This window comes from Cervus canadensis, chromosome 4 (assembly GCF_019320065.1).
Source record: "Cervus canadensis isolate Bull #8, Minnesota chromosome 4, ASM1932006v1, whole genome shotgun sequence".
Classification (NCBI taxonomy): domain Eukaryota; kingdom Metazoa; phylum Chordata; class Mammalia; order Artiodactyla; family Cervidae; genus Cervus; species Cervus canadensis.
The window spans coordinates 6903390-6975478 of NC_057389.1; the positions used below are offsets into that span (position 1 = coordinate 6903390).

Below are 72089 nucleotides of genomic sequence, written 5' to 3' on the forward strand. Positions count from 1 at the left end.
TTACATGCACAATGGTATCTTATCTACATATTATGCTGGGATTTTTTTTTTTAACACTATTGTTTTTGAACCGAAGGAGAGGAGAACAAATCTGGGGAAGGCAACCCAAGTGCTTTGCACAAAACCCTGCTAACGCATGCAGCAAGCTTTCCTGTTATTAACACAAGGTTTCAGAGGGTAGAGAAAATGAACATTTCACTACAGTGTTTTCTTACCTCAGGACAAATTTTCATGATCTCAGCTTCCTGACTGGGACTGTTTGCTCCTATATCCATAAAAAAATATCTTCCACAGAATCAGAAACTCTGAAAATCAGGGCAATAGTCTCAAAACTAATAACTTCATGAACTATTGATGGAAAACACTGGATTCATAATTAGAAGGCTTAGGTTTAATCTGGACTTTACATTGCCTTGTTGTTTGGCCTAGACCAAATGCTCTTTAGACCAAAACGTTCCTTGATTGAACGCATATTACTGTCATCTGCGAGACTCTATTAAGGCCTGGAAGGAGAATGTAGAGAGGCTAAACCCTGGTATGATTCTCCAGTCTTAAAGACATTCCTATCTAGGGGTCAATATAGAATATGTAATCAATGATTCTATCAGTGGAAATAAAAGCTTTTGTGAATGATAAATTCAGGTTGAGATGTTGGGAAGGTTTTAAAATGCGGGTTGCATTTTGTAAAAGGTCACAAAGACAGGAGAGAACTCACTGGTGAGAAAGCCAGCAAAACAAAGAAGCGTCAAACGTCCCTTCTCTTTTTGAGCAGTTTACCCCCATTCCCTAAGCACTGAATATGGGAAAATGTTACTCAATCTTTAATTCTCATGATAAGAATATTTCTACATCGTGGCTCTCCCTGATGTCCAAAACTAGCTTACATTCCCATGCTAAAATTTTTGAAACATCATGTTCTTCCTTTCCTTTTTTTCAAAACTCTCATGTTTATGTATGGGATCTTCAGTTCATTGAGGCCATGGATGAGATTTAAACTTAAAGCTCACTGGATCCCCAGCCCCTGGACAGCATGGCATGTTTCAGAGTCTGCACTTAAGAAATACTTAAATATACGCAGAGGGAAATGAGTCTTTTTTTTTTCTTTTTCTGGACACAAGAGATTAGAGAACAGACTGGTAGGATGATGGGGGAAATGTGAAAAAGAAAATAGGGATGTTGAAGAACTGTTACAAAGCATCTTATGAAATAAGTTAAGGGTTTTAGACCTCACTGAATAGGCAAACAGGACTTGCAAGACTGTGAAGCAGTAGGAAGTGAGTCTATATGATATATGTTATAACTGGGTAGCTGGTGAGAAATACACTGATTTATTAACTTCTTGGTATGTTCAAATTGAAGGAAATGACATTAATGGATTGTTGGCAGTTTCAGCATGTGGGAGAAGAGAATAAATTACTTCTGGAAGGGAATTCCTGGGTTTGGGGAAAAAATTACCATGGTGGGCCTTTTTTTAGACTAATTTAGAGCAAGTGCCTGCCTATTATTCTTGGAGAAAAGTGAGACGTCACTATAAATCTGAATTCAGAAGCTAAAGACTGAGAGATATTAATGCGCTTTGTTGAGAAACATATATTAAATTTGTCTTAGGCAGTCTGTGCCCTTGAAGAATTAGGAATATATTTTTCATAACTATGCACTAGGTCAGATATTACTTAGAATGTAATGTTGCAAAATAATTTATTTAATGTATCAAAATCTGGACTTTGGGAAATTGCACTATTGATTACTCTATTTTATTCTACTCCCTTGAAATCAACCACTTTTTGGATGTGGATTATTTTTTCTGGAGAATACGAGTGTCCTCACTTAAGGTCCTTCTGCTGTAGAATGCAAACACTTTATGTGAGAAAGAGAGGATGCTTTTGACTTTGAGGCCTGAATAATTTGGAAACTTGGTCTCTGAAAGTAAAGATACAACAGTTTTTTTTTTATTGGTTTACTGTTATACAGGAATCTAAGTGGATTTAGGAAGAAGTCCTGAGGTTCACTTATTAGGACATGTTAGCAAGAGGGGCCCCTGAATACAGTGTTAGCTGCAGTTCATTAATGACTACAAAATTAAGGAAGTGGTTTGGGTCTACACTTGAACTAGAAACAAGGCCAAACGACTTGATGAGGTGGTTTGAAGTTTTATGAAAACTAGTAAAAAACCCACATTGATCAGAAGTGATAGCCATATGAGTTTGGGCCTGCAATTAATGTAAACATATCAGAGGAACTACCAGAAATTAATTATGAAACAAGACGAACCTCAAAGAACAAATAGAGCTTCTGCTGATAAAATACACAGGCACAAAACAGTTATGGCTTCCTCATGCTTACCTCCAACCACTTCTCACCTGTTGCTTTGTCTTTAATCCTTACTAGTAAAAGTGTATAGCCATGCATCTGATAACCCATCTATATAATAGCTGCACTTTATTTGAGACTCAGGAATGGTGGATGTTGCAATCAAGCTACTTGCCTATGATGAAATTTGCCCCACTCACTTGATACATAAACACTGGAGATAGAGACACAAACAGGGAGATTATTATATTATCTTCAACCAGCCTTATTTATGATAAAATGCAGAAAATAAAGAAGAAAACACATGAATAAACATGATTTTAAGTGGTTATAAAGTCTATGAAAAAGAGTGAAACAGAATGAGATCCATGAAACAGAGAGAGGTCTTCAATACAGAAAATTCCTTTTCTCTGAGGACCAGATGTAAGAAGTTTGGGTTGGGTTTAAAATGTGATGAAAATGTTTCAAATGGGTTTGAAACAGAAGAATAAAGTGACATTTATCAAAAAATTTCATCCAGGTCATTGGGTGATGAATAAATACGTTGTAGAACATATGTGGAAATTGAGTCAGCTTGGACTCTATGGCAGTAGATAAGGTAAGAATTGTTGCATCCTGCAAGGTGCTAGTCATAATGATAGTAAAGGATGATAGAGTTTGATAATTATTTTGAAATTTGGATCTGTATTCACACATATATACATTTTGTGCCAAAGCGGTTGAAGTCATATATTATTTATCTTCCTTTTTAAGCCACAAGCATTTGGATAGCAGTTAATTCATGAATCTTTATTAAATTTATATAATTCAGGAGGCATTCTTTTTGGTTTTTAATAGTTTTTCCTCTTTATATCTTTTCTGCAAGCAATTTTTCTTTATTTATTAAATGCCTTTGTTACCTATGGGTTTGTTTTCAGCCCACATCCTCTTCTAACTGGAAGTAATTTTCTTGAAAAGCCTTATATAGATCCATAAATTCCATTACCACCAACTGCCCAAAGCTTCTAAAATCTGTGTGTTCTGCCCAGTTTTCTTTTCTGCATTCTATATGTTTATATCCAAATACCTACTTACATCTTGCATTTTGTGCTGGGAATCCTGTTTCTGTCACTAAAAATCCAGCCCGCATTCCCTGCCAACCTACTCTGGGTCCTGGGAAACTGTTTTGTGGAGTCCTGGGCTCCCTTGCCTCCTGACTTTCTGATGGATTTGACCAACAAGGGGCACTGTGAGAGACTGAGAAAGACAGGAGAAAGAGAGGGGAATGTCCTTTTTGCAAACTTGTCCGGAGATTTACCCCTCCCTGCTGTGAATAGATTCGCCAGTAGCTGGATTCCTTAACTCCATGGCCCCTGTGAGGCAGCATCACTTCTGGGACTGTATCTCCAACTGCATGCCGGTAAAATCTCCTCTCCCGTGCCCTTCAGGTCCACAAGATGATAACGCCTTCCTGTGCCCTCTAATCCCTGGGTGCTTCACTGTCCCTGCTTGTCCCATTAATCGCGCCCATTTCTTTCTTAATAATCTCTTAATTAAATATTTTAATTGCTCCTTAGAGAAAGCGTCAGCAAACATTCTTTAAGGGGCCAGATAGTAAACATTTCAGGCTTTGCAAGCCAAGTCAAAACTGACTATATTGTAAAACTTTTATATTAAAAATACTCTGTGTTTTGGACTGCTCAAAATATAATAATGCCTCTTTATGCATGCATATACCTCCATCATAGGATCATAGGATTGTATTGCAAACAGTGACCCTTGTGTAATATCCTCCTTCTGTAAGCTCCCCAACAACTAAGACAACTCTAGACACGGTGGGACTGTAATACATGCTTATAGAATTAACAAGTGAATGAATAGAATCAATGGTTTGCTAGGCTAGATCTCAACAACCCACAAAGGCAATGCTATGATTGAAAAAAAAAATACAAAATGTTCATCTTCTATCTCAAAATTCAATATACCATGTTAATATAGATTGACTTATTTCCTACAAACCCAGTGGGGAAAAAAATACTGCACACACAAAGAATGATGCAGTAAGGCTAAGAGACTGTCTAAAAGAGACTGTGTTTTCAGCAGTTTAAAAGAGAAAAGGGACCAATCGGACATGTAAGTTTGGAAGTACCCCTTCTGTAAAGGCTACTTTCATCCTATATAACTTTTGTTGATCCTTCAACATAACCATGTTTCTGAGCCAGCGCTTAGGAGTTAGAAGTGTCCTGGTTCCATCCCATCTGATCCTGGTCTGCTCTGTGACCTTGAGCAAATTTCTCACTCTTCCACTCTCCTCTCTTCTTTTAAGTATGGAATGAGGAAAAAAAAAAAAAAAAAACAGATCTTGTTTAACAGGATAAGGCTCTTAGCACTTTAACTGGTATAACTTAAGCCTCAAATATATTAGCTCTTCATTATTGCATTAGTATTGCTGAAATTAATATCACCAAGCACCTACTGAGTGAGAGGATCTAAGCTCTGGAAATATAGAAATCTCACTTCAGTGTGTTAGAGAAAAAGAATCTAAATAAAGAAGAGCATATTAGGATGGAAGCTATAATCTAAGCAGATAAAAGAGGCACAACAAAAAAGTTGTGAATGTGGTATAGAGCTTTCAAGAGGTTCTTGAAAGAAGAATATGAGCTCAGGTAAAAACAAAAATAATATTTCAAGCAATAGCATGATATGCAAAAAGACCATAGATTTATTAAAGCCTGATGAAGAGAGAGAAAAAAAGTAGTCAGAGGTTGAGTACAAAGGTAAACTTCTACTTGGTTATCAAGTGGGGTTTACTTGGTTTAGGATATCTCTTACTGTGACACTGGCTTATTCCCCCAGGCACTACTTTATCTTTACTATCAAACCTTTCATACCATATGGAAGTTACTAACAAACTCAAGAAAAGGGACTTGGTTATTTTCAGTGCTGAATCCTCAAAACCCAGCACATAATAGGTGATCAATAAACATTTCAATTAATGCCAAGCATCTCAAAGGGAGAGTTGTAAAACACCTAGTAAGAAATAACACCTAGTAAGAAATAACAGTCAGGTAGAGAGAAAAGTCTTCGTGTATAATTAAGTTTTGAATAAGATTCAAACAGCATTATTATATTCTGTGTGTTGTGGTAAAAAGGAGAATTAATGATTACTTTAAAGTGGGGTTTAAAATATATGACTTCAAGGGGCTTGGAGGTAATGGGCCTCAAAGTAAGATAATGTTTTGTTTTGGTTTCTGTCAGTCTGAAAATGACTATGGGTGTATATATGCCAGTTAGTTACTCTGGAGGTAGAAAAGAATTCGAATTTGGATACAGTTTACTTACTCAGTTCAGTCGCTCAGTTGTGTCCGACTCTCTGCAATCCCATGGACTGCGGTGTGCCAGGCCTCCCCGATCTTCACAAGTATTTTAAAATAACTTAAATATTTACTTCAAACATGAATAATAATTCAGAAAAATGTTGTGTGTAGAGTCAGTAAAGTTCAGACTGTTGTTAATAACATAGGTACTTTTATGAAACTAAAAGGGTAAATGAGCAAAGTGGCCTTGAAAGTTGTACATTATATGAAGTATGTTGTTAATGGATAAAAAGATTTTTACTTTGAGTAATTACTATCAGTGTGAGGATTCTACTACATAGGAGTGGTATTTCAATCAAATTTTTCATACCCATAATAATCTAAATGCAGTTTTTCCTGACAAGTATATAGTTTATCACATTTAGCAATTTATCACAGCGTAGCAAGTCTTGATGATTATTTATGGTTTTTACAATTTAGTTATAAGGTATTTGATATGTAAAGTACAGAAACAATATAACAGGAAATGATGCCTCTATCCTTTGCATCAAAAATACACAATATTGAAAAGGATCCTAAAATTTTTTCTTTCCTGAAATATAAAGAACTATTTTACTTTCATCAAATTTCTGAAGAAGACTTATATTTTTGTATTGGGGGAAAAAAAAAAAGATCTCTACCTTACTGAAACCTGAGTATATGGACATCTAAGTTGAGAACATCAAGTACTATGAAGTAAATTGCACATTTAGGAAACTTGAGTCACCTTTTCCCTGTTTTAATGAGATTAGATGTATTAGATGGAAGAAGACTATCCAAACTGTCATTTGGATACTATGCTGAAGTACTTTCTCTTAGAAGCAACACCAAATATAGAAGAATAGCATAAAGAACAGTATTTATAATATTTACTAAAATATCTTCAATAGAATAGCTACATTTAGACAGTGTCTTACATATGAGATATAAATAAATGTGAGAAAGGTATGTCCATTATATTCTTAAGATTTTCTTATGAGGGGGAGAGACTTGGAAGAGTAGAAGGATGATACATGAGTGAAAGGAATTTTTCATACTGAAAGGAAAGATTGAAAGAGTTAATTCGGGGAGGGCATTTTAGTTTTCTATTACTGTATAGAAAATTTACCACAGATTTAGCTGTCTTAAATAATATTCACTATCCATTTATTTATATCACAGTTCTGTAATCTGAGGTATGGGTGGGGTTGGCTGGTTCCTTTGCTTAGAATCTCCAAAGACCAGACTCAAGATGTTGGCCTAGATGGGTTCTTTTTTTGGAGGCACTTGGGGGAAATTCTCTTCCAAACTTATGCAAATTGTTAGCCAAACGTTTCTTTGTAATTGTAGGACTGGGACCTCTGTTTCCTTGCTGTCAGCCAGAGACCTCTCAGCAGTTAGAGACTGCCTGCCTTCCCTGGCATGAGTCCCCTTTCATCTGTATTTCTATAAACTGTGGGTGAGATGCTTCTCTTGCCTCAAAATCCTTCTGATTTCCTCTTCTCTGTACTAACTGGAGAAAATTCAATGCTTTTAAAGGGGCTTGTGTGATTAGATCAGCCTCACTTAGCAACTCTACCTTAAGGTCAAAAGTGAAAGTGAAGTTGATCAGTCGTGGGGGCACTTTGTGACCCCCGTGGACTGTAGCCCACCAGGCTCCCCTGTCCAGGGGATTTTCCAGTCAAGAATATTGGAGTGGGTGGCCGTTTCCTTCTCCAGGGGATGTTCCTGACCCAGTGATCGAACCCGTGTCTCCAGCATTGCAGGCAGACGCGCTACCGTCTGAGCCACCAGGGATGCCAAAACTACATTATAAAACCATGTTATCAAGGGAGTGATAGGTGGGCTGCCGTCTATGGGGTCTCACGGAGTCGGACACGACTGGAGCGACTTAGCAGCAGCAGCTCATCTATTCATATGTATCTGGGATTAGGGTGTGGAATCCTAAGAGGACCTGTCTTTTTTTTCTTTTTTTTTTTTTTTTTTTAAGAATTCTAAAAAAAAAAAAAAAAAGAATTCTACTAACAACAGGACCTGTTGGTAGAGTCCTCAAATGATGTAATGGCTGACCCAGAAGGAAGACCGGCCATCAACAGATCATTGCATGGGAAGTATTCTCGGTTAAGGAAAAAACACGGAAATGCCTGGCTCTAATAGTAACAGCATCAGTCGCTCAGGCATGTCCGACTCTTTGTGACAGCATAGACTGTAGCCCACCAGGCTCCTCTGTCCGTGGGATTCTCCAGGCAAGAATACTAGAGTGGGTTGCCATTCCCCTCTCCAGAGGATCTTCCTGACCTAGGGGTAGAACCCAGGTCTTCTGCACTGCAGAAAGATTCTTTGCTGTCTGAGCTACAGGGAAGTCCTAGGAATGTACGAAGTGTATTTGGAAAATAGATACGCAGAATGATACAGAACATACATATTGAAGCTAGAAATAGAACTACGGGATAAAATATTATAAGGATCAAGTTTCTGAGTGCTTCTGTGAGCTTCCAAAATTTGTGTACTATTTGGAATAAAGAAAGATGAAATATGTGAATATTTGCAGATAGTCATTTTTAAGTAATGAATGAATACTTGAATGAATAAATGTATTCCTCCATGAACTGCTTAGTATTGATATTTTTTTAATTAAAGTGTGAGTTTAGATATTAGCACAAGAAGGCAAAGTGTCACATATACCTATTAAAAAGCAAGAAGCAAAAGAATTTCTTAAATACTTTACTTGGAACTTCTAGATTAATAGACTTAGTAATATTAGTCCACACCATTCACTACTCATATAGTGAAAATAGATATGGTACCTCGAAAATAATTTACTTTATTTCAAATTCCTTTCCTACATCAGAGATGTTGTCTTTTCTCAAAAGATATTTTAAACTAGACCATTCAATTTCTTCAAAGGTTATAGAAAACTAACCTCTTCTACTCTGTGAAAAAAAACTAGAAACAAAAAGAGAAATGAGGAGCATTTTGATGAAAAAGAAATATAAACATAGAGCTACTATGATATATATGAAGATGCGGTACCAGCAGAGAGGGGAATATGGGAACAGCATATACCAAAAGTACTGAAAGAGAAATGGCAATAAGAATAGGTAACAGGAGACACATGAGGAATATGCACACAGTCTTTCATTAAAAAAGAGATGAGAATTACCTTCAAAAATTTTCCCCCCCAATTTAGAGGAATTGCTGGAAAAATCACTTAAAAAATTGCAAAAAGTATTAAATAAGCTGTCAGTGCTCAAGAAGAGTGGGAACAGACAAACATGAAAGCCATACGGAATGATAGAAAAGAAAAGACATCATAAAAAGGCAACCATAAACCCACAGAGCAGACTTCAGAAAACTAGGCAAAATAAAGAATGTAGAAGTAAACTGCCTAGAGAAAACAGAAGAAATGTTAGAAGAGAGAAAAAGTAGATCTAGCACTTGCATAATTTGCATTTCTGAAAATAAAACTGCTGTTAAAGAACTAAAATATGTAATTCAAGAAAATTTGAAAGAAAATAAGAGTGATTGATCCTCAAGAGAAGGAAAGGCAACCCACTCCAGTATTCTTGCTGGAGAATTCCATGGAGAGAGGAGCATGGCAGTTTACAGTCCATGGGGTCGCAAAGAGTTGGACATGACTGAAGCGACTAAACCAAAGAGAGACCCCACCTACTGAATCACATGTGATTCTAGAAATATGAACGCAATTAATGCAAAGTGATGACCTTGTGGGTTTACCTCAAAGATAGAGGGCTTTCCTGGGTCGGAGGGTTGGGGGTGGGTCAGATGGTAAAGAATCTGCCTACAATTCTGGATATCTGAGTTTGAACTCTGGATTGGAAAGATCCACTGTAGCAGGGCATGCAATCCACTCCAGTATTCTTGCTTGGAAAATCCCATAGGCAGAGGGGCCTGATATCCTACAGTCCATGGGGTCGCATATATAATTAAAGCTATGTAGCAGGCACATGCAAAAATAAAGAATACTTTCTGCAATTAAGTAAAACACAATTAAGTAGAATGCTTTCTGAAATTAAGAACAAAGGAAGAATGGATGAGTTTAGAAATCTTTTCCTTAGTTAGAAAGTGAAATTTGCTCAGTTGTGTCAGACTGTTTGAGACCCCATGGACTATACAGCCCATGGAATGAATTCTCCAGACCCGAATACTGGAGTGGGTAGCCTTTCCCTTCTCCAGGGAATCTTCCCAACACAGGGATCAAACCCAGGTCTCTTTCATTGCAGACAGATTCTTTACCAGCTGAGCCACAAGGGAAGCCCATATGGTTCCTATGGTTAGAAACCATAATAAAAAATATGACTAATTTTCAACAGTAGCTGGTAAAGTGAAGTGAGAAAATGTAGAGGAAGAGACAGAAACTTACATATATATGTTACAGTTAAATAACTAGTTAATTAATCAAGAACAAATACAAATAAGAGACAACATTATGAAATAAATTGAAATGAAAGTTAAAGGTTTTCAGTCAGTTCAGTCACTCAGTTCTGTCCAACTCTTTGCGGCCCCATGGACTGCATCAGGCCAGGCCTCCCTGTCCATCACAACTCCCAGAGTTTACTCAAACTCATGTTCATCAAGTCGGTGATGCCATCCAGACACCTCACCCTCTGTCGTCCCCTTCTCCTCCTGCCCTCAATCTTTCCCAGCATCAGGGTCTCTTCCAATGAGTCAGTTCTTCACATCAGGTGGCCAGAATATTGGAGTTTCAGCTTCAGCATCAGTCTTTCCAATGAACACCCAGGACTGATGTCCTTTAGGATGGACTGGTTGGATCTCCTTGCTGTCCAAGGGGCTCTCAAGAGTCTTCTCCAACACCACAGTTCAAAAGCATCAGTTCTTCAGTTTGCAGCTTTCTTTGTGGTCCAACTCTCACATCCATACTTGGCTACTGGGAAAACCATAGCTTTGACTAGACAGACCTTTGTCAGCAACGTAATGTCTCTGCTTTTTAACATTCTATCTAGGTTGGTCATATTTTTTCTTTCAAGGGGCAAGAGTCTTTTAATTTCATGGCTGCAGTCACCATCTCCAGTGATTTTGGAGTCCCCCACACCCCCCAAAAAGTCTGTCACTGCTTCCCCATCTATTTGCCATGAAGTGACGGGACTGGATGCCATGATCTTAGTTTTATGAATGTTGAGTTTTAAGCCAACTTTTCACTCTCCTCTTTCACTTATATCAATAGGCTCTTTAGTTCTTCTTCACTTTCTGCCATAAGGGTGGTGTAATCTGCATATCTGAGGTTATTGATATTTCTCCTGGCAATCTTGATTCCAGCATGTGCTTCATCCAGCCTGGCATTTCACATGATGTGCTCTGTATATAAGTTAAATAAGCAGGGTGACAATATACAGCCTTGACGTACTCCTTTCCCAATTTGGAACCAGTCTGTTGTTCCATGTCTGGTTCTAACTGTTGCTTTTTGAGCTGCATACAGATTTCTCAGGAGGTAGGTAAGGGGGTCTGGTATTTCCATCTCTTTAGGAATTTTCCATAGTTTGTTGTGATCCACACAGTCAAAGACTTTGACGTAGTCAGTAAAGAAGAAGTAGATGTTTTTCTGGAGCTCTTACTTTTTCGATGATCCATCAGATGTTGACAATCTGATCTCTGATTCCTCTGCCTTTTCTAAACCCAGCTTGAACATCTGGCTTTGGAAGCAATAAATGCTAAATGGATAGATAGATAGACAGAAAAATGCACATAAGAGTCAGTAAAACAGGCCTGCATTTATTGAATGTTTAAATGTCATAATCAATTTTCAGTGCTTATGTGTGTGCATGCCTCCCTGGGAGCTCAGATGGTGAAGAATCTGCCTGCAAATCATGAGACCCTGGTTCGATCCCTGGGTTGGGAAGATCCCCTGAAGAAGGGAATGGCAACCTGGTCCAGTATTCTGGCTTGGTGAATTCCATGGACAGAGAAGTCTGGTGGGCTGTGGGGTTGCAAAGAGTCCCTGAGGCCGCAAAGAGTCGCACACGACTGAACGACTAACACACACGTGTGTGTGTGATTGTGTTCATACTATCATTTAAGTTTTGCATATTTCTTAAGAGGTTTTGCATTTCTTTTTTCTTGGGGATGGCCTTGCTCCCTGTCTCCTGTACAATGCATTGAACCTCCGTCCATAGTTCATCAGGCTCTCTGTCTATCAGATCTAGTCCCTTAAATCTATTTCTCACTTCCACTATATAGTCATAAGGGATTTGATTTAGGTCATACCTGAATGGTCTAGTGATTTTCCCCACTTTCCTCAATTTAAGTCTGAATTTGGCAATAAGGAGTTCATGATCTGAGCCACAGTCCACTGCCAGTCTTGTTTTCGCTAACTGTATAGAGCTTCGCCATCTTTGACTGCAAAGGATATAATCAATCTGATTTCGGTGTTGACCATCTGGTGATGTCCATGTGTAGAGTCTTCTCCTGTGTTGTTGGAAGAGGGTGTTTGCTATGACCAGTGCATTCTCTTGGCAGAACTCTATTAGCCTTTGCCCTGCTTCATTCCATACTCCAAGGCCAAATTTGCCTGTTACTCCAGGTATCTCTTGACTTCCTACTTTTGCATTCCACTCCCCTATAATGAAAAGGACATCTTCTTTGGGTGTCAGTTCTAGCAGGTCTTGTAGGTCTTCATAGAACCATTCAACTTCAGCATCTTCAGCATTACTGGTTGGGGCATAGACTTGGATTACCGTGATTTTGAATGGTTTGCCTTGGAAACAGATATCATTCTGTCATTTTTGAGGCTGCATCCAAGCACTGCATTTCAGAGTCTTTTATTGACTATGATGGCCACTCCATTTCTTCTAAGGGAGTCTTGCCCACAGTAGTAGGTTCCAAATAGGAAAAGGAGTACATCAAGGCTGTATATTGTCACCCTGCTTATTTAACTTTATGCAGAGTACATCAGGAGAAATGCTGGGCTATAGGAAGCACAAGCTGGGATAAGATTGTCGGGAGAAATATCAATAACCTCAGATATACAGATGACACCACCCTTATGGCAGAAAGCGAAGAAGAACTAAAGAGCCTCTTGATGAAAGTGAAAGAAGCTAGTGAAAAAGTTGGCTTAAAGCTCAACAGCCAGAAAACTAAGATCATGGTATTCGGTCCCATCACTTCATGGCAAATAGATCGGGAAACAGTGGAAACAGTGGCTGAATTTATTTTTCTGGGCTCCAAAATCACTGCAGATGGTAATTGCAGCCATGAAATTAAAAGGCACTTACTCCTTGGAAGGAAAACTATGACCAACCTAGACAGCATATTACAAAGCAGAGACATTACTTTGCCAACATAGGTCCATCTAGTCAAGGCTATGGTTTTTCCAGTGGTCATGTATGGATATGAGAATTGGACTATAAAGAAAGCTGAGCACCAAAGAATTGATGCTTTTGAACTGTGGTGTTGAAGAAGACTCTTGAAAGTCCCTTGGACTGCAAGGAGATCCAACCAGTCCATCCTAAAGGAGATCAGTCCTGGGTGTTCACTGGAAGGACTGATGCTGAAGCTGAAACTCCAATACTTTGGCCACCTGATGCAGAGAGCTGACTCATTCTAAAAGGCCCTGATGCTGGGAAAGATTGAAGGCAGGAGGAGAAGGGGATGACGGAGGATGAGATGGTTGGATGGCATCACCGACTCGATAGCCATGGGTTTGGGTAGACTCCAAGAGTTGGTGATGGACTGGAGGCCTGGCGTGCTGCGGTTCGTGAGGTCACAAAGAGTCGGACACGACCGAGCGATTGAACTGAACTGAACTGAGAGGTAGCTCTTGCACCTTTGACTGTGATAAGGCTGAGACAGAGATACTTAGGGAATCTGCCCAACACTTCACACCTTGTAAGTGGTGGCTCTAGGGATCAGATACCAAGCAGCCAAACTCTATGATCTGGTGCTCCAAACCACTGCAAACTGGTAATCTTAAGGAATATAAACTGATTGTTAATGGCTGCAAGCTGCTTCTGAGGAAAGATTATAATTTTAACAGCTGTTTATTTGCTGCAGTCAAATCTCTGAAACATAATAGATAGTCTTTAATGAAACACCTTAATATATGATAATCCAATTATAATTGAGGAATACATATATCATCCAACAATAATATAAATAATCCATGTATATGGATTATCCATATATCTATACTAAATGTAATAATCCATAATAAAAAGAAATAATCCATAATAAATGTAATAATCTTATAATGTATAATAAATGTAAATAATCCAGTAATAACTCAGAAATGAAAGAATAATCTTCAACTCCTAACTAATGCCAAACTCATACCAAGTGCCCACTCACAAATCTAAGAGACTCACAGATCACCACTTGTAAATATTTAAATATTCTTATGACTAATAAGAGTTTTCAAAGTATTCAAATGAAAAGGTAAATTGTTTTTACAAATACATGATCAAGACAATAAATTCATCAAAACAAAATCATGACAAATTTAGTAGTGATTATAAAAAGTCTAAGTGAATATTGAATATCCACAATCTGTGAGAAGCTTTTAAAATTAAAAAAAAAAATCAGGTTGCAATAATTCTAATTTTAGGGATTTTTCTTAGGAAATAATCAGAATTGAAGGCAGTTTAAAAATATGATTGTTTATTTTTGAAACTACGCATTCACACATATGGACAAATAAATTATGACTTGTGTATCAGATGGCATATTGTGCTGTCCTTAAAACTATTGCTCAAGTAATTGCCGTGAAAGGGTAAAATTCATTGTTTCCTGGTTAAAATGAAAAATGTATGAAACAAAACCGTATGTATGAGTCCAGTCTTTAAAGTAATATTTATATAGTAGATTCATACCAGGTATATGCACATATATTGCCAGAAACTTCATGATTTTGCCACTTTGACAGTGAAGGATCTTAAATCCAGGGGCGCAGAGACTTAGTTAAGGGCCATTTCACTTTGTGCATGACTGGGCTCTCCCCACTCTAATTCTGAGAAATATTGTTGAGGATTTTCCTTCTAGAACATACTTGCTTTTGTTGCTATTTGATGACTTAATGCACAACGACAGGAAGTGACACTGAGTTTATTTCTTTTTTAGGGATCATAGCTGACCATGTAATATATAAGGCCCAGTACAAATAAAAAATGTAGGTTCCATTGTTCAAAAAACAGGAGAGCAGTGTCATTGAAGGTACACATATATATATATATATATATATACAGAGAGAGTGTGTGTGTGAAAGAGAGTTCAGACACACAAGTTAAATGATGCTTTTATAGTTTCTCTGTAAATTCTAGGTGTTAGTAGCAGAATATTTTCCCACAGAATTTCCAGAATTTCCAACTACTGTACTATTGTTGACAACAAATTTAATCAGCCATCTAAGAAAGATATGGAAAACTTTATTTGAGCCAAATTGAGGATTATAACCCTGGGATCAGCTTCAGAGAAAGCTCTGAAACTGTTCCACCCATTAGAGGTCAAAGCACAGTTACCTAAGTCTTTGAGACAGAGAATTGTGCTTTAAATGACATATTATTGACAGTTTACACAATCCAGGGCTACATGTACAGAGTAGTGGGTCATGGGTCATCATAGCCCCTTAAAAGATTATGAAAAAAGGTTATCTCCTAAGGAGTTGTCTTCTTGAGGCTAGGGGAATGTTGCTCTTTATAGTTGAGCAGGTTTTGCTGCCCTTGGGGAGGTGTGGTTGATGCCTAATGCAGCTATACAATGCACAGTAGAGGGGAGAGAAAGCCAATGCCTATGTTCAAATTTTCCTTGACTTGACTTAGAGTATGAATTTTTATTTCATCACTATTCCAAAATTGTTTCTTTAAACCTATTTGGTTTTGTTGGTCCTTTCTCCTACTTACTTTATGTTTGTTTATGGCATGTTTTCTTGACTGTGATCCACAGTTCTTTTATCTTCAGTCACTTTCTGTACTGTTTAAAAAATGAATTCCTACAATGTGTACGGGGACAGACATAAGCCGTTTGTTTCCTACGGCCTTCCCCGCCCTGTGACTGCCCTGGTAACTTAACAGTGTGTTAACTCAGCAGGCTGAACTGTCCAGAAGAAAGTACCACCTTCCTGACCGTAAGGAGGAATGGGTGGTCATAGTAGGCTGATTCCTCTATGACTGACTTGATTGCCTGGTGTTCTTGTCCTTAAGGCAACCACACACTCAGCCAGTTTCTGGTCCTACCATAACAAGTTCTCACGGTTATATTGGTAGGCATTTGTCCACTTCCCAACTCGGATGAAAGTATGTAATATGATACGTGGTTGGCTTCCATCTCTTGAGCACTTAAAGTGTGCACTCAGTGATGTGTCTGAGTTCTGTCTCCACCATCGGGAATAACAGAGTAGAAACTTTGCTATAAACTTCACTTCATTTTGATATATGATAATTCTGTTGCTTTGTCATCCCTTTATTTCATAAATTGGTTTATGATTTTTTTTTCTATAACAATGTTTAGACTTATGTCTTCACCTACAAATGTCTAGACGATCTCCCTTGATATCGTCATTTTTGCTTTCTAATTTTATTTTTTAATCCATTCATATTTATTTTATTGTTGTTATTTCTAATAAGTGTTTTCTGTGCATCATTTTTAAGTCTCTGCTTCTCCCACTTTCTTCCACTTTTCCTGATTTATCTGTATTTGTTCCTTTGTGTATGCATTTTTAAAATTTATTTATTTTTAACTGGAGGATAATTGCTTAACGAAATTGTGATGGTTTCTACCACCTCTCAAGATGAGTCAGCCACAGGTGTGTCCTCTGGCTCTTGAATCTCCCTCCCACCTCCCACCCTATAGGGTTGTCACAGAGCACCTGCATCATACAGCGAATTCCCTCTGGCTGTTTAATTGTACGTTTAGTGATGTGTATGTTTCAATGCCCCTCTCTCAGTGTGTCCCTCCCTCTCCTTCCTCTCACGTACCCACACACCTGTCCTCTACACCTGCGTCTCCACTGCTGCCCTGCACACAGCTTCACCAGCATCCTCTTTCTAGATTCCATATATATGCGTTAATACATGACATTTTTCTTTCTCTTTCTGACTTACTTCACTCTGTATAATAGCTCTTGGTTCATCCACCTTATTAGAACTGAGTCAAATGCTTTCCTTCCTATGACTGAGTAATAGTCCATTGTGTATATGTACTACAACGTCTTTATCCATTCATTTGTCAGGGGACATCTAGGTTGCTTCTGCGTGCTAGCTGTTGAAAATACTGCTGCAATTAACACTGGGGTGCTTGTATCTCTTTCAACTTTGGTTTCCTCAGGGTATATGCCCAATAGTGGGATTGTTGGATCATAGGGTACTGTTATTCCCAGGATTCTTTAATTGTGCCTTAAAATTTTGACAGTCTTATGGTAGAATGAGAGCAATCTTTGATCATTAAATCATATATCACAAAGAGCAAATATAAAATATGCAAAATATGACTAAGTTTGGAAGAAAATATTTAACATAAAAATTGGGTGAAAATATCTTCTTTGGAGATAGAATATACAGTCTTTTGTGATTTACTCTATTTTAACTTGTAGTCTTCTAAATTCAACCATCTTTGATAAAAACATTGCCATGGTAATTATTTGAAATAAGAACAGTTCAAGTAATAAACATTGTTAAATACAGGTTAACCAATTGTAAACATTTATAGCATAATATGTTGAGGAAGGAAAAAGAGCAGATTTATAATTAAATTTGAGTGTGACTATTTCACTTTTAATGATCTTTTTAATTAGGTTCCCACTAAAGTGGTTGTTTTGATAATTTATTTTTAAAAATCTCATTTTAGATAATTTAAAAAATCTTATTTGACCATGAAATATTTACCAGGAATGCACTCAGTTGATTGCATTATTTCTAAGATTGCATTATTTGAGGGACTCAACATAGATCTTGATAGAAAAGATAAAAATTAATATTTTGATGTTAAGTTATAACATTACAAAATATAGTAGGGCTGAAATTTAATAATTAAAAAAATGAGCAGCTCATCAAAACTTAATATGCAAATGTAAATGATAATAAAGAAAGAAAAATCTTGTCTTAAAATTACATCAGACAATTATACAGTTTGACATACTTTGCAGCTGAATAAAATTAACTTATTCACTAACCAGTTTTCAGTAGCAGCACATCAAATGAAGTATAAAGCATGTGACAGCTTAGCAAATTCAAAAAATAAAAATACTACAGAGATGAAATTGAGAAAATAAAAATTCAATCAATATTTTATTATTTATTTTCTACAAAGTGTTTTACTAATTCTCAGGAACTATACAGTGAATAAGATATAATTTCTGTCCATCAATTATTTAAAACCAAATGTGACAGAAAACTTATTGATAAAATTATCACAATTTAAAATTAATATTATATATATTATATAGTATATGCTGTGTAACATGAATTGTTTTATGATATATATGGTATAACATTTTAGATTGTGTTTTTGTTGTACTTATAATAAAACAAATGAATAAAGGGCTTCCCTTGTGGCTCAGATGGTAAAGAATCTGCCTGCAATGCTGGAGACCTGGATTCAACCCCTGGGTCAGGAAAATCCCCTGGAAAAGGGAATGGCAACCCACTCCAGTGTTCTTGCCTGCAGAATTCCATGGACAGAGGAGTCTGGTGACCCCCAGTCCATATGGTTGCAAACAGTTGGACACGACTGTGCAACTAACCTAGTTCTAAACAAATAAAATAAATATTTATTTAAAAAATATTTCTTTTAAATTTATGATAATTTTATTTTCAGTTAAATGTTTCTGTCTCAGATTTCAAATTACTGGGTTTAGCACCTGAAGGTGCATATGTGGGGAACTTCAGATGTGGTGCTTATAGTCAATTTAGTCAATTTCCTGATCAGCTTACGGGGTGGATGAATATGTTTAGTTAGCAAAAATTCATTAAACTGTGCGTTCATGATTTGTGTGATTTTATGAATATGTATTTTATTCAAAAACTAATTTACTTTAAAAAATTCATTTATTGAGATTTCCGCGGCAGTCCAATGGTTAAGACTTCACATTCCAGTGCAGGGGTGTGGGTCTGATCCCTGGTCAAGGGGCTAAGTTCCCATGTGCCTTGTGGCCAAAAAACCAAAATATAAAATAGAAACCATATTGCAACAAATCCAATAAAGACTATGAAAATGGTCCACATCAGAAAGAATCTAAAAAAATGTATTTATTATACTGAATACTCAACAGTGGAGATACCATGATAAGGAAGGTGGTTTTCCCAGGGCGAGGTTCATCCATTGCATTCTGGATGTGGATCTGGAATCCTTGTGATTTCCCTAAATGTAGAAAACTGGTCTGCATAATTTGTGGTATTTGGGGGGTGGAATTTAAACAAATACATATAAGTAAAAAATCCATTTATATACTGAAAGAGATACAAGCACTTGAAAGTCCAACTAAAATTAATTGTAAATGGTGGCAAATACCAGTTAGGCAAGGTAGAGGAACGGCTTGATTTCTGTGGGCTTGTGACCTAGCATACTAATTTATGATATTCCTGGCCAAAGACTGGCGTCCTTCCCTGGCCAAAGGCACGGAAACTTGTGTACTGCATTCTATGAACAGTAAAGAGATATATTTAATTTCCCACCTTGTAACCTGAAGTTCTCATGTAGTATTTTTGATTTTTAAGTATTTGGGTGTATGATGTAATTTAAAAGATGCGTTTTTTTCTTTATGGTTCAAAGGATTTTTCATTGTGTGCTCTCTAATTGTGTCACCATTGTGTGTCCAAATTTTCCCTCTTTTAAAATTATGCTAAAAAATAAAAATAAAAATAAAATTATGCTGTGGTCCGTCCAGAAATAAAATCCAGAAATAATCTAAACATGAACATCTTCATTGGGTGGGGTGATCATTTCCTACTAATACAAATCTGAATGACAAAAGTTTGACTTGGTCAAAATTAAGGAAATTCACAGTGAGATATCTTTAATTCTTTTTCCAGATCTTTCTGTTATCATATTTTGGTGTTTCTTAATCTGTCCCATGAGGTTGGATGAATCCCAGTAATGATAAAAGTCTGTTCTATCCCTATTTTCACTCAGGGTCTTTATAGCATGAAACACTCCCTTGGGTGATGTGAATCAGAGAAGTTAAATGAAAAATAGATCATGTAGAAATTCTAAAAAAGTGGTATGTCAATATAGGCTGGTCCAGCAGAGTAAATCGGTTAAAATTTTGATAGGCAGAGAAAATAGAAAGCATGCAAAGACAGCTTTTGAGGGAATTAGGCTTTCCTGGTGGCTCAGATGGTAAAGAATCTGCCTGGAATGCAGGAGACTTGGGTTCAATCCCTGGGTCGGGAAGATCCCCTGGAGAAGGAAATGGCAACCCACTCCAGTACTTTTGCCTGGAGAATTCCGTGGGCAGAGCAGCCTGGTGGGCTACAGTCTATGGGGTCACAGAGAGTCAACACGACTGAGTGATTTCTTTACATTACATCAACTTTAGCAGAAGCTGAAAATTTGAAAAATACAATATCACCAGTATTCTAGTTTCACAAAATCTGGGGACCATTTTTTTTGGGGGGGGCATTTTTATCATCTCCTATATCTGCAATTTTTTAAAATAGATAACCAATGCATGAATTTTCTCTTATAATTTTTATTTAGGCAGAGACAACATGGAAAGTGAGGTCCACAGGCTACAAAAAAATAATTCAGCTATCCTTAATCAAGATTTAAGTTGGCTTTAAAATCACATTTTGAAGTTTTGGGTTTATTTTTTTTGCTACCAGTGATTTTAAAATGCTATGATTTATCATTAAACATTTGCCCAGTGCAATGAAAAAACATACATTTTCAGGAAGGCACAGAGTCCCTATAGTTTTCATCAGAAATGATGCAACTGCATCTATAACTATTTATTATAGTGAAAATTTTATATTTTAAAGGATGCATTATTCATGTTCATATACAGCACACTACCCATTTATGCCACACATATTCATTAAATGAATAAACTGACTGAATCACATAATATCTTATAAATTCCCAAGTAGTATTAATAGTCCTTACCTCAGTATTTAGGATTTGTTTTTACTTGATGATAGTTGATACTGTTCTGTGAATTGTAATGCAAAGACAAATACATATATCATAAAATGGAGCAGATATGGATTCAAAGAACTGCTGATAGCTATTTTTCTAACTTGTAGAGTAAAATTGTATAGGTATTTATGTTAGAAACTTTACATTTAACAACAAATGAATTTGTTGTTTTGGCATTGCTTAAGCTATTACATAAAGAATTTCATAAAGGGGATGTTTTAATTACATAAAAAGTGTATGTTTAAATATAATCTAAGACTTCTATTAGTTTGTTTGAAGAGCTAATCTGCTTGAAGAAGCAATTAAAATGATTTCATTTTAAGTGTATATTAAATAAATCAAATATGATGGTGTTGTAAACATTCATTATAGATTTATTTTGATATTTGTTCTGCATAAATTACAGATATATGCATAACTTTATCCTTAAACATCTAATAACATTTGTTAATCAGGGCACATAACCATGCACTACAAGTTATAATGTTTAGCTAATAAAGTGACTGTTTCATTGCCTGATTTATAAATAAACCAAAGAGATCCATTAGCAAAGCTATTCTCTAGCCTCTTTTGCCTGTTTATATCTTTTTTAACTTCATTGCATTTAGGATTTACATTGGTGATTTGTTGACAATTCCCATCAGCCTCAATTTTTCCATCAGTATGATCATATTTTAAAATATTTGGATTGCATGAGAGATTAATTTCTTTTTTACTTTTCTTAGTTTTGGCCACCTTTATTCAAACTGCCAAAGAAATATTCTCCAGGTATTCCAACTCAAAGCCAGGGGTTACTTGGGCACTCAGTCTTAGTATGTTATCAAATTTCAAAGTGGAGGCCAAGTGCAGTGTAACTTGTTGGCACCTTTCTGGGAAATAAGATAGGAAAGTAAAGAGGATACCTTACATTGAGAAAGAAGTTACACTGTGCCTCTCCTCTATTGCGTCCAGTGCTAGAATAAAGATTGTGCCATTGGGATCCAAAGTGGCTACATTGTAACCACCAAGGGGAAAAGATGATGATAAAAAATATATGTAATTATAGTGACTTGATATTGAGTTATTAAAACAACCTGGAACTACTTAACTCTGGTTCTCATGTAGAAAATACTTTGTCACTTCATTGCTTAAGCCAGTGTGATGATTCTGGTTTTTGCAGCTGGTGCATCCTAATTGATGCGTACTTTTTGGTCATCTATACATAGCTACCCACATTAGTTTTTATGTTCTCCTTTTATGATTAGCTTTTGGGAAGACTTTATATAAGGTTTAACATAGTCCTTGTTTGACACTAATAGGCATACCATTGAGTCTTCTGGATACCTTGATGACTCTTTCTGCCCTCACTAGGCAGCAAAAATCCTATTTTCCTCCTGATAACCATGATCAGTAACACTTGAGAGCTTCAATAACTCCTTTCTTTGACTACAGGTATGAGGAGCACAAAATGGGAGGTGGCATTAGGGTTAATTTTAATGGAACCCCATACCATAGCTTCTCACAGAGCATTGTTCCTCCCTGGGAACTAGGAACTCTCATTCATCAGAGAGAAAAGTTGTGGAGAAGAGAAGCTCACATTTCTCAGGTGAATCACTGGGAAGGATGATGAGCAGGGACTCTTCCCCTTCCACTCCCTGGCTGAAGACACACCATCACACTAACCAGGGGTATGATATCAATTCTTTCAAGAGTATGCCATGTCTATAAGGTAGCACTTCAAACTTACAGTGCTTCCAGTGGAACGATCCACTGGGTCATCCTCCCAAAGAGCAAGCTGTTGTACTTCCCCACTCCTACCACCAAGAAAGAGGCATGTGACTTGTAGGTCAGCTTGAGTTTTGAATATGCTGTTCTCCACAAAGGGAAATACTACTGCAGCTTTTGCATTGGAAAATTTGGAAGACTGTAACACTTGAGTGACACTCAGATCAAAAGCTGGCATTGAAAATTATGCACTTATGTAACGAGCACGGTATTTAGGCTGAATGGTTGAAACAAGTTTATGTTGTTAGAAGACTCAGTGGTAGAAATTACATTGTGCGGAGCTTTTGCCAAATCCTTCATGGTAATATTTATGTGTAATCTCTGATACTGAAGTGTGGTCAACTGTTGCAGTCCATTCATTAAGTCATGTTCAACTTTTTGCCACCCGTGGACTGCATCATGCCAGGCTTCTCTGTCCTTCACTATCTCCCAGAGTTTGCTCAAATTCACGTCCATTGAGTTGGTGATGCCATCCAAACATCTCATCTTCTGTTGCCCCCTTCTCCTCCTACCCTCAGTCTTTCCCAGAAGCAGAGTCTTTCCCAATGAGTTGACTCTTCTCATCAGGTGGCCAAAGTATTAGAGCTTCAGAACCAGTCCTTCCAATGAATATCCAGGGTTTATTTCTTTTAGGATAGACTGGTTTGATCTCCTTGCTGTCCCAGAGACTCTCAAGAGTTTTCTCTAGCACTACAATTTGAAAGCATCAATTTTTTAGTACTCAGCCTTCTTTATAGTCCAACTCTCACATTGTACATGACTACTGGAAAAACCATAGCTTTTACTATACGGACCTTTGTTGGCAAAGTGATGTCTCTTTTTTAATATGCTGTCCAGGTTCATCATAGCTTTCCTTCCAAGGAGCAAATATCTTTAAATTTCATGGTTGCAGTCACCGTCTGCCTGCAGTGATTTTGCAGGCAAAGAAAATAAAATCAGTATCTGTTTCCACTTTTTCCCCTTCTGTTTGCCATGAAGTGTTGGGACTCGATGTCATGATCTTTGTTTTTTGAATGTTGAGTCCCAAGCCATCTTTTTCACTCTCCTCTTTCACTTTCATTAAGAGGCTCTTTAGTGCCTCTTCAATTCTGCCATTAGAGTGGTGTCATCTGCATATCTGAGGTTGTTGATATTTCTCCCAGCAATCTTGCTTCCAGCTTGTGCTTCATCCAGCCTGGCATTTTGCATGATGTTCTCTACGTATAAATTAAATAAGCATGGTGACAGCATACAACCTTGATGTACTCCTTTAATAATTTGGAACCAGTCCATTCCATGTCTGGTTCTAACTGCAGCTTCTTGACCGACATACAGGTTTCTCAGGAGACAGGTCAGGGTGTCTGGTATTCCTATGTCTTTAAGAATTTTCCACAATTTGTTGTGATCCACATAGACAAAGATTTTAGTGTAGTCAGTGAAGCATAAACAGATGTTTCCTGGAATTCTCTATCTCCATGATGTAACGAATATTGGCAATTTCATCTCTGGTTCCTTTACCTTTCGTAAACTCAGCTTGCACATCTGGAAGTTCACACTTCACGTACTGCTGAAGCCTAGATTGAAGGATTTTGTGCATTACCTTACTAGCATGTTAAATGAGCCCAGTTGTAACCATAGTTTGAACATTTTTGGCATTACCCTTCTTTGGGATTGGAATAAAAACTGACTTTTCCAGTCCTGTGGCCACTGCTGAGTTTTCTAAGTATGCTGACAATAGGTCTCAGCAGCTCCAGAACTCTGCAGTTGCCAGTGACACCTTCAAATCAAGTTCAACAGCAATTATCTGTATAATCAGGGCTCCCCTACAGAGGAGCCCTGCTGCTGAGCTTCTTAGTGACACTAGCGTCCCGTTCTCTAGTGCATTTGTTATTGTTTTAATGAGATTCACATGGTGAGTTGAGTTTTCCAGTCTTACATAATAACTCTGCTCTAGCATACCTGTATCTCAGAATATATTCCTCAGTGCTTTGTCAAGGCAGTGGCAGAACCTCCACTTTATTAACTATAGGATATCATTGTGCCATACTCCTACCAGAATTTTAAATGATGAACAAAGAGAAAGGGTCCCACTGTTATTAAATCTTGTTTATGCAGACTTATATTCCATCCTCGTGGTCTACTACATTCAAGGTAATTCCCCATGCATATTTTCAACTACCTTCCAGGATTTATTAACCAGTCATTTCAGTTCCTTTCATGGTTAACCTCTTACTTTCTGGGTCGGACACAATACTTCTCCAGTTACTCCATGTTGAAACTTGGCCATAGTTATTTATCTAGAAACAATCAAGGGTAGTGACTTCAGACTTTGAATATGATGAATTATTGCCTTGCAAGACATCATGTAATGTCTTTGCATGCCAGAGTCAAGGGTAGGTCTCTTGATGACTTCTATAAGAGCAGAGGTTCCAGAGAACTCTGGGGGGTCTGAGTGCTCAAGGATGTCAGCGCAGGTACCCTTGTCTCAGGCCTCAAGGTCCTGCTCCATCCTCGTCCTCGTCCTTAATTTAGTCTCAGAGGCCTGCCAGTGCTCTACACTCAGCCTTATTTGTCGCATTTCTCTCCTTAAAATTAGGACTTGGGCAGGAATTTGAGTACAGGCTTGCCTTTTGATGCAAGAGATTGGGCTCTCTTTACAATGTGATGAAGTCTCTTTTGTACATTTTATACCACGTTTGAGTCAGTAGCTGACCGACCTGAGCTTGCCCCATGCCCCATCCTAGCAGTCCGGCAGGCCGCAGTCCCTGGGGTCGCAAAGAGCTGGACACAGCTGAGCAGCTAGTCACGCAACACAACTTCAGTGGTGCTTAACCAACTCCACATTCCTTACAATCACCGACTGCCCCACTCTCTCTCCACTGGTATATTGCATAAGCCACAGAGCTCTCTCCAGATCTGACTTATCCCACTGTATCACATGTAAGAAGTATGTTACTTGTGATGATTCAGCCACCAAGGATTATCACCATCCACTTAGCACCTGAAACATAATCCTTGTCATTTGGACAATGAAGATTCAATTTCCAAATTATATCCTGAAAAACTGCTTCAAAAGTTCATGGCTGTTAGTACCTTTCCTAGTTTGGGTTTTGCTAGAAGGAAACATTTGGGCAAGCCATAGTTAACACAAGTAGTTTTAATGGGAATTAAAACTGCTAGGGGAAAGAGGAAGGAAAACAGGAAAAGAAAGGCAGGTAATAAAGGGTATCTATTATCAACTGCCATAATGGGCAGCATGAACTCAACCCACTGAAGAACTCAAAGCTAGTAACAAAAAAAAAAAAAGCTTCAGGATAAACTCAGTGGAGGGGTAAGAAAGTTCTATCAGGCATGGATCAAGGTCTGCTCTTCAGAACTTATGTTTTTATCACACATCCAGCTTACGTGTGCACAGGCAGAGAGGGCTCCAGAAGTTGAAAAAGTTTTCAGGAAAAGAGAGATGCTGGTAGTGAAAGCATGGCTGATGCTCTGAAATGGTAAGCATGAGACGAGGGAGGTCACGGTAAGTGTCTGTTACACTTCCATCCTATCTGAATGTTTTCAGGTATTCCTTCAATTCTTTTTCATTTTATCTGTCTTCTCATTCTATACTCCATATTAACTGTTGAGCTTTTATGGGGTCTGTTCTTTCTCAAGTTCTTGTAATCTAATTTTTATGTCTGAAATAAGTTTCCCTTCAATCTCTTTCCTAAAATCTTACAATTCATGCTTCACATCCTCTGTGTATTACACACCTCCTCTTATTTGCCTATCTGAATCCCTGTGTTTGCTCTGAGTTGTATCATTGTAACTGTAATTGCTTCATTAATTTTTCAAATTCATGTAGGATTGTTGTGGCATAATATTCCTATATTTCAGGATGAATTTTTTCTGTTTTTTTTTATTCTTTTGAGAGTATTTGATACTTATTTTCTCATTCTTTTATATGCATGCTGCAATTTCATTTTGGATTATTAATACTTGAAGTTGTATTTTTTGTACCAGTTATTACTAGAGCAATCACATATTTCCTGCCAGCTAGTTTCAATTAATATTAGTTATGTTTTTTCTGTTTGTTTTTTGTTTTTTTTTCTATTCAACTTGTTTTTGAATATGGCTTATAGGAACTGAAATAGTTGGATTCAGAATCAGAACTTGTCATCAACCTAAAATATACTGTAATGAATTTGTTTAATGAATTTATGTTTCATTTTCAGAATTGGTATTTAATGTTTTTAGTGTTTGTTCAGATGCTCTTTATCTTGCCCCTTAGTTTAATTTTTTTTTTCCTGAGATAATTGTAGATTCACATACACTTGTAAGAAATAACACAGAGAAACTCCATGTACACTTCATTCGGTTCCCAACATCTTCCATAGCTATAGTACAGTATTACAACTCATATGCATCACAAAAGTACATTAATAAAATCCATCAATCTTACTGAGACTTAATTAGCTTTACGTACTGTGCATGCATATTTAGTTCTGTACCACTTCAAGGCATGTAGACTTCTGTTCACAACAGCCACACTTCAGTCAAGCCCCTTGTGCTACTGAGCTTGCCGTAGTCACCTCCCTTCCTGCCCCCTCCCTAACCCTGGAACCAACTAATCTGCTATCTATCTCTATCATTTGTCATTCCGTGATTGTTGTATGAATGGAATCATACAGCATGTAATCTTTAGACTGGCTTTTATGGCTAGGCATAACTAAATTGTGATCTATGAGGACCACCATTAGATGTTGATCGCTGTTCCTTTTTCCTGCTGGATGGCATCCCATGGTGCTGGTGGTATGACATAATTTGTTAGACCATTGATCTCACTCTTCACATTCTGAAATATCACAGCATACTACTTCTGTGGTAATTTCATGTTAAATTATTTTTAAGTATAGGAATATAAATTCTATACTTTATGCCATCTGCTAAACTCTCTTATCCACTCACAAGGTTTTAAAACTCTAGCCATGAGATTTTTTTTTTAAGCTATAAAAAACAACCTTCAAAGGTAATGTGAGCACCTTATAACAACAAAATAATCTTAATTAATCCTTTCCAACCCTTATATCATTGCTGTCATTTATTTCACTTTCATATAAGCATGTAAGTGTGTGGGGGGGTGTGTGTGTGTATATACATGATGTGATGTGCTTAGCCACTGAGTCATGTCCGGTTCTTTGAGACCCTTTGGACTGTAGCCTACCAGGCTCCTCTATCCATGGGATTTTTTAGGCAAGAATACTGGAGTGGGCCACCATTTCCTCCCCCAGGGGATTTCCCAACCCAGGGAATGAACCCTTGTCTCTTGTATCTCATATATTGCAGGCGGATTCTTTACTCACAAAACCATTGGGGAAGCTTTATATGTGTGTGTGTATGATGTGTCTATAAACATATGGAATTCAATGCCTTTCTATATTATTTTGAAAAACCTACATCTCACACGCTAGTAAAGTAATGCTCAAAATTCTCCAAGCTGGGCTTCAGCAATATGTGAACAGTGAAATTCCAGATGTTCAATCTGCTTTTAGAAAAGGCAGAGGAACAAGAGATCAAATTGCCAACATCTGCTGGATCATCGAAAAAGCAAGAGAATTCCAGAAAAACATCTATTTCTGTTTCATGGACTATGCCAAAGCCTTTGACTGTGTGGATCACAATAAACTGTGGAAAATTCTCAAAGAGATGGGAATACCAGACCACCTGACCTGCCTCTTGAGAAACCTGTATGCAGGTCAGGAAGCAACAGTTAGAACTGGACATGGAACAACAGGCTGGTTCCAGATAGGAAAAGGAGTACGTCAAGGCTGTATATTGTCACCCTGCTTATTTAACTTATATGCAGAGTATATCATGAGAAACACTGGGCTGGAGGAAACACAGGCTGGAATCAAGATTGCCAGGAGAAATATCAACAAACTCAGATATGCAGATGACACCACCATTATGGCAGAAAGTGAAGAGGAACTAAAAAGCATCTTGATGAAAGTAAAAGAGGAAAGCGAAAAAGTTGGCTTAAAGTTCAACATTCAGAAAATTAAGATCATGGCATATGGTCCCATCACTTCATGGGAAATAGATGGGCAAACAGTGGAAACAGTGTCAGACTTTATTTTTCTGGGCTCCAAAATCACTGCAGATGGTGATTGCACCCATGAAATTAAAAGACACTTACTCCTTGGAAGGAAAGCTATGACCAAACTAGACAGCATATTAAAAAGCAGAGACATTACTTTGCCAACAAAGGTCTGCCTAGTCAAGGCTATGGTTTTTCCCAATGGTCATGTATGGATGTGAGAGTTGGACTATAAAGAAAGCTGAGCGCTGAAGAATTGATGCTTTTGAACTGTGGTGTTGGAGAAGACTCTTGAGAGTCCCTTGGACTGCAAGGAGATCCAACCAGTCCATCCTAAAGGAGATCAGTCCTGGGTGTTCATTGGAAGGACTAATGCTGAAGCTGAAACTCCAGTACTTTGGCCACCTGATGGGATGATTTGACTCATTGGAAAAGACCCTGATGCTGGGAGGGATTGGGGGCAGGAGGAGAAGGGGTCGACAGAGGATGAGATGGCTGGCTGGCATCACCGACTCGATGGACATGAGTTTGAGTAAACTCTGGGAGTTGGTGGTGGACAGGGAGGCCTGGCGTGCTGTGGTCCATGGGGTTGCAGAGAGTTGGACACGGCTGCGTGACTGAACTGAACTGAACATTATAATGAAATGAAAAAATAAAAGTTTTATTTTACCTTCACTTATTCTTCAATATTTTTCATTTTTATGTAGATCTGAGTTTCTAATCAATATCACATCTTTTCTCTAATGAAGCTCTTTCAACATTTCTTGTAAGGCAGGTGGCAATAAATTCCCTCCATTTTTGCTTATCTTAGAATATCTTTATTTCTCTTTCACTTTTGAGGAATAATTTTGCAGGGTAAAAAAAACGAAAAAACAAAAAACTGTAGGTTGGTGTTTGTCTCCACTTTTACTGTTTCACCCCACTCTCTCTAGTCTGCCCAGGTTTTGAGAAGTCAGATGTAATTCCTACCTTTGCTTTCTAAAGTAATTAGTTGTTGTTGCTACGTTGTTTTTTCTGACTTCTTTCAGGAGGTTTTAAACTTTGATGCTCCGTAGTTTGATAATGATATGCCAAGTTGTCCTATTTGTGCTAAGTCACTTCAGTTGGGTTCAACTCTCTGTGACCCCGTGGACTGTAGCCTCCAGGCTCCTCTGTCCATGGGATCCTCCAGGCAAGAATACTGGAGTGAGCTGCCATGCCCTCCTCCAGGGGATCTTCCCGACCCAGGGATCGAACCCAAGTCTCTCCATCTGCTGCATTGGCAGGTGGGTTCTCCCACAAGCTCCACCTAGGAAGCGCATATGCCAACGGGTAGATTTATTTTAGCAGTCATCCCATGTGGTGTTCCTGGATCTGTGGTTAGGTCTCTGACATTAATTTGGATAAATTCTCCATCATTATTATTTCAAATATTTCTCTGCTTCTTCCTCTCTTTCTTCTCCTTCTGTTATTCCCATTAATGTGTATCTTGCACCTTTTAGAATTGTCTCCCCATTCTTGCACACTTTGTTCTATTTCTGCATTGTTTTGCCAATCTTGTTCTCCTTGTTTTCCAGTATTGGAGGCCTCTATTGATATATTCTCAGAGGTTATTTATTCAACTATGCCATTCCGATAATAAGCTCATCAAAAGTGAAGTGACGTTCCTCAGTCGTGTCTGACTATTTGCGACCCCGTGGACTCTAGCCTACTAGGCTCCTGTGTGCTTGTGATTCTCCAGACAAGAATACTGGAGTGGGTTGCCATTCCCTTCTCCAGGGGATCTTCCTGACCCAGGGATTGAACCCAGGTCTCCCGCATTTCAGGCAGACGCTTTACCCTCTGAGCCACCAGGGAAGCCCAAGCTCATCAAAGACATCTCTAATTTATGTTACAGTGTTTTCTATCTTCAGCATTTCTTTTTGGTTCTTTCTTATGATTTCCATTTCCTACTTACATTGCCCCTCTGTCTTTTCATGCTGTCTAATTTATCCAGTACTTTGGAGAAAGTTCCAATACTTTGGTCACCTGACGCGAGGAGCCAATTCACTGCAAAAGGTCCTGTTGCTGGGAAAGTTTGAGGGCAGGAAGAGAAGTGGGCAAAAGAGGATAAAAGATGGTTGGATGGCATTACCAACTCAATAGACATGAGTTTGAGCAAACTCGGAGATAGTAAAGGACTGGGAAGCCTGGCATACTGCAGTCCGTGGAGTCACAGAAAGTCAGACACAGCTTAGTGACTGAACAACAACTACTTTATCCATTAGAGCTCTTAGCATTCTGTTCATGGTTGTTTCAAATTTCCGGTCAGATAATTCCAACATTGTTGTCATGCCTGGTTCTTAAGTTTGTCCTGTCCCTTCAGATTGGGCTTATTGCCTTTTGCCTTATAGGTTTTGTTTGTTTGTTTGTTTGTTTTCTTGATAGGTAGATGCGATGCAACAGATAAAAGTATCTGTTGTAAACAGACCTACAGTAATCGGTGGCAAGGAGATGGAGGGAGGGGACGTGTTCTATAGTCCTATGGTTAGGTCCGAGTCTTTAATGGGCCTATACCCCCGGGCTGTGAACTTCATAAGTGCATCTCAGTTTTCCCTCCTCTTCCTTTAACTGGACAAAATGACTCGAGGGACTAGACTTGAGTATTTCTCTTTTCTCACATGGAATGTTAAGAGCTGGCTGGAGCTGGATATTTCCCATTGCCTAGATCAGTTAGTCTTTTATAAAAAACCCCAGCAAGTTAGGCTCTGATTAAATCGTTTTTCCTGAGTACCTACCTTGTTAGGAAGAAAATGTGCTCTGGAATATTTCAAAATTACTTCTTTTCCTCTCCCCATCCCGGAAACATAAAGAGATTTTCATTCAATGTTTACTGTGAAAACCTAGTCTGGCTCTTGGTGGTAAGTCACAAAAGTATAAAAAGTGTGTGTACCCCACCTCCTCCATGACTAGATCCCAGTGGAATTTTTCACTCTCAGACTTGTTCATGCTGAAGCTCCATTAACTCAACAATTGCAGTTGAGATTTTCCCTCCCCAGCACTGATTTCTGTTTATGAGTTTCTGTTTTTGATAAGTCCTGACTTGCCATGTTCACCTGTGTCTCCAGTCTTGGGGAGAGCAGTTTGCCATGTGTCCTCCCCTCTCTTATGAATCCAAGAAAAGGTGTTCACTTTTTCAGTTTGTTCAGTTTCTTAGTTGTTAGGATGGCGTGGCAACTTCCAAGCCCTCTACATGGGAACCAAACCAGACCCACCTTGTTTTTTTATAAAGTATTAGCTCCTATGGCTTATCCATGATACAGCTACAACTCAGCAGAGAGAAAGTTCTTTCTTTTTTTTAAGCAGGAAGATATTTTTCAGCTCAAAGTTTCATAGAGAGGAAGAATTCTTGTGTCTTCACCTTGGTTAAAATAGGTGACGAATCTCCAGCTCTCATCCCTGTATAGAAACTGTGCTGAAGACTTAAAGAAACATTCAGAAAATCAACATGTAGTTCTGTAAACTTACTTTCTGTTAAAGGAATGCATTTTGTGTGTAAATAGTTATTTTGAATGTATAGATGTAAACATATACATTTTTGTATATGAACAGCCATGTACATGAGTAAGGAGCGTGTGCTCTAAGTAAAATGTAAAAAGCTATACAAAGTTGAAAGTAGGGGGTATGCAAAGAACTGTTAGACCTGAACAAATCAGGGTGAGAAATGTGGATCACTGCCACCGTGTCCTCTTTATTATTCCTAATGTTCACTATGCCTCCCAAACCTACCCCTGTGTAGTAGTATGAAATGATCATTAATTATCCTTAAACCACAGGTTGAAAAAAACATGGCTTTACTAAGCCAAATAGTTTATCATTTACTACATGTGAACATTTTTGTATTTGATTTTGCTGCTAGAGAGCACAGCGTGAGTAGAGATGGAGCATGTTTTGTGCCGATTGAGGCTGAGACCAGACTTTAAGAAGATCTGAGCCTAACGAGTAAGATTTTAATTCCTCAGGCAATGGGGCATCATTGATTTTTTTTTTTTTCTTTTTCTGAACCAGGGATTAATGTGATCTAATTGTACTTCAGGAAGAAGGCTTAGGAAGAACTATAGAATTGATTAGAGGAAAGTGACTGAAAGCTAAGCAGCTGTTTTGTGCAAGCTTAAGTATAAAATGTACAGTTCTAATGATGAGAAGTAGCTATATATATACACATAAAATACAAAATACAAATTTAATTTAGATGAAATGTATTTCAACCAGATGATACATAAATATATATCCAATGACACATGATCATTTGATTTATGGGAGTTTTCTACTGATAGTCCTACCTGTGTTTCTTATGATCTCAGCCCATTGGCCTTCCTCTGATTATTACATCTGTGAAAAATCTTGCAGTGATAATTATTTCATTGAAACATTTTTAATTTAAGGTATTTATAATAATCTGTTATGATAATGATAGTGCCCTTTGATCATTTCTTTTAAAACTGAAATCCTATTTTCTTTGACTTATGAGAATGTTACAGTTTTGATCGAAAAATATTTTCTCTTTTCATCTGAAATTCTCCACAATCATTTCTGAAAGCAACCATATAATGGAATGGTTGCTAACTTGAATGAGTTTAGGAACAATTTTTGACTCAGTAAATAAAACATTTAACTGATCAGAGTATTCATGGATATGAAAAACCCTTTCTTCCCTTGTAAGATTTTGTGAATGCTCACAAAATAATATGGGGAGTCTATAGCTAGTTATCTCTGCGTTACGGAGAAAAAATTAATTATTTTAGCTTGATCGAATTTAGAAATTCAGTTACAAAGCAGTTGAATATAGTGGACGAATTATTTGTACACAGAACTTAAGTCAAAAAAAAAAAAAAGAACTTAAGTCAAAATCAACAAACTCCTATTTTAATCAGAAATCTTTCCATGGGAGCGTGCTTCTTTCACTCTGTCAGAAAATCTCCTGTCTTTCATGGTGTGGTATTTCTCTTTTCACACAACAGTCAGACCAGTTACCCTCCTGGTCAGATATGGTTTATGGAAATAGGATGAGCCTCAATTTCATACCTCTGCCCATTCTTTTACTTAATACTGCGTTTGATTACAGCTACTTTGGAGTTACTTCTGTTAGAACCGGAGGAGGTATTTGGTTTGTGCCTGTAAGTGACACCTGTCTAATTTGTTCCTGTCAGTGTTCCTTGCTATCACAGCTCTCTGTATTTCTCAGTTTTATCTGTCAAACAGTGTCTTATCATGGATTCTCTGTCCACAAAGAATGACACATATTTGGTATTAGCGTAAATTGTTGGGGGGAAGACTAACTTGAAACACATATTGCCAAAATTTTGAAGTAGAAAAGTTATTCAATTGACCTTTGAGAGTTCATAATGGGCTTAAGAGGCTATGATATCCTGAAAAAGGACACAATAAGACCTGAGGAAAAAAATACCTGAATTGTGGTATCATCAATCTTTCCTGATGGTTCTAATGAATAAATTTGTCAAATGTTTCAGACTGCATCAAATACACTATATTTGCTCATGAGGACAGGAGGTAAATAAAATGAGGAGGTTGAAAAATGCATAATATCTATACATTTACAGACAAGATAACTAATGAAAGAGCTCAGTTCATTAATTAAAAAAAAACAACTAGATTATAAAACTTAAAGAACAATATCAGAGAAGATAAATTACCAGGAAACAGTGAGTTTAGGTAATTCCTTTTCCACTTCTGATTTTTAAGCCTAATTAAGAATGGTATGGGCTTCCCAGGTGGCACAGTGGTAAAGAATCTGCTTGCTGATGCATGAGATGCAAGAGATGCAGGCTCGTCCCTGGGTTGGGAAGATCTACTGGAGTAGGAAGTGGCAACCCACTCCAGTATTCTTGCCAGGAAAATTCCATGGATGGGGTTACAAAGAGTTGGACATGACTGAGCATGCACACAGAAAAATGGTATAATTGCACATGTTTCTGAGGAGGAGTGTTTATCATATAAACATATAGTATGTGTAGTATATTCTAATAATATACTTCTATGTTGAAGCATTAAGTATAGGAATGTGTTCTTTCAGGGTAGAAAGTAGGAAGTGGAGAAGATAAGTTCATGTGGAAAATATATCTCAACAATTCTTTTATGTGCATATGAAACACTTTGTTTAGGTTCTGGGATACATTGCTGTTGTTGTTTAGTTGCTAACTCATATCGACTCTTTGCAAGTCCATGAACTGTAGCCCAACAGGCTCCTCTGTCCATGAGATTTCCCAGGCAAGAATACTGGAGTGGGTTGCATTTTCTTCTCCAGGGGGTCTTCCTGACCCAGGGATTGAGCCTACATCTGCTGAACTGGCAGGCAAATTTTTACCGTTGAGTCACCAGGTTCTTACTTATTATTTGTCAAGTCAATGGGTAAAATTCTGAAATCTTATTTTCTATTATGTCCCCTAGGGGTAATTGAATGAAAGCTGTAGTCAGAAAATATAAAATGTTGTAGGAGTTGAGCTTCCCAGGTGGCGTTAGTGGTAAAGAACAGATGTGGGTTCATTCCCTGGGTTGGGAAGATCCCCTGGAGGAGGGCGTGACAACACACTCCAGTATTCTTGCCTTGGGAATCTCATGGACGGGGGTGCCTGGTGGGCTACAGTTCACACAGTTGCAAAGTGTCAAACACAACTGGAGTGACTCAGCGCACACAGTACCCACACAGGGCAATTTCATAATTCTTTCAGAATTTAGCCTGGCTCATTGCTCACCTGGGCCATTTTCTTAATGGTTATTTCAGCTTGAGCTTTACAATGCCCTTTATAGCCCATATTAATAGCAACATTTCCCCTTTTATATTTATCATCTATTAACTTCCTATCTGTAACTCTTATTATATTCACTCAGTGTATGATTCTTTTTTTAATAAGTGGTGTTTCCATATATCACATGTTAGATAATTCAGTCAATATTATATTAACAATGTAATATACATTAATAAAAAAGTAGCATTGATAGTTTTCTGCAGAACTGATGGGCTAATTATTCAGATAAATATTACAACAGCTTAACCTTGGTTGTCCATGGGAATGGGTTATTTTCCAGGAATATTTGCTAAAAATTATTTCCATTCATCATAATCTTTTAATACACAGTAAAAATTTCATTGATGAGGAGTAGATTATGCACATTCAAGCCTATGTCAACCATGTATAGGCATTAAGTTTTATTTTTTAAATCTGATGCCAGAGATTACTCCTTTTTATCTCAAATGCTTTTTTCTTTGTCACAGGAACGCCATTCACCAGTGTTATACTTTATAAACATCACAATTTTTAAGACACACAGAATATACATGTGTATATATATATGATTGTTTAATACTTTCGTGAAGCTTTGTAGCAGATGAATAATTACTTACATAAACTGACCTTAGTGGCTAACATAAAATAGTCTAATTATTGCATTCTTAAAGTGACTGTAATTAATGTAATCTCCAAAGCAGTAAAATATTAATATTTCAGGTTGCAGATTATCTGCAACATTTGTTGCACAAGATGGTAGTTTAATGTGCAATCAGTGCTATAATTCACTGTTCATCTTTTAATACTGAACCTTTAAAGTGCCAGTTCTTAATAAATTGCTACTATAGTATCACAGAGTTGAACTGAACTTCAAGTGAATATGAACAATTAAATGTGTAACAAAACTGAAACATTAGGGAAAATGCTAGCCTTGAAAATGAATGTTAATATCTGTAATATTTTATAAGCAAGAAACTCAAATACTGGATAACTATTCAGAGAATTTGATAGCTTGGACTTACTGCTTATTGGAAACGTTTCATCAGCCTATGAAATTAACAAAAAGCTGAATATGATTTGGAATAAAATAGTTGAAGAAACCATGATCTATGAAATACGTTAGACAATTTTTTATTTTGAAAATATCCTTATTCAGCAGGTATAAAAATTGTTCATTTCAACTGTATATATTGAATAGTTTTTGCTTTTGGCCTTGTGGCAGCAAAAAAAAAAAAAATGTGCAGGTGTGGAGCGGGTCAATAACTAAATAAAAGATCTATACAGTGTTATTTTTGTACCAAAAGTTATCTTAGCCACAGTGCACCTTGTTCTTGAGACACTGCAAAGTATGCTTAAAGGATTTGAAACTCTAAAAACTTTTATTAAACTGTACACTACAGTAAATATGTTATTAAAAAGTAAAGAACAGGCTTCTTTCAATAAAACTCCCCTTGGCATTGAAAGACCCTTTAGAAACAAACTATAGTTGATCCTATGAGAGTATTTTCTTTTTATTGCTTACTGCTGCTTTTTGCTTTGTTTCTTATACTTTTTTAACAGTGTCCTCTTAAACTTGCTTAATTATGGTGTAAAAACCTTGATCAAATAAGCACAAAGATCATTCTATTATTAAGGATTGTTACTATTAAAATGTATAAACAAATTTGAATATTTATCTATAAATGTCTTAATACAATTTTATATATAAAACATATGTTTGTTTATAATATATATAAGTTCCACTGACGTATATAAGTAAAAACAGTTCTTGTAAGGGAAAATAAATGAATGAAATAGAAATACTAGTGTGTGGGCCTCTTCTCAACCCTTCCCTACCCTTCCAAATTCTCTGTATCCATAAATCAGGAATGTTGACACCTGATGGAAGTGAGAAAGTGTTACATCGTACTCAGAAGGTAGGCTAGAGATGGCAGTGAAATGATTTCTAGATTGAAAATGGAACTGCAGTTTACATCCAGAGAAATACTCATTTTTCCAATTACCAGTTTTGTCAGATTTTTATAATAGTTGTAGAGACAATAAAAGTTAAAATTTGGAAAGTTGTTGGTATAATTAAGACATTTGGAAGAAGAAAGAGGACGACAAGATGAGGAAGATATTGTCTTGGCATAAACTTACTGTGAATATAGTCTGACCACATTAATCAAAGTATGTTTCAATGATATTTAACTCATTTAGATAATGGTGTAATGCTGTAAAGCTTTCTAAATAAATACAACACACATTTCTCTCTGAATAATATGTTACATGCTTAATCAGACACTGTAAACTATTCCTGAGCAATAACTTTATGAATTATAAATTATTTTCAGAGATAGTCTGGGAATTGATAAAAAAAAAAAGGCCTGAATTCTATTCTTTGTCTCATACACACATACACATACATACACACTATATTTCTTTATATACTACTGAATTTATATAATATAAATGTCAGTAATTACATTTACTGTAGATACATATGCCTTTATGTCTTATGTATGTGTGCATGGATTATTTCATATCCAATTTGCATATTCTCCTTCCAGACTTTCTTGTTTGTTAAGGGTCATTTCATACTGAAAGGTTTGTATGAAGATTCCTTTTATGTTTATTAGATTCTCATAGATTTCAATAAAAAGATGCCTATTATGACAATCTTGGATAATAACACTGATAAACCATGAACTATGAATGTATAAAAGGTGCATTTAATCTTACATATTAAAATGAGTTTTCTTGAAAAATTTTTGTGAAGTCATATAGGATTAAGTATAAACTATAAAAGCCTTCAGAAGATAAGCTTGATGCTCTTTATTTTCACAAGTATATGTCATTTTTTATGAATTTTTTAACCCGATTCTTTCATTTACATAATTCTTTACCTCTGAAAGGTTTTAAAATATTCTATTCAGTTTTATCAGATCTCTAGATACATGTAAATCAATTGAAGAAAACATGTTTAATAGCTAAATAAAAACTTTGTCACTTTATTTCAAAATGAAATTCTTACGTATTTCCAGGGTGCCATCAAAGGCGTTGCTCAGGAATTCTAAAGAGGCATTTGTTGGGGGGTGGGATGAAAGCATTCCATTGAGTCCATTTAATTAAGTGTTGATTTTCTTGGTATCCTACTGCTTATACCAATATTACTTCAGATTTTCTTTCTATTGTGAGCACATTACCAAACATGAGCTAAAACAAAGAACAGAGGATGTCTTAAATGCTATTCTTGCTCTGCCCCTGTTGCTGTGAGGTCTTCTGTGTATCAAGTAAGCGCTCTTGAGTGCACTTTCCCCATCATTAAATGAAAGCGTCAGACCAGTTGAACACTGTAATTTAGACCTGTCAGTTGTTAGGGATGAATAAAATTTGAAAACTTCAAAAGCCCAGTGTGTTTTTCCACATAAAATACTATTACATTTTTACATTCTAAATAATCATCAAGTGTCTAAGGGTGGCACTCACCAATATTAATTTTCAACATTATTACTTAATGCTTTTCTACTTCATATATGACATTAATGAGTCAGGCTTTGTATTATATAAAAGTATCAAGATAATAATAACATTACTTATTCAGATATTATTTCTGCTATGTATATAAGCTATATAAAGATAATATTTTATAGAAGTATAAATACTTCTGCTATATAAAGATAATACTTTATAGTAGTACAAATATAAAATTAGAAAGGGATGCATTTAGATTAACCCCTTTATCCTTAATTAGGTGAATATTTGTGGTAAAGAATACTTTTCAGGAGCTACAACTTGGGCAAATTCCGTAAAAGTAAAGATTGTGATTTCATTGCATTATTTAAAATATCTGTGTGGAATATTTCTACACTAAATTTTAAAAACATATATGTTTAAAAAACATTATCAGTGCACATAAACAGTACAGGTTAATCCCATTATCATATTAGTGCATTTTACTCATTCATGTGACTGATTTAAAACAATAGAACTTACAGGGAAGCATATAGAAATCACAGAAAAAGAAATACAAATAAGCAGTAAACATGTAGAAATGCATTTTCTTTAAAATCAAAAGGCTTAAAGTTTGGGATATATTTTTGTCTTTCAGGTTTATAATCATTAAAAAAATGATGATGTCTACTGTTAGTACGTATGTGAGGAAATAAGACACTTGAGGGAGATTTGTCAATAACTGTCAAAAAAATCTGTAAAACATCTATCTTGTGATGTAGCAACTTCACTTTTAGATTTTTTTCTTAAAAAGCTATGCATATAAACAATGATGAATCAGAAAGATTTTGTTACATCAATGTGGTTCTTTCTCTCTTTCTTGAGTTGTTACAGCATCTTGACCACACCACTGGCATTTTTCACATTGTCCTACCTGCTTACCATTGTGGTTCCTAACATAGTGTGACTGAAGCCTAGATATATCTCAGTAGATCTTAAAGTCGTAATCAAATCAAAAGTTAATCTACATTTAATGACATGCATGGCTATTATGATGCAGTATAAGTAAAAATGGCCAAGTAATAATTTAAATCATTACAACTAGTATTATGCTTAGAAAATAAATCAAATCTCAGCTCAATTCAAGAGATATTGAGCTTATGCTGTATGTAAACAACTATTCTTTATTATTATATCACGGGAAATGACTTTCATCTACTTTGCGGGATTTGTTCTATCCTTTACTACCCATATTTTTGTGTTTATCTTAGTCATTCCAGGAAAACTGCGATTTACTGCTGGCTAAGATTGTGTATGCATGCTAAAATATAAATTCTTGTGATGCATTTAAAATATATAATTATGAATATGAATATGAATATTGCTTCTGCTGCTAAGTCGCTTCAGTCGTGTCCAACTCTGTGCGACTCAGCCCACTAGGATCCCCCATCCCTGGGATTCTCCAGGCAAGAGAATATGAATATTACATTATTTTATTTTGACATCTTTTCCCTCCTCTCCCCACTCTCTCTTCCTCAACCAAACTGCTTCCAATTTATTAAGAAATACTATGTTTCTTCACTGAATTAGTATGAAAAATCTATGATACTCGTAATGCTTTTCCAGAAATTTCTGCCATACTCCTTCAAAATAATAAACATTATAGAAATTACGTTGCATGTATATTTCCAGAATATGACACTTAAAAAAATTTTTATTTTATTGAAGTATTGTTGATGGATCAGACGGTAAAGAATCTGCCTGAAATACGGGAGACCTGGGTTCCATCCCCGAGTTGGGAAGATGCCTGGAGGAGCGTGTGGCAACCCACTCCAGCATCCTTGCCTGGAGAATCCCATGGACCGAGGAGTCTGGTGGGGTCCATGTGGTCATAAACTGTCGGACACAGCTGAGTGTCTAAGCACACACAGCACTTCATTGATTTACAGTGTTTTGTTATTTTCTCGTGTACAGCAAAGTGATTCAGTTATATATATGCACTCTTTTTCTCATTCTTTTCCATTATGGTTTTTCCCAGGATATTGAATGTAGTTCCCTGTGCTATATGTAGGACCTTGTTATTTATCCATCTGCAATATACATAATTGTTTATACCTGCTAATCCCAAACTCCCAATCCATTCCCCCTCTCTGCCCCAGGCAACCGCAAGTTTGATCTATCTGTGAGTCTTTTTCTGTTTCATAGATAAGCTCAATTTGTGTCTTGCAGAATATGACACTTTTTTGACATTTAATATTTCTGTTTCAAAAACTAAAGCCAACTAAATAAATGTAATAAATATTTAAATACCCTGTAACAAAATGAATTATTATAGAGATTGTCTTTCATTATGTATCAATGAGCTTAACCAAAGGATTATGAATTTTACCAACATTCTTGTTATACATATTTGAACACTATCAGATAAATATTGCTTTCTCAAACAAAATATGTTTTATATTTACTGTGGCTGTCATTTCAAAAGTAAGCATTTTGAAGCTTACTTTATTTATTTATAGCAGTATAGAAACATGTATACTTAATTCATTATTTGAATTTTATTCTAATAACTTTATTATTTTTAAACTTCTTAATTTTAGGACTTTAAACATTATTTTATTGTGGCTTGATTTGCATTTCCTGATGCTTGGGAGAATCTTTTCATGTACTTGTATGTCATCTACGGAAATATCTGATTGGTCCTTTGCCTGATACTTAATTGGATTGTATCTTTTTGTTGAGCTATATGGATTTTTTTTTTCTTTTTTGTGTGTTTAAACCTTATCAGACGTATTATCTTAGTTTCCTTTTCAGATTGTTCATTGCTAAATATATGTAAACACAACATGTTTTGATTTCACAATGTTGAATTTTTCAACATTGCTGAATTTATTATCTTTAGTATTTTTTCTTCTGAATTCTCCAGATTTTTTAAATACAGAATCATGCCATCTAGGAGTGTAGATATTTTTACTTCATTTCCAGTGAAAATGGCTTTCTCTTTTTTCTGTGATAAAGAAAAGTTCTGTATAGAACTTCTGATAAATTATAAATGGAAGTGGTGAAAGAAGGAAAAAAAAATTGGAAGTGTATTTTTCTTACAGAACATTTGCCAGATAGTACACAGAATTTTAATATGTTGTACCAGTTTCCACTGTTATGAAAAACTTATACTTATTTGGTATATTTGTTACTATTAAGGAATAAATATTCATAGATTATTAACTAAAGTACATACTTTATTCAAGTTTTCCTGCCTTTTACATAAGGTCATTTCTCTGTTCCATTATCCCAAGAGTATACAGTGTTAAATCTTGTAGACAAGTCTCTTTTGGCACTTGTTAGCTATGATTGATTTCTCAGACTTTGTTTTTATTGGCCCTCAAGGTTTTAAACCGTACAGGTCAAGTATTGCATAGACGACCCCTCAATTAGGATTCATCTGATGTTTACCTTATAACTGAACACAGATTATGATGAGTTTTTTGAAGGAAGACCTGACAAGTGTCATATCAAGGGTAGCATCCTGACTTATCGAGGTTGATGTAACCCTTGAGGTATTACTAATGCAGGGGCCCCAAGTTACTCTTTTCGTTGTCCTTTAAACTGTTCTCCTCAGATGCACTCACACTGAAAAGCGACGAGCTGTACTCCACCTGCTGCAGGAAAGAATAGCCACACAAATTATTTGGAACTTTTCTACCTGAACCTCTTGTATATGTTCCCCTTTACTCAGGCATTGATAAATATTGGTATAGACACGTGTTTATTATGTGTGCATATATGTTCACGTACACATGTATATGTGTGCATGTCACTACAGATGTCATAATGCAGCCGCATTTTATATGTTTTCCTCAAATTATTCTAGTTTTGGCCATATTGATTTCAATTGGCTCCTGTGTTACTTTGCACACCCCAATTATTGAGTGTGCTTTTGTGAGAGATACAAAGAGCCCTTCCCTTCTGGCCTATAAGATTCTCAAGTTCATCTTGTATATCATTTTCCCTGGTGCTAGAATCAGCTGTTTATTCAAGAAGCCCCATTTTCTCTCATTAGAAAATGGTATTAGAACTAAGATGGAGGTAACTAGTGTGTTTATAGCTACTGACATGTTGTTGCTTCTAGGCCCTCTTAGCTGACACGGCATAGAGTTGTATGTACGTATGTATGTATACTAATCCATAATATACATGCATACTACACACACACACACATATATATGTAATACATATGCATATGCATACATACACTTGTTTATCTGTAACTTCCCGCTCCAACATTGAGAAACCTGGCTACCACCTTTAACAGTTCATTCATTTAATTGTATGATTCTAATGTACATATCTTAACAAAATCAGGATTATTAACTATTACCAGCATGAAGAAACCTACAATTAATGTGTACTGTGTGACTGATCTGTACAGTTGACCCTTGAACAACTTGGGGTTAGGGATGCCAATCCCACACATGGGACAATGTGTCTATAATTTATAGCCAGCCCTCCATATGTGCAATTCTGTATTTACAGATCGTGTAGTACTGGGACACGTGAGTATTGAAAAAAATCCCCACGTATGTGGACTTTCACAGTCCAAACACATGTTGTTCAAGGTCACCTATAGTTTCTTTTGCCTTTAGTCTTACATGCTCCACTTATTGATAAGCTTTCTTAGATCAGCACAATTTTTCATACTTCCCTCATTGAGGTTGTAGACAAGTCTCTTTTGGCACTTGTTGGCTCTGATTGATTTCTCAGACTTTGTTTTTATTGGCCCTCACAGTTTTAAGCAGTAAAGTTCAAGTATTTTGTAGACTATCCCTCAATTAGGATTCATCTGATGTTTCAGTTCAGTTCAGTTCAGTTCAGTTCAGTCGCTCAGTCATATCCGACTCTTTGTGACCCCATGAACCACAGCACACAGGCCTCCCTGTCCATCACCAACTCCCGGAGTTTACTCAAACTCATGTTCATTGAGTCAGATGTTTTCCCAAAATGTAATATAATTGGAATCCCATAGTATAGAAACTTTGAATATATGTTCTTTTCACTTCTTAATATGCATTTATAATCTACCTATGTCTTTTCATGGCTTGATAGAACATTTTTGGTCATTAAATATTGTTCCATGATGTGTATGTACTGCAATTTATCGCCTTCACCTAAAAGAACATTTTAATTGGCTCCAATTTTGTAAAATAAAAATGGTATAAGCATTTGTTGCATTTTTAAATCAGTTGTGTAAAATCAAGAATGTGATTCCTTAAATGTAGGTTACAAAGTGCTTGTGATATTTTGCATTCCCAGCAACAATGAATGGGGATTCATGTTGCTTCACATCTTTGCCAGCAATTGGTATTATCAATGTTTTTTTAATTAAAATGTCCTACTAGGTATAAAGTGGTATCTCTCTAGTTTAATTTGCAATTGTCTCTTGGCAAACAAATCTGAGCATCTTTTCTTTTCTTTTTTTCATTTATTTTTATTAGTTGGAGGCTAATTACTTTACAATATTGTAGTGGTTTTTGTCATACATTGACAAGAATCAGCCATGGATTTACATGTATTCCCCATCCCTATCTCGACTCCCACCTCCCTTTCCACCCGATCCCTCTGGGTCTTCCCAGTGCACCAGGCCCGAGCACTTGTCTCATGCATCCAGCCTGGGCTGGTGATCTGTTTCACCATAGATAATATACATGTTTCGATGCTGTTCTCTCGAAACATCCCACACTCGCCTTCTCCCACAGAGTCCAAAATTCTGTTCTGTACATCTGTGCCTCTTTTTCTGTTTTGCATATAGGGTTATCGTTACCATCTTTCTAAATCCCATATATATGCATTAGTATACCGTATTGGTCTTTATTTTTCTGGCTTACTTCACTCTGTATAATGGGCTCCAGTTTCATCCACCTCATTAGAACTGATTCAAATGAATTCTTTTTAACTGCTGAGTAATATTCCATGGTGTATATATATCACAGTTTCCTTATCCATTCGTCTGCTGATGGGCATCTAGGTTGCTTCCATGTCCTGGCTATAATAAACAGTGCTGCAATGAACATTGGGGTGCATGTGTCTCTTTCAGATCTGGTTTCCTCAGTGTGTATGCCCAGAAGTGGGATTGCTGGGTCATATGGCAGTTCTATTTCCAGTTTTTTAAGGAACTCCACACTGTTTTTCCATAGTGGCTGTACTAGTTTGCATTCCCACCAACAGTGTAAGAGGGTTCCCTTTTCTCCACACCCTCTCCAGCATTTATTGCTTGTAGACTTTTGGATAGCGGCCATCCTGACTGGCGTGTAATGGTACCTCACTGTGGTTTTGATTTGCATTTCTCTGATAATGAGTGATGTTGAGCATCTTTTCATGTGTTTGTTAGCCATCTGTATGTCTTCTTTGGAGAAATGTCTGTTTAGTTCTTTGGCCCATTTTTTGATTGGGTCATTAATTTTTCTGGAATTGAGCTGCAGGAGTTGCTTTTCATATGCTTGTTTTCTATCCTTACATCTTCTTTGGCCAAACAACTTAAATATCAGCTTCTATATTTTGCCCATTTTTAATTGAGCTGCTGTCTTCTTTACAGAGTATCTGTACATGTTGGATAAAATTCCTTTATCACATCTGTATCTTACAGATACTTTATCTCAATCTTGGCTTGTCTTTCCATTTTCTGCTAACTTCTGCAAAACAAACCTTTTTATTGCAATGAATCCAGTATATCATTCTTTTCCTTCATGGATCATATTTTATTTTCTATCTAAACTCATCAAACCCCAGGACACATAGATTTTCACCTGTGTTTTCTTCTATAAACTTTTACAATATTTTATTTATATTTACATATATGATCTGATTTGAATTCATTTTTATGAAAAGTACAAAACATGTATCTACATTCCTGGGCATCAGTTTTGAAATTTCCAAAAGAATTATTTGCATTTGACTTTGAATTGTTCCAGTAAAATCTGTTGAATGTTCAGTCGGCCTTACATACCTGAAATAAATCTCATTTGTCAAGGTGTATTATTTTTTATTATACATTGCTGGATTTATTAACTATAGTTAGTAGGGAATTTTCTGTCTGAGAGAGATTGTGTAGTTTTTTTTTTTTTTCTATTTTGTAATCTTTTTGTCTTATTTTGGTATTAGAATTTTAATCTCACAACATGTTTCCATGTGTTTAAATTTTTGAGAAAAGATTGTAGATAATTATTAATATTTTTCATTTAAAAGTTTATTAGAACTCACCATTAAACTTCTGGGCCTAAAGCTTTCTGTTTTGGAAGGTAATTGATTATTGATTGTATTGGTTCAAGTTAAACAAAAATAGGCCCATTTAACTTATCCATTATTGTGTGATTTTATTTTTTTTTCATCTTTTTGAGATCAGTCCATTTTTTCTAAGTTGTCAAATTTTGGACCGTGGAATTGTTCCTGTTTTCTTTAGTATTCTTCTAATGTCTGTGGGATCAACAGTGACAGTTTCATTTCTAATATTTGTAATTTGTGTCATCTCTCATTTTTCTTAACATGGTTAGAAAGTTTTAACTTCATTGTTCTTTTCAGACAATATTTTTATTTTTGGTTTTGTTGATTTTCTGTCATTTTTCTGTTTTCATTTTCACTAACTTCTGATCTAATTTTTAATTTGTCTTCTTCCATTTACTCTAGATTTATATTGCTCTTCTTTTTCTACTTTCCTAAAATAGAGGTTTAATTTTGTGATGAAAATATTTGTGTATCTATATATGTATATTTTTTTAATGTTGTAAATTTTATTGAGCTCCATATAAATGTTGATTTTATAGTCTCAATTTCATTTAGTTTAAAATAATTTTACTTTCTTTTTGAGATTTCATCTTTAACCTACTGTTATTTAGGAGTGTATTGTTTAATATTCAGATTTGGAAACTTTGAAATTTAGGAAATATTTAGAAATTTTCCTGATATATTTCCGTTATTGATTTCTAGTTGCCTTAATCCTTTTGGGCTGCTATAACAAAGTACCTGAGTAAGGGTAGTTTATAAACAACAGAAATTTTGTTGTTGTTCAGTTGTGTCTGACTCTTTGTGACCCCAGGGACTGCAGCACGCCAGGTTTCCCTGTCCATCACCATCTCCTGGAGCTTACTCAAACTCATGTCCATTGAGTCCGTGATGCCATCCAACCACCTCATCCTCTGTCATTCAGCTCTCCTCTTGCCTTCAATCTTTCCCAGAATCAGGATCTTTTCAGTGAGCCTGCTCTTTGCATCAGGTGGCCAAAGTATTGGAGCTTCAGTTTCAGCATCAGTCCTTCCAGGGAATATTCAGGACTGGTTTCCTTTAGGATGGACTGGTTGGATCTCCTTGTAGTCCAAGGGACTTTCAAGAGTCTTCTCCAACTCCACAGTTCAAAGGCATCAATTCTTCTGTGCCCAGATTTCTTTATTGTCCAACTCTCATATCCACACATGACCCCTGGAAAAACCAGTAATTTTTTATGAGACTAGACTTTGACTCGATGGATCTTACTCAGCTAAGTGATGTCTCTGCTTTTTAATGTGCTCTGTAGATTGGCCATAACTTTTCATCCAAGGAGCAAGCATCTTTTAATTTCATGGCTGCAGTCACCAACTGCAGTGATTCTGGAGCTCCAAAAAATAAAGTCTGTCACTGTTTCCATTGTTTCTCCGTCTATTCTCCGTGAAGTAATGGGAACAGATGCCATGATCTTAGTTTTTGAATGTTGAGTTTTAAGCCAGCTTTTTCACTCTCCTCTTTTTCTTTTATTAAGAGGCTCTTTAATTCCTCTTCACTTTCTGCCATAAGTATGGTGTCATCTGTATATCTGAGTTTATTGATATTTCTCCCAGAAATATATATTTCAGCTTGTGCTTCATCTAGCCTGGCATTTCTCATGATGTACTTGACATAGAAGTTAAATAAGCAGGGTGACAATATACACCCTTGATGTGCTCTTTTCCCAATTTGGAACCAGTTCTTCTTTTCATGTTCAGTATTAACTGTTGCTTCTTGACCTACCTACATGTTTTGCAGGAGGCAGGTAAGGTGGTCTGGTATTCCCATCTCTTTAAGAATTTTCCACAGTTGATTGTGAACCACATACTCAAAGGCTTTAGCAAAGTCAATGAAGCAGATTTTTTTTTCTAGAATTCTCTTGCTGTTTCTATGATCCAATGGATGTTGGCAATTTGGTCTCTGGTTCCTCTGCCTTTTCTAAATCCAGCTTGAACATCTGGAAGTCCTCGGTTCATGTACTCCAAAAGCCTAGCTTGAGAATTTTCAGCATCACTTTGCTAGTGTGTGAGATGAGTGCATTTGTGCAGCAGTTTAAACTTTCTCTGGCATTGCCTTTCTTTGGGACTGGAATGAAAACTGACCTTTTCCCGAAATTTACTTCTCACAAATCTGGAGGATGGTAAGTCTGAGATCATGATGCCAGAAGTGTTGGTGACTGGGGACGTCTCACTTCCCAGTTCATAGACTGTGCCTGCAAATTCTGTCCTTACACGGTAGAAGTGGCTAGACATTGCTGTGGGATCTCTTCTATAAGACCATTAATCCCCTTCATGAAGGTTCCACCCTTAATGACCTAGTTCAGTTCCATCAGGTCAGTCACTCAGTCGTGTCCGACTCTTTGCGACCCCATGAATTGCAGCACGCCAGGCCTCCCTGTCCATCACCAACTTCCGGAGTTTACCCAAACTCATCTGATGCTGAAGCTGAAACTCCAATACTTTGGCCACCTCATGCAAAGAGTTGACTCACTGGAAAAGACCCTGATGCTGGGAGGGATTGGGGGCAGGAGGAGAAGGGGACGACAGAGGATGACATGGCTGGATGGCATCACCACCTCGATGGATGTGAGTTTGAGTAAACTCTGGGAGTTTGTGATGGACAGGGAGGCCTGGTGTGCTGCGATTCATGGGGTCACAAAGAGTCAGACACGACTGAGTGACTGAACTGAACTGAATTGAACTGATGTCCATCAAGTCAGTGATGCCATCCAGCCATCTCATCCTCTGTTGTCCCCTTCTCCTCCTGCCCCCAATCCCTCCCAGCATCAGGGTCTTTTCCAATGAGTCAACTCTGCATGAGGTGGCCAAAGTGTTGGAGTTTCAGCTTCAGCATCAGTCCTTCCAATGAACACCCAGGACTGATCTCCTTTAGAATGGACTGGTTGGATCTCCTTGCAGTCCAAGGGACTCTCCAGAGTCTCCTCTAACACCATAGTTCAAAAGCATCAATTCTTCGGTGCTCAGCTTTCTTCACAGTACAACTCTCACATCCATACATGACCACTGGAAAAACCATAGTCTTGACTAGACGGACCTTTGTTGGCAAAGTAATGTCTCTGCTTTTTAATATGTTATCTAGGTTGGTCATAACTTTCCTCCCAAGGAGTAAGCATCTTTTAATTTCATGACTGCAATCACTATCTGCAGTGATTTTGGAGCCCAAAAAAATAAAGTCTGACCTAAGGTCCTCCCAAAACCCCTACCTCCTAAGGTCATCACATTGAAAGGTTTTAGACCATTGCACTAGTTTAATTCTCGTATCTGAGAACAGTTTTCAAAAATTGTTTATGTTCTTTTAAGTCTCTGAAAATATTATTTTGTTGCCCACAGTGTGTTCCACGCTGGTGAATATTCCATGAGGGCTTGAGAAAAATGTCTATTCACTAGGTGTGGAGTATTATATGAATATCACTTACATTAAGTTGATCAATAATGTTATTCAGGTTAACATTATCTTTTCATATTTTCTTCCCTTTTTATCTAAGAGATAATGAAGTCTCTGACAATGATAGTTGATCTCTCTTTCTCCTTTCAGTTCTATCAGTTTTTGACTCTCATTATTTAATGCTACCCTTTATTCCAGACAATTTTCCTTGTTTTGAGGTCTTTGTGTAAAACTCAAATATAGCTACTCCAGCTTACTTTTGGTTAGTGTTAGCATAATGTATATTTTATGGCTTCCCCAGTGGGTCAGAGGTAAAGAATCCACCTGCAATGCAAAAGATGTGGCAGGAGCCCCAGTTTCAATCCGTGGGTTGGGAAGATCCCCTGGAGAAAGAAATGACAACCCATTCCATGGGAAACCCCATAGATGGAAGAGTCCAGCAGGTTACAGTCCATGGGGTCCAAAAGAGTTGGACATGATTTCGCAGCTGAACAACAGATGTATATTTTACTTTCCCTTTAGCTTATCTGATTCTTTATATTTAAAAAGGGTTTCTTGTTTACAGCATATAGTTGAGTCTACTTTGCAATAATTCAACAAAAATGTTTCAGAACAAGGAAAATTGCCAGAAGTAAAAATTGTATAGTAAGAAATGGAGGCTCTCTGCTCCTGCCCGTTCGACAGATAGCTGTAACTTTCGTGCTGTGCCAGCCGCATCTCTGAGACAAGATGGTGAAGGTCGGAGTGAACGGATTCGGCCGCATCGGGCGCCTGGTCACCAGGGCTGCTTTTAATTCTGGCAAAGTGGACATCGTCGCCATCAATGACCCCTTCATTGACCTTCACTACATGGTCTACATGTTCCAGTATGATTCCACCCACGGCAAGTTCCACGGCACAGTCAAGGCGGAGAACGGGAAGCTCGTCATCAATGGAAAGGCCATCACCATCTTCCAGGAGCGAGATCCCGCCAACATCAAGTGGGGTGATGCTGGTGCTGAGTACGTGGTGGAGTCCACTGGGGTCTTCACTACCATGGAGAAGGCTGGGGCTCACTTGAAGGGTGGCGCCAAGAGGGTCATCATCTCTGCGCCTTCTGCTGATGCCCCCATGTTTGTGATGGGCGTGAACCACGAGAAGTATAACAACACCCTCAAGATTGTCAGCAATGCCTCCTACACCACCAACTGCTTGGCCCCCCTGGCCAAGGTCATTCATGATCACTTCGGCATCGTGGAGGGACTCATGACCACCGTCCATGCCATCACTGCCACCCAGAAGACCGTGGATGGCCCCTCCGGGAAGCTGTGGCGTGATGGCCGAGGTGCTGCCCAGAACATCATCCCTGCTTCTACTGGCGCTGCCAAGGCCGTGGGCAAGGTCATCCCTGAGCTCAACGGGAAGCTCACTGGCATGGCCTTCCGTGTGCCTACCCCCAACGTGTCCGTTGTGGATCTGACCTGCCGCCTGGAGAAACCTGCCAAGTATGATGAGATCAAGAAGGTGGTGAAGCAGGCGTCAGAGGGCCCTCTGAAGGGCATTCTAGGCTACACTGAGGACCAGGTTGTCTCCTGCGACTTCAACAGCGACACTCACTCTTCTACCTTCGATGCTGGAGCTGGTATTGCCCTCAATGACCACTTTGTCAAGCTCATTTCCTGGTACGACAATGAATTCGGCTACAGCAACAGGGTGGTGGACCTCATGGTCCACATGGCCTCCAAGGAGTAAGGTCCCGGAAGCCCCAGCCCCAGCAGGAGCACGAGAGGAAGAGAGAGATCCTCAGCTGCGGGGGAGTCCTTGCCCCACCTCGATCCTCCACCACACGGAGAATCTCCCGACCTCCACAGTTTCCATCCCCAAGGCCCTGAGGAAGGGGAGGGGCTTAGGGAGCCCTGCCTTGTCGTGTACCATCAATAAAAGTACCCTAGACCCCCCCCCCAAAAAAAAAAAAAAAAAAAAAAAAAAAAAGAAATGGATAGGCTTCACTGGTGACTCAGATGGTGAAGAATCTACCTGCAGTGTGGAAGACCTGGGTTCAATCCCTGGGTTGAGAAGATCCCTTGGAAAAGGGAATGACTACACTCTCTGGTATTCTTGCCAGAATTCCAAAGACAAAAGAGCCTTGACCTGTATACAAGTCAAGAAGCAACAATTACTACTGGACATGTAAGAACAGACTGGCTTCAATTCAAGAAAGCAGTACATCAAGGCTGTATACTGTCACCCTGCTTACTTAACTTATATGAAGAGTATATCATGTGAAATCCCAGGCTGGATGAAGCACAATCTCAAATCAAGATTTCAGGGAGAAATATCAATAACCTCAGATATACAGATGACACCACCCTTATGGCAGAAAACAAAGAGGAACTAAACAGCCTCTTAATGAAAGTGAAAAAGGAGAGTGAAAAAGTTGGCTTAAAACTCAACTTTCAGAAAACTAAGATCATGGCATCCGGTCACATCACGTCATGACAAATAAATGGGGAAACAATAGAAACAGTGGCTGACTTTATTTTGGGGGGCTCCAAAATCAATGCAGATGGTGACTGCAGCCATGAAATTAAAAGACACTTTCTCTTTGGAAGAAAAGTTATGACCAACCTAGATAGCATATTAAAAACCAGAAACATTACTTTGCCAACAAAGGTCTGTCCAGTCAAAGTTATGGTTTTTCCAGTGGTCATCTATGGATGTGAGAGTTGGACTATAAAAAAACTGAGTGCCAAAGAATTGATGCTTTTGAACTGTAGTGTTGGAAAAGACTCTTGAGAGTCCCTTGGACTGCAAGGAGATCCAACCAGTCAATCCTAAAAGAAATCAGTCTTGAATGTTTATTGGAAGGACTGATGCTGAAGCTGAAACTCCAATACGTTGGCTACCTTATGTGAAGAACTGGCTCATTTGAACATAATCTGATGCTGGGAAAGATTGAAGGTGGGAGAAGGGGATGACAGAGGATGAGATGATTGGATGGCATCACCGACTCAATGGCCATGAGTTTGAGTAAGGCCCTGGAGTTGGCAATGGACAGGGAGGCCAGGCATGCTGCAGTCCATGGGGTCACAGAGTCAGACACAACTGAATGACTGAACTCAATTGAAGAAATGAATAGAACTGAAAGGAGAAATAGAGAAATCTGTTATCCTTATTGGAGCCGTTTAACCCCTCTTTTTTGGAGAAGGAAATAGCAACCCACTCCAGTATTCTTGTCTGGAAATCCCATGGACAGAGGAGCCTGGCAGGCTACAGTCCATGGGGTCACAAAGAGTCAGACACGACTGGGCTACTAAAGCAAACAGACCACCCCTCTTTTAGGCTTCCTTGCTTCTCCTCTTGACATGTCTTCCTTCCTAAAAGAGAGTCAGTATCTGACTGTTTATTCAGCTGTAATCTACTGCTATCCTGAAAGTCATTTCATTGGCTTTTTAGTCATTAGGTAAGGGAAGCATTTTGTAATCTAATATTTAAGCCTCAAGCAATTAGTGTCTGGGTATTGTCCACCACCAGTGCTATTTCACTGCCAGAACTTCTGTTTTTCCCTGTTAGAAAATGTAGGGAGTTGCTGGTGAGAAAAGTATGCCCTTCTACAGCTGGATTGAGTTTCTAGTAAAATCTTTTAATATATTAATTTTTTTTTACTTGGATACTTACTTACAATTTTGTGATGGTTTTTGCCGTACATCGACGTGAGTCAGACGCAGGGAAAATATTTTAGCGTGGAGAGCAGGACTTTGGAATGGAGAACATTCTAGGTATATTTCACAATGGTTATTCTTCCCTTCCCTCTGCCAGAGTCGGGAGATCTTTCTTGGAACTGCACCATGGAACCTACTGGGTTTCCTAGAGTTTAATCTGTTTCACAAATGTGGCCTCTCCCCCCAGACTTGAGCACCCACAATTTATCACTCTCCACTTCGTCCTCCACACTCAGCATCCACAGTTCATGAAAGTTACCATCAAGGGCTACTGCCAGTTCATGGCTCCTGTGGCTCCTTGCCCTGGAAGCTGATCTCAGCTGCGATTCTCTATTAAGCTGTCTCTCTGGATTTGGGAGTGAGTGTTTGTCTTGAAATCTCAGTTCCCTTACAAATCCAAGAAAAATAATTTATTTTCAGTCTGTTCAGCTTTTTCTCCATGCAAGATTGAGAATGACAGCCTCTAAGCTCTCTATATTTGTGCCAAAACTGGAAATTAGCCTTACTTTGTTGATAAATTGTTCTAATTTTGGACACTGAGAAATCTTTCAGAAGGACCTCAGTTTTCTTCAAGTGTTGTTGTTGCTATTGTTATTATTATTTAGCGTTTACTTACTTTCTGCTCCTACATAGAAACAGTCATTTCTCCAAGGATTACTGGTTCTTTTTATTGGAAAATGCCATGTAAAAACTAACAGTGGTCACTGGGTTTACTTGTTTCTATTGTAGTTCTAGAAATTCTATACTATGCCTCCATACAATTTTCACTACCCCAGATTTATTTTTCCTGCAAACATTATCTGCTTTTTGAGTACAGGAAATGTACAGAAACAAGAACATACTATTTAAATTATTATATTCTCTTACTGCCCATGAAAGGCTAAATCAGAGTATCTAGGCATAGAAAAGAAATATCTATTGTTCACATACTCTATAAGATATTTCTATGGCCTCAAAAGCTAAATTAAAAAAAAAATGTCCTAGAAAAAAATCAATCTCCACACTAATTTTGAGAATGAGAATATTATGTTTTGATTTTTATTACAGGGATGGTATGTGTGAAGTAGGAACATGACCTTGTGAAATGTTAGGGAATCTAAGACAATAATCACCATTTTTAGCATAGGTGAACTTGATTTTTAGGAGAACATGAGCTTTAGGAGAATAATAAGCTTAACAAGCTTGAACACATATAGGAGATTCTGCCCGCACTTCTGTATGTGATCCCAATCACCCTTTCAGGATGGAAGCATTTTTTTCCCTAGCTGCTAGAGGTGTTGGTAGCTGAGTCTGTGTACTCTCTGGTAAATGCCCTTGTTGAAAAGAGCTACCTAGACCAAGGTTGCTGCTGCTGCTGCTAAGTCGCTTCAGTCGTGTCCGACTCTGTGCGACCCCATAGACAGCAGCCCACCAGGCTCCCCCGTCCCTGGAGTCCAGAATACTGGAGTGGGCTGCCATTTCCTTCTCCAATGCATGAAAGTGAAAATGAAGTCACTCAGTCGTGTCTGACTCTATGCTACACCATGGACTGCAGCCCACCAGGTTCCTCCGTCCATGGGATTCTCCAGGCAGGAGTGCAGGAGTGGGTTGTCAGTTCCTTTTCCAGGAGGTCTTCCCCACCCAGGGACTGAACCCAGGTCTCCTGCATTGTAGGCAGACGCTGTACCGTCTGAACCACCGGGGAATCCATTTTCAGGGGTAATCCGTAAATAACAGTTGGTCATTATGGAAAGCCACTGCCCTTGCCTCAGCTGGGACAGCTGTGAGGGGCTATGTCAGTTCTAGAGCCACTCTTAGGATAACCTTATCTGCTGTTGCAAATATTCTGTAGTTCAAAGTCTTCCTCTGCTTAGTCCCACTTTTTTCACACCTGACTGGTGGCATTTTTTAGAGTATATCCCTATAAATCTCCTGCACCCAAATCTCAGAACCTTAGTCTTTGTTCACAGAACCCACCTCTGACAATGTCATGTTTTCATAATATACTATATGATGAAATAATGGAAGCATAACAGAATATCTTTAAAGTTTTATTGTGCATTTAATTTTGTCTGGCATATATACTTACATTTTGCTATTAATACTCCCAATAACATCTTAAAGTTATCTATTTAAATTGATATCCATCCTAATTATGCCATCATTCAAATTGTACCTGTTATGAACTTTGATTCTAGTCAGGCTTTTGATTAAGGTGCTTTTAAATAAATAAATAAATAATACTTTAAATATTTAAAAGATGCTTTCAAGTAAATAGATAATGCATCTGAGATTAACTTTCCCAACTTAAAAAAAACCTGAAATTTTCAAAAAAGACTACAAAAAAATATAAATCCTAGAGATTGACATTAAGTATTTTTATTCCATTTGTCATAGGTTAGAGAAAAGAGGAAGATAATTCTTCTGTTAATTGTTTTTTTCTTTTACACATTCTCATAATGGCTAATACATATAAAAACCCTAACCCTAACCCTAATTTTAACCCTAATCCCATCCTGAGAGTGTGCATATAAGACCAATTTGTTCGGAAGTCCAACAAATTTAGCCTTAGTATCCAACTAACAGAATGACCTATATACTGTTGCTTTTACACATGCTTCCTGACATCCTGGGCTAGAAACAAAGGTAGTGAGCTAATGTACTCTATAGAGTGCAAAAGGGGAGGAAAGCTAAAGTGATTAAATCACTGAAATATTGCCACTTTTAATATTTTTATATATCTCTTTTGTATTTGGTTTAGTTTTGATTGAACTATGATTGTATTACAGACATGAGTCAACATACTTCTATACTTAATAACCCAACACTTTTACATACCATAAACCTATGATAAGCACTGATTACGGAAGTAAGAATTATTCTGAAATGTTTTCATGAATATATAATATTCTATTGAGGGTATGCTTCATAGTTTATTTTCCTGATGTCTTTTTATATTGCTTGAATATTCCATATTATGGAAGTTCTATATTTGTTTTTGTTCATGATACTTTCATAGCACTTAATAAAATTTTGTTATTGTGTCTTTGAAATGGAACTATCAGTGAAATGTTATACTGCCATTTTTTATCTTGAAATATATTACAAAAGTTTTAGCAAATATATTGTTAAATCATTTAGAGTGCTTCCTAAAATAGATGGTACCTATTTTATCATGTCTTTGCCAACATTATATATTCAATATAGGCTAATTTTAATAATGAAAATTGAAGTTGATGGACAGTCAGTGAATGAATTTAAATGTTAATAGTTGCATAATCCATACATATTCTGAAATAGTTACAGTTTTAAGTTATCTGTAATAGATTAGGTAGAGCAAAATAGATAGCTTGAAAAGTGTGAGGAGGTAGGTAAACAATGATGGTTTTTCTTGGTAGGTGGTAAAAAAAATGGAAATATATAGGCACATTTTTGAGAAGGAATTTGTAATATCATGTGAGAAAGTTAGGATGGAATTGTGAGGAAAAAACAGACTTAAAATTTTCTTTTAGAAAATGAATCAGAATCTGAAGATAGTTTTAAATCCTCACAATTTCATTTTGGGTATATATGCATATACTCCAAGTCTGAAAGAATGTGGTGTGTATGCTTGAAAGTACATGTGGGTGTCTGTGTGAGGGATTTGCATATGTATATGTGTGAATTTGTATGTGAGGTGAATTTATCTTTGCGTGAGTGTATGTGTGTGAATAGAAAGTTGTTGAGGTGGGGTATACAGGTGTGCATATATATGTATATGTGTGTGTGAGTGTGTGTATACATGCGTGTGAGTAAATGTGTGTGATGAATGTGTGTGTGCCACTTTGGGTGGGAGAATGCATATGTTGGGGAGTGGTGTGCATACATTTATAGAGTATATTTTGGTAGTGTCTATGAGTATGTATTTACAGAGATATTCACATGCTTGTATGCAAGGTGTATGTTTATATGGGGAAGTACATATAATGAGTACAGGAATGAGTAGAGATGTGCACATCTGTGTTTGTAGGTGAATTCACATATCTATCTGAGAGTGTGCTTCTGTGTGTGTCTTCTGTAGGAATATTTGCTCCCATTCTGGGAGTGTGACACATTGAAATGAAAGTGAAAGTCGCTCAGTCGTGTCCAACTCTTTGCGATCCCATGGCCTAGACAGTCCATGGAATTCTCCAGGCCAGAATACTGGAGTGGGTAGCCTTCCCCTTCTCCAGGGGATCTTCCTAACCCAGGGATCAAACCCAGGTCTCCCGCATTGTAGGCAGATTCTTTACCAGTGAGCCATAAGGGAAGCCCAATTAGAGACTGAGATAAGATAATCAAATATCAGGAGGAAAATTAGGATTTGGTACTCCTGTCATAGATGCAAAGAGAGGTAAATATTTAATGAAATGGATGGGGTTGGTGGCTCAGATGGTAAAGGATCTGCCTGCAATCAAGGAGACCCAAGTTCAAACCCTGGGTCAGGAAAATTCCCTGGAAGAGAGAATGACAATTCACTCCAGTATTCTTGCCCGGAGAATTCAGTGGACAGAGGAGCCTCGTGGGCTATAGTGCATGAGGTTGCAAAGAGTCAGACATGACTAACAATTTTACTTTTAGTGGGCAGTTAGAGATTTTGATATTGAGAGAAACAGGAGCATTTCTTCTTTTGAAATCGGGTTGAAAGGAAGATGTGCTTACTGAACAGGTAGATCTTAACACATATTGAAGTGAAGGGAAAGCCCTCCATTCTGATAGATTCTGTTTGATCAACAAATTAATATTTGATATTATAACTTGCATGAGAATAGCTTTTGCCAAACAAAGATGAAATAAAAGACAAATATGATTGACTTGCATGGAAATTTTGCAAGTGTCAGTTTGACCTTAAAGGTCTTGAACATTTTTTGGACACTAATATGAATATATGATTCTCAGAAGCAGGGCTCACCCAATCAGAGGTCAGTATGGAAGATGCAATATATTAAGCTCATTGTGATTTGGGCTTTATTAGGTAATTTAATTGAAAAAAACAAAGACTGAGGACTTGAGCCAGTTGCAAAGCTGATTTATAATTGCTATTCATTGAATACAAAAGAAAATGAGAACGCGATAAGAAAAAGATGGAAAAATATTTTGAGGTACTGGATTGAGTTTTATAATGGCATTTTATACATTTTCTCTTTCCTACCTCCTTCAGTGAAGCCTGTGGTGATTCAGAAACACGTGGGAGAAAAGATAGGATAGGTTATCGTAACAAATGTAATTCCTACTGTTTACAAAGTATTATTCTAGAGAAACACAGTGCAAAAAAAGAATAAAGAAAATACCCTTCACCTTCTGGAACTCAAATCCTAGTGGTAATGGCAGATAGTAAACAAACAAACTCACGTATGATATGTTAGCAAGCAGGAAATGCTATAAATAAAAGAAAACAAACACAGCTAAAGACTACACTGTATGTTCTTCAAGTTGGTTTGTTTACATCAAACTATCTGGAAAGTTTAATTTAAAAAGCAGTTTGAGAAAGTCAAAAAGAAGCTGTAAGAATACTTGAGGAAGAATTTTTAGGCAGAGGGAACAACAGGTTAAAGTCCTGAATTTGTGACACCCTTGACAGGTTTGAGGAAGAGCAACCAATTGTGACTGGAGAATATTGCATCTAGTTTTTAGAGATAACCAAGACCTATGATGGGATCTTTAGATTTTATTATAAGAATAGTGGAAACTTATTGAAGTGTCCTGAACGGGGGGATGGCATAATCTGATTCTGATTGGAAAAAAAAAAAAAAAAAAAAGCACTACTGTGTTTTTCTTGGCCAATAGGGAGACAAGGGGTCTTCCCATGTGGCTGAGTGGTCAAGCATCGGTTTGCCAGTGCAGGAGATGCACGAGACTTGAGTTCAACTCCTGAGTCAGGAGGATCTCCTGGAATAGGAAATGGCAACCCACTCCAGTATTCTAGCTTGGAAACGTCCATGGACGGAGGAGCCTGGAAAGTTACCTTCCAGGGGGTTGCAAAGTGTTGGACACAGCTGAACATGGAGCACATTGAGCAGGGAGATAAGGATGGAAGGGATGGAAATATTGCAGCTGAGATATGCACGGAATAGTGTTACTAACGATGAGGCTGTGACCAGTAGATGTTCCTTATGAGTATAACCGTACATTCTTCATGTGACCCAGACACTGAAATTCTAGATATTTATTCAAGAAAAGTAAAAATGTGCAAAGTTCTGAAAATAAAAGGTGAGAGTACTGCTTGTGGAATCAAGACTCATAATTGTCTGGTACAGTTTTACTGCGCAAAGCATAGATCTCTTCTTATATAAGGTTTTAGGAGCCTTTGAGTTTAGCAATTAAAACACTTTTAATGCAGGAGTATTCCTGAAAGGAGTTGGTTGAATCTTGGAGGCAGAAAGAAGTGTTTCCATTGTTTCAAAGCTGACAGTAGATTTTTTTTTTTTTTAAGAGGGTGAGTACTTTTAATTCTCACTTTTAATGCAGAGGTGATAGCTTAAGTTATGTGATAGTTCTACCAGAGGTGCTAATAACATGAGGAATTGGGAAGATTAAGTATGGACCATCCTTTTGTATTTATAATGGGAAGAAATAGAAATTTAAAACAAGCATGAGAGGGAGAGGAGTGGGAAAGGAAGAGAAAGTGGAAAAGATTAATTCTTCTAAGAGCTGGGATAACATCTCTTAGACAATAATAAGTGTACATAAAGGAACACGACCTGGGAGAGAATGTACACATACACATTTTTTCCCTGAGGAGGAAAAATAGACAGGTGAAAAAAGTAAGTGTCATTAAGAGGGAATGAAGTGCATTATACATTTTTTTTTAGCAAGTTAAATTTCTGAAACAGAAGAGTGTTGAGAGTTGTGTTGGGTTTCAGTGGAGAGGTATGAAAAAATTAAAAAATGATAAGCCTAATTTAGAACTTTCAGATTTGGAGGGCATCTGTTTGTAGTTGATCAAATTCTGTTATAAAATACAATTTTAAAAATATAATATATGGTACTTTCTTCTAAATTATTATTTCATAGCCCTTTGGGGTATTTAACCTTGTAAATCTCATTTATTTTCAAAATTTGCCATTGACCTACTTCTCCTAAAAGCTCTATTTTAATGTATTTATGATCATATTTATATTTTATATGTTGCTAATTGGTCTTGTATTACCTTGAGCAGGAATGTCATTTATCTTTGTCCAGGACTTTAATGCAATCTTAGGTAGCCTGTAAGGACTCTGAGAAGACACTTGGGTGGGGGGGAAGTTTTCAGGAAGGAACATATTAAACCTTTGTGTCACTTTGCATTTCAAAAGCAAAGTCAAATAATGGGTAGCAGTCCTAGGTGGGTGTCTAATTATTTTTACTTCAAGAGCATGAACTGTTGTTACTCAGCATTTTTGTCTTTAAAAAGAAAGAGAATACCTAATAAAACCAGTGACTCAGTATCTTCTTAGTGCTTTCAGGTTTTCAAAATTCTTCAAAATAGTTACTTAATAAACTATCAATCACCCATTATTTCTGAAGGGAAAGAAGAAATCCCTTAATTTACTACTGAGTTGATCTTGGAACTGTTTCAGAAGATAAGCTAACAGAGGCAGGGATGGAAACAAAATTTAGGAAAAAAGAAATAGAGACATATTTGCTTATATTCTCTAGTGCTTATTTTGTTAAAGGCCTGTGTGTGAAGCATCAATAATCATGACATGGAATATAATATCCATATGGAAGATAAGTTATTATAAGAACTTCCTGCATGGTTTAGAGACATGCATGCTTTTGACAGATATTTATTTGCTGTTTTTTAGTTTCTTCATAAATATTGAATGTATGTCCTAGTCCGGGCAGTGCTAGTGGCAAAGAATCTGCCCACCAATGCAGAAGAATTAAGAGATGCAGGTTTGATCCCTGGGCAGGAAAGATCTCCTGGAGTAGGAAATGACAGTCCATTCCAATAGTTTTGCCTGGAGAATTCCTTGGACAGAGGAGCCTGGTGAGCTACAGTCCATGGGGTCACAAAGAGTTGGACATGAGTGAAGCTATTTAGCACACATGGATTCTTAAGGATAAACAGTTATGATGGTTTGAAACAAAAATTTGACCTACAACATTTTTTTCTCCGACACCCTTAAATATGAATAAATACTGAGAACAGTGGGCAATTAAAAAGTAAATATGGGCTTTTGAGAAATATGTGACTTCATAGTTACTTTTCATCTTGAGTCTCTGAGGCTATTGCCAAAGATTAGAGCCACCGAAGGCTAGCTTGATCCACATTTTGTGAAGCACTGAAATGCTCTAGATCCAAACAAATAAACCAAACAGAAACACACATAATGCAAAAGCAAGCCAAAGTGTTAGCAGTGTGAGTCTTCATTCATTTAATGGATATTTTTTGGACATCCACTGTACGTTGTGGAGAAGGGAATGGCAACCCACTCCAGTATTCTTGCCTGGAGAATCCCATGGACAGAGGAGCCTGGTGGGCTACAGTCTATGGGGTCGCAAGAGTCAGACACGGTTTAGTGACGAAATCACCAACTGTATCTTGAGCATTGGACTGTAAGTATATTTATATGACACCATATGGTATTTTAAAAAAGAGATCAATTTTTAAATTAATGAAACAATTGTTTCATCTTAAATCTTTCAATTTAGCAAAGAATATAAAATTTTAAAACTATAATAGAATATTAGTTTATAAAATTGCTTCCAAAATATATATATGTGAGAATGCCTTTACAGAGTAGAAAGGGAAGATTCAGATTTAGGAGTAAGATCATTGCAAGAGAATCCTAGAGGAAAATGTTAAATCCCAACTAGCTTTGCAGTGTTTACCCCATAGGGTTTTGATTGAAAGGCTTCATCATTATCTTGCTTGGTCAAATAATAATGAGGGCCACGGGGGAAAAAAATACCCAGCTTTGCCTTTTTTTGGACCAGATAGGATGTTTCAATCACTGCTATTTCTAATATGGAGAAAATGGGGGATGGCAACATAAGGGAGAAGATTAATTTTCTTTTCCTTTATATAGTATATGGTACAGTATATTCTTTATATAGTATATTTTACATTATGATTATGTGAATTTTCTCATTAAAAGCATATTATTTTAAAATATTGAAACATTCAGATATGTGTACAGGTATTGATGATAAATGATAAGGCAATGCAAATATTCTGGAATCACTTGTGCTTTATTAAAGAAAAGCTAATTTAAGGTCTGAAAGATAAAACCAGTATATGAACTTACTAATTCTGAGAAAACCTACTAACAGTGAGAGAGTTTAGTACAACTAAAACAAATTCACATTTGGTCTTCCCTCTTCTGTTGCAAGAAATCCCACATGCCTTGAATTGTTATTGGATTTCTACAGTTTCCAGAATTCATTTGCTGAAACTTGCTTGCCTAAACTTACCACTATTCTTTGGAGCAACCCCCCCACCCCACCGCCAAAAAATGAAGTTTGCTTTCTGCCATAAGGGTGGTGTCATCTGCATATCTGAGGTTATTGATGTTTCTCCTGACAATCTTGATTCTAGCTTGTGCTTCATCCAGCTCAGCGTTTCTCATGATGTAATCTGCAAATAAGTGAGCAGAGTGACAATATACAGCCTTGATGTACTCCTTTTAAAGTATTTTGTCCCAATTTTATTCTAGCTAAAAAAAAAATCCTTAGCAGGCATAATGTATAACTTCTGTTTTTGATTAAATAAATCTGGCTGTGAATCTTAGGTATACAAAGTATAATATCTCAACTAAGTGGTTTAAAAATAAATGCATGTAGATAGGCAAATATTATGCATCCAAGAAAAAATAATAAGACATTTAATTTTAAAGAGACTTTCTGATTATTGATTGACAATTTAGAATATAAGTTATGTTTAGAAGAAACCTAAAAGATAATTGAGTACCCAGATATAATTACTTTTAAGATATTTTTTATATTTTCATTATAAGCCATTAGGATTATTTGTTTGATTAAATAATAAAAACTCTTCTCCCCAATTGCCTGGTCATTACACACTGCATCATTTTAGTAGAAAAGAGTAATACTATAATATAATGTGTAAGATTATTCTATAATGACTTAAGAACAGTTTTCTTCCCTGCAACTCTTATCACATTTAGAAGAATACATGATAAAGGAAAGGTAAAATTCCAAGTTTCTGGGACAAAATTTGGGGTCTGACACTTTTAAGGAATCACCTAAATTTGAATCTATACTATTGTTTCCATTATGTATTTAAGACAGAAATGACAACTCACATATTTAGTTGGTAAAGACTGTATCTTTTTTTCCAAAGAGGTTTGATTTATTTAAAAGCAGAGATTTACATCTGTAAAATACAGCAGAATATTCTTTTACCAATTAAACTTCTTTCCTATTTATAAGAGGTAGACTCTTGCTTTTGTTTTCGGTTCTTGAGAAGAATTTTCATTGTTTCATTTATTAACCTGTATGCACATCTGTTTTAATGAAATGTGGTATTTTTACTAGATTGAATAAGATTTTGAAAAGATATATTTAAAGAAATGTGATAATGGAAAAATTATTTCAGTAGAATAGCCTGCTTAAAATTAATTATTAAATATTAATAATTTCTGCCTCTTCTAAAGCAATTTTATTTTTAAACATACTTTCCTTTTGAAGTAGTAATCTGTTTAAATATATTAAATTGATTGAATACCATTAGCTATTTCTTGACATTTTCCATGAACAGTCTATAATATTCTTCTAAAAGCTGAAGTATTTTTTTGAGAAGATAAATTATTTTCATTCACTTGTTTAATATTTTTGGGGGGAGTGAAGAGGAGCAGGGAAGGTAGGCAGGCACTAATTTAATGAACATATTTTACCAAAACTAAAAGGCTAATGGCACAGAAGCTGATCTCCAAAGCAATGTTTACTTTCTCATTTTCACTCTTCTCTGAAGAGATTTAGAAAAAAGGACTTGAGTTTCACAGGAGAAAAAGAGGTAGTTAATGAAGAAGGACAGAGGCCTCACTCTGTGAAATGAGCAAAGTTTGGGGCTCTGTTTGCTTATTCGACCTTCTAGCATGTTGTGAGAAGATAGATATTCTATGTTTTGAGGAACTTCAGCTTCCCCAGTGACTTCAGTTAAAGAAAAAGAAAAAAAAAAAAGAAATCTCTTTTTATATTGCTCATCTAAAATATTTACATTTCTTTCATTTAAAATGTTTACACTTCTTTATGGTGAAAACACTTAGGTTTGACTCTCTTGGCAATTTTGTTATACAGTCCAATATTAACAACTGTAGTTTTCCCAAATTCTCCCTATTTCTACCCTCCACCAGCCACTGCGGCATCTATTCCATGCTGTGTTCCTATGGTTTCTTCTTCATCTTTTTTTTTTTTAAGATTCCACTTATAAGTAATTTCATGCAGTATTTATCATTCTTTGTTTGCCTTTCTGCACTTAGCATAATGTCCTCCGGATTCATCCATGCTGTGGCAAAGGTAGAATTTTCTTATTTTTTTAAACCTGATAATACTCCATAGTGTGAATGTGTGTATGTCACGTTTTCATTATCCAAACATCTCTTGGCCAACACTTAGATGGTTCACATACCCCCGCTATTGTGAACAGCCCTGCAATGATTATAGGTGTAGTACAGATATCTCTTAGAGATATTGGGTTCATCTCCTTTGGATATATACCAAGAATTGGGATTGTTAAATCATATGGTAGCTGTGTTTTTTAAATTTCTTGAGGAATTTTCTGTATTGTTTCCCCTAACGTTATACAAGTTTAGATTCTCATTAATAGTATACAAGTGTTTCTCTCACTTGACATCCTTACAATCATTTGTCTATTGTCTGTTTTGTAACTGCCATCCTAGCAAATATGAGGTGATGCTTCACCATGACTTTGATCTACATTTCCCCAATGAGTAGTAATGTCAAGCACTTTTTCATGTACTTGCTGACCATTTGTATATATCAGCTTTGAAAAAAATGTGTATTTAAGTCCTGTACCATTTTTAATGGTTGCTTGTTTCTTATGATATTGAGTCACTTGAGTTCCTTGTAAATTTCAGATTTTCTGCTTCTAGTTTTATTGAGAATCTATTTGAAAAATAACACTGTATAAGTTTAAGGTGTACAACATAACATTGACTTACATAAACCATGAATGATAGCCACCATAAGTTTCGGTTCAGTGTAGTTCAGTCACTCAGTCGTGTCCGACTCTTTGCGACCCCATGGACCACAGCATGCCAGGACTCCCTGTCCATCACCATCTCCTGGAGTCCACCCAAACCCATGTCCATCGAGTCAGTGATGCCATCCAGACACCTCATCCTCTGTCATCCCCTTCTCCTCCTGCCCCCAATCCCTCCCAGCATCAGGGTCTTTTCCAATGAGTCAGCTCTTCACATCAGGAGGCCAAAGTATTGGAGTTTCAGCTTCAGCATCAGTCCTTCCAATGAACACCCAGGACTGATTTCCTTTAGGATGGACTGGTTGGATCTCCTTGCTGTCCAGGGGATCTCAAGAGTTTTCTCCAACACCACAGTTCAAAAGCATCAATTCTTCAGTGGTCAGCTTTCTTCAGAGTCCAACTCTCACATCAATACATGACCACTGGAAAAACCATAGCCTTGACTAGACGGACCTTTGTTGGCAAAGTAATGTCTCTAATTTTTAATATGCTGTTTAGCTTGGTCATAGCTTTTCTTCCAAGGAGCAAGCATCTTTTAATTTCATGGTTGCAGACATCATCTGCAGTGATTTTGGAGCTTCAGAAAATAAAATCTGTCACTGTTTCCATTGTTTCCCCAACTATTTGCCATGAAGCGATGGTTCCAGATGGCATGATCTTTGTTTTCTGAATGTTGAGCTTTAAGCCAGCTTTTTCACTCTCCTCTTTCACTTTCATCAAGAGGCTCTTCAGTTCTTCTTCACTTTCTGCCATAAAGGTGGTGTCATCTGCATATTTGAGGTTATTGATATTTCTCCCGGCAATCTTGACTCCAGCTTGTGCTTCATCCAGCCTGGTATTTTGCATGATGTACTCTGCATATAAGTTAAATAAGCAGGGTGACAATATACAGCCTCAACATATTCCTTTCCTGATTTGGAACCAGTCTATTGTTCCATGTCCAGTTCTAACTGTTGCTTCTTTATCTGCATACAGGTTTCTCAAGAGGCCGGTCAGGTGTTCTGGTATTCCCATCTCTTTAAGAATTATCCACAGTTTGTTTTGATCTACACAGCCAAAGGCTTTGCCATAGTCAATAAAGCAGAAACAAATGTTTTTTTTCTGGAATTATCTCGCTTTGTCTATGATCCAACAGATGTTAGCAATTTGTTCTCTGGTTCCTCTGCCTTTTCTAACTCCAGCTTGAACATCTGGAAGTTCATGGTTCACGTACTGTTGAAGCCTGGCTTGAGAATTTTGAGCCTTAATTCGTTAGTGTGTGAGATGAGTGTAATTGTGTGGTAGTTTGAACATTCTTTGGCATTGTCTTTCTTAAGGATTGGAATGAAACTGACCTTTTTCAATCCTGTGTCCACTGCTGAGTTTTCCAAATTTTCTGGCATATTGAGTGCAGCATTTTCACAGCATCATCTTTTAGGATTTGAAATAACTCAACTGGAATACCATCACCTCCACGAGCTTTGTTCATAGTGATGCTCCCTAAGCTCCACTTGACTTCACATTCCAGGATGTCTGGCTCTAGGTGAGTGATCACACCATTGTGATTATCTCGGTCATGAAGATCTTTTTGTACAGTTCTGTGTATTCTTGCCACCTCTTCTTAATATCTTCTGCTTCTGTTAGGTCCATACCTTTTCTGTTCTTTATTGTGCCCATCTTTCCATGAAATGTTCCCTTGGTATCTCTAATTTTCTTGAAAAGATCTCTAGTCCATCCCATTCTATCCTCTATTTCTTTGCATTGATCATTGAGTAAGTGATCTTTCTTATCTCTCTTTGCTATGCTTTGGGATTCTGCCTTCAAATGGGTATATCTTTCCTTTTCTCTTTTGCCCTTTGGCTTTTCTTCTTTTTCAGCTATTTGTAAGGCCTCCTCAGATAATCATATTGCCTTTTTTACATTTCTTTTTCTTGGGGATGCTCTTTATCACTGCCTCCTGTAAACTACCGTGAACCTCTGTCCATAGTTCTTCAGGCACTCTGTCTATCAAATCTAATCCCTTGAATCTATGTCTCCCTTCCATTGTATAATTCTAAGGGAATTTGATTTAGGTCAACCACTAGAATGGTCTAGTGGTTCTCCCTACTTTCCCTTCTTTCTTCAATTTCAGTCTGAATTTGGCAATAAGGAGTTCATGATCTGAGCCACAGTCAGCTCCCAGTCTTGTTTTTGCTGACTGTATAGAACTTCTCCATCTTTGGCTGAAAAGAATATAATCAATCTGAATTCGGTATTGACCATCTGGTGATGTCCAAGTGTAGATTCTTTTCTTGTGTTGTTGTGTTTCTTGTGTTTGCTATGACCAGTGCATTCCCTTGGCAAAACACTATTAGATTTTGCCCTGCTTCATTCTGTACTCCAAGGCCAAATGTGCCTGTTACTCCAGGTATCTCTGGAGAAGGCAATGGCAACCCACTCCAGTAATCTTGCCTGGAGAATCCCATAGACAAAGGAGCCTGGTAGGCTGCAGTCCATGTGGTCGCGAAGAGTCAGACATGACCGAGCGACTTCGCTTTCACTTTTCACTTTCATGCACTGGAGAAGGAAATGGCAACCCACTCCAGTGTTCTTGCCTGGAGAATCCCAGGGACGGGGGAGCCTGGTGGGCTGCCGTCTATGGGGTCGCACAGAGTTGGGCACAACTGAAGCGACTTAGCAGCAGCGGCCAGGTATCTCTTGACTTCCTACTTTTGCATTCCAGGCCCCTATAATGAAAAGGACATCTTTTTTGGGGTGTTAGTTCTAGGAGGTCTTATAGATCTTCATAGAACCATTCAACTTCAGCTTCTTCAGCATTACTGGTTGGGGTATAGCCTTGAATTACTGTGATATTGAGTGGTTTGCCTTGGAAACGAACAGAGATCATTGTGTCATTTTTGAGATTGCATCCAAGTACTGCATTTTGAACTCTTTTGTTGATTCTAATGACTCCTCCATTTCTTCTAAGGGATTCTTGCCCACAATAGTAGATATAATGGTCATCTGAGTTAAATTCACCCATTCCAGTCCATTTTAGTTTGCTGATTCCTAGAATGTCGATGTTCATTCTTGCCATCTCCTGTTTGACTACTTCCAGTTTGCACTCAGCCACTGTTCCAGCCATAAGTTTAGTGAACATCAATCTTCTTACATAGATTTAAAAGGAAAAAGAAAAGAAAATATTTTCCTTGTGATGAGAATTCTTAGGATTTAGTAATACTTTCCTAACAATTTCACTTATAACATACAGCAGTGTGAATTATATTTATTTTGTTGTACATTATGTCCCTAGTGCTTATTCATCTAGGAAATGGAAGCTGTGACTTTTACTCCTTTCATGCAATTTCCCCTCTCCCTACCCATTGTCTGCAGTAACCAGAAATCTGATCTACTGTTCTGAGCTTGTTTTTGAAGTATAATGGGCACAAGATACTGTGTTATTCCCGGTACACAGCAGAGTGATTCAATATTTCTATTCATTTCAAAATGACCACCACTACAACTCGAGTTACCACCTGTCACCATACCAAGATATTGTTACTGTTGACTATGTATGACTATGTAGACTCCACACTCTAATTTTTATCCCCCATGTACTTTATAACTCCAAGTTTTTACCTCTTAATCTGCCTCACATATTTGTCACTCTATTTCTTGTTTTGTTCTCTATATCTAGGACTGTTTCTGTTCTATTATATTTGCTCATTTGTTTTTTATATTCCACATAAAGTATAAGTGAAACCATATGATATGTATCTTTCTGTCTGGTTTATTTCACTTGGCTTAGTGCCCTCCAGGCTCATCACTGTTGCAAATGGCAGAGCCCTATTCATTTCATGGCTAAGGTATATTAGTAATATGGCTAAGAAATATCACCAAGTGTGTGTGTATACACACACCCCACATCTTTATCCTGTCATCTATCAGTAGACACTTAGATTGCTTACGTATCTTTGTTACTGTCAGTAATGTGAAGATTTACAAAGGGATGCATATACCTTTCCAAATCAGTGCTTTTGTTTTTTCAGATATATATCCAGGAGTGGAATTGATGGATTGCATGGTTGTTCTATTTTTAATTTTCTGAGAAAACTCCATGCTGTTTCCCATAGTGATTGAACCAGTTACCACAAATAGTGTAGGAGAGTTCCCTTTTCCTCACATCTGTGCTAGGATGTGGTATGTCTTGTCTTTTGGATAATAGCAATTCTGACAGGTGTGCAATAATACTTTATTATGGCTTTGATTTTTATTTCCCTGATGATTAGTGATGTTGAGCATTTTTTCATGTGTCTGTTGGCCACCTGTATATCTTCTATGGAAAAAATTCTATTCAGATCCTATGACCGTTTTATAACTGGGTTGTTTTTCTGTTTGATGTTACATTGTATGTGTTCATTGTATATTTTAGATATTAACCTTTTGCTAGATAAACCATTTGCAAATATCTTTCTTCAGTAAGTAGGCAGCATTTTCATTTTGTTGATAATTTCCTTCACTGTGCAAAAGCTTTTAGTTTGATGTAATCTCATTTACTTATTTTTATAGTTGTTTGCCTCACCTGAGGAGACATATCCAGAAAAACACTGCTGAGATCTGTGTCAAAAAGCATTGCACCTATGTTTTCTTCTAAGAAGTTTTGTGGTTTCAGGTCTTTCATTTAGGTCATTGATTCATTTTGATTTAATTTTTAATTATCAATATTTTATATGAACCTGTCCAATTTCTCCAACATCATTTGTTCAAGAGGCTAACATTTCCCCATTGTGTGTTGTTCACTTCTTCATCATCAGTCAATTGACCATGTAAGTGTAAGCTCATTTCTGGGTGCTCTTTTCTGTTCCACTGATCTCTGTGTTCGTTTTTGAGCCAGTACCATATTATTTTGGCTATTGTAGCTTTGTAGTATATTTTGAAATGAAGGTACATAAGAAATCCAGATTTGTTCTTTTTTTTTTTTCCTCAAGGTTATTTTGGCAGTTTGAGTCTTTTGTATCTCCATACAAATTTTAGAATTATTAGTTTTAGTTCTGTGAAAAAATGTCATATTTTGATAGAAGTTGAATCTGTAGATTGTCTTGGGTAGCATGGTCATTTTAACAGTATTAATTCTTCCAATCCATGAACACAATGTATCTTTCCATTTATTTTGTTGTCTTCAATTTCTTTTATCAGTGTCTTAAACTTTTCTGAGTGCAGATCTTTTAGCAACTTAGTTAGATTTATTCCTAGACTCTTTATTCTTAATTATGTGATTTTAAGTGGGATTGTCTTCCTAAATTTTCTTTTAAATAGTATGCCATTAGTGTATAGAAATGAAAGGTATTTGTGTATATTAATTTTGCATCCTGCAATATTACAAATTCATTGGTGAGTACTAATAATTTTGAGTGGCCTCTTTAGAATTTTCTAGATATGGTATAACATCATATACAAATAATGGTAGTTTTACTCCTTCCTTTCCAACTTATATTCCTTTTTTCTTATCTGATTGCTGTGGCTACAACTCCTAGTACCATGTTGAATAAGACTGGTGAAAGTAAGTCTTGTTGTCCTATTCTTATTTTAGAGGAAATGCTTTCAGTTTTTCACCATTAAATGTAATATTGTGGTAGGCTTGTCATATATGTCCTTTATTATGTTGATTATGTTTCCTCTGTACCCAGTTTGTGGGAAAAAAATTTTTTTAATATACATTAATCATAAATTTTGTCAAAAGTTTTTACTACAACTATTCAGTGGCTTATATGATTTTAATTCTTCAACTTGTTAATGTGGTTATCACATTGATTTTTGTTTTTCCACTGATCAATATGTGAATCTTTCAGATTAAATCGCATTTTATCATGGTATATGGTCCTTTTAATGTATTGTTGGATTTGGTTTGCTAATATTTTGTTATGGATAATTGTTATGGATAATGTTGGATAATTGTTATGGATAATTGTTTCTCTGTTCATCAATAATTTGCCCCATAATTTTCTTTTTTCATGGTCACTTTTTCCAGTTTAGAATCTGGGTGATGCTGCAGTCATGGAATGAGTTTGGAAATGATGCTTCCTGTACTGTTTTTTTAATAACTTGAGAATGATAAACTTAACTACTCTTTAAACATTTTGTAGAATTCACCAAGGATACAATTGCTTCTGAACTTCTGTTTGTTGGGAGTTTTTTTCTTCATTATTGATTTCATTACAGGTAATTGGCCTTTTCATATTTTCTATTTTTTCCTGATTCATTGTGGGAGATTGTACATTTCTAGGAATTTGCCCAGTTCTTCTAGGTTGTCCATTTTATTGACATATGATTGTTTGTAATAGTCTCTTATGATCCACTTCTGTGTCATCAGTTTTAATTTCTTTTTATTTCATTTGAGCCCTCTCTCTTTGTTTGATGAGCCTGGCTAATGGTTTATCAGTTGTTGAGTTTTTAAAGAGTTGGCTTTTCATTTCAACGATATTTCTATTTTGTTTTTAGCCTCCATATCAATTATTTCTATTCCGATTCCTTCTGTTCACTAGAGTTGTATGTTCTAGGGCTTCCCTTTTATGAGTTATGTGAGCCTTTGTTTTGGTGGGAACAACTGCTGCAGAAGTGCTGGAAGGTGTGACTGGTCCCTGACCCAGCGATTGCTAGGTCATGTCTAATGTAGGGACTGCCAGCTGCAAGTAGGAGACAGCCATGTCCAGGACGAATAATGTAGAAAGAAGATTCAAACAGGGTGCTTGCCAGCACCAGTGTCCTCATGGTGCATTGAGCTCCCGTGTATGGCTGTCACCAGCTTCTTTGTCCCCAGAGTGACTCTAATTT

At 37.0% G+C, this 72089-nt stretch overlaps 1 protein-coding gene and 1 pseudogene across 1 annotated transcript; both read left to right on the forward strand.

Moving 5' to 3' along the window:
- The first annotated feature begins 18847 nt into the window (after positions 1-18847).
- LOC122441165 lies at positions 18848-19002 on the forward strand (annotated as a pseudogene).
- A 31091-nt stretch (positions 19003-50093) lies between these two features.
- LOC122439480 (glyceraldehyde-3-phosphate dehydrogenase-like) lies at positions 50094-51368 on the forward strand. Its single transcript, XM_043464520.1, has one exon. The coding sequence runs from the start codon at positions 50163-50165 to the stop codon at positions 51162-51164; it is 1002 nt and encodes a 333-aa protein (XP_043320455.1). The 5' UTR covers positions 50094-50162; the 3' UTR covers positions 51165-51368.
- The last annotated feature ends 20721 nt before the right edge of the window (positions 51369-72089 follow it).

Coding starts and splice junctions, on each gene's coding strand:
- LOC122439480 (XM_043464520.1), top strand. CDS start 50,163: ATGGTGAAGGTCGGAGTGAACGGATTCGGCCGCATCGGGCGCCTGGTC.